Source organism: Zingiber officinale, chromosome 3B (genome assembly GCF_018446385.1).
Source record: "Zingiber officinale cultivar Zhangliang chromosome 3B, Zo_v1.1, whole genome shotgun sequence".
Classification (NCBI taxonomy): Eukaryota; Viridiplantae; Streptophyta; class Magnoliopsida; order Zingiberales; family Zingiberaceae; genus Zingiber; species Zingiber officinale.
The window spans coordinates 12,415,270-12,487,358 of NC_055991.1; the positions used below are offsets into that span (position 1 = coordinate 12,415,270).

At 37.1% G+C, this 72,089-nt stretch overlaps 6 protein-coding genes across 7 annotated transcripts; 3 read left to right on the forward strand and 3 right to left on the reverse strand.

Annotated features, from left to right (window-relative positions):
- Positions 1 to 10,968: 10,968 nt before the first annotated feature.
- LOC121968080 lies at positions 10,969 to 11,619 on the reverse strand. Its single transcript, XM_042518589.1, has one exon. The coding sequence runs from the start codon at positions 11,483 to 11,485 to the stop codon at positions 11,090 to 11,092; it is 396 nt and encodes a 131-aa protein (XP_042374523.1). The 5' UTR covers positions 11,486 to 11,619; the 3' UTR covers positions 10,969 to 11,089.
- Positions 11,620 to 25,834: 14,215 nt separating this feature from the next.
- On the forward strand, positions 25,835 to 32,476 carry LOC122055920 (zinc finger CCCH domain-containing protein 32-like). Of its 2 annotated transcripts, XM_042617609.1 has the most exons (4): positions 25,835 to 25,989; positions 26,062 to 26,294; positions 29,770 to 29,880; positions 30,388 to 32,476. In XM_042617609.1, exons 2-4 carry the CDS (start codon positions 26,181 to 26,183, stop codon positions 32,284 to 32,286), a joined length of 2,124 nt encoding a protein of 707 aa, XP_042473543.1. In that variant the 5' UTR covers positions 25,835 to 25,989; positions 26,062 to 26,180; the 3' UTR covers positions 32,287 to 32,476. The 2 variants fall into 2 exon arrangements, with proteins under 2 accessions (XP_042473543.1, XP_042473544.1); XM_042617610.1 differs by having other exon boundaries at positions 25,842 to 26,294.
- Positions 32,477 to 37,578: 5,102 nt separating this feature from the next.
- On the forward strand, positions 37,579 to 40,163 carry LOC122055921 (WUSCHEL-related homeobox 8-like). The gene is made up of 3 exons (XM_042617611.1): positions 37,579 to 38,237; positions 39,343 to 39,861; positions 39,944 to 40,163. The coding sequence occupies exons 1-3, from the start codon at positions 38,024 to 38,026 to the stop codon at positions 40,027 to 40,029; spliced, it is 819 nt and encodes a 272-aa protein (XP_042473545.1). The 5' UTR covers positions 37,579 to 38,023; the 3' UTR covers positions 40,030 to 40,163.
- A 4,372-nt stretch (positions 40,164 to 44,535) lies between these two features.
- LOC122054687 (auxin-responsive protein SAUR66-like) lies at positions 44,536 to 45,045 on the forward strand. The gene has a single exon (XM_042616126.1). The coding sequence runs from the start codon at positions 44,536 to 44,538 to the stop codon at positions 45,043 to 45,045; it is 510 nt and encodes a 169-aa protein (XP_042472060.1).
- A 667-nt stretch (positions 45,046 to 45,712) lies between these two features.
- LOC122055922 (serine/arginine-rich splicing factor SR45a-like) lies at positions 45,713 to 52,804 on the reverse strand. Its single transcript, XM_042617613.1, has 7 exons — positions 52,671 to 52,804; positions 52,562 to 52,581; positions 47,283 to 47,408; positions 47,096 to 47,192; positions 46,869 to 47,018; positions 46,274 to 46,340; positions 45,713 to 46,138 (listed from the first exon to the last, which is right to left on the reverse strand). Exons 1-7 carry the CDS (start codon positions 52,671 to 52,673, stop codon positions 45,900 to 45,902), a joined length of 702 nt encoding a protein of 233 aa, XP_042473547.1. The 5' UTR covers positions 52,674 to 52,804; the 3' UTR covers positions 45,713 to 45,899.
- Positions 52,805 to 55,742: 2,938 nt separating this feature from the next.
- Positions 55,743 to 62,416, reverse strand: LOC122055923 (golgin subfamily A member 6-like protein 1). The gene is made up of 3 exons (XM_042617614.1): positions 62,329 to 62,416; positions 62,235 to 62,239; positions 55,743 to 56,295 (listed from the first exon to the last, which is right to left on the reverse strand). Exons 1-3 carry the CDS (start codon positions 62,329 to 62,331, stop codon positions 55,962 to 55,964), a joined length of 342 nt encoding a protein of 113 aa, XP_042473548.1. The 5' UTR covers positions 62,332 to 62,416; the 3' UTR covers positions 55,743 to 55,961.
- Positions 62,417 to 72,089: the final 9,673 nt, after the last annotated feature.

The window sequence follows — 72,089 nt, forward strand, 5'->3', positions numbered from 1 at the left end:
AAGAGATCTCCATCTTGCGCATAGCCTGCTCCATCATTTTCCTCATCGCTTGAGGAAGAGGAATGAGAAGTAATTTCTTCACTAGAGATACTCCCATTATCTCTCACCACCATAGTCTTCTTATTCGGGCATTCGGATGCAATATGACCTTTTCCCAAACACCTAAAACACTTGATATCCCTACTCTTAGAAGTGGAAGAAGAGGTAGTAGGAATAGGCTTCTTAGTGCTTGCTGCCTCCTTAGAATTTGAAGAAGAACCTCCTTCTTTGGCTTGTCCTTCCAACTTGAAGAGTAGTTTGGAGAAGATGATTTCTTCATAACGCCCTTTCTCTTTAATTGTTGCTCTATTTTCATTGCTTGATGCACTAAGTCGTCAAGCTCCACATAATGTTGTAACTCCACAATGTCTCCAATGTCTCGGTTTAGGCCATGGAGAAACCGAGCCATGGTAGCTTCCCTATCCTCCACAATATTGGCCCTAATCAAAGCCACCTCCATCTCCTTGTAGTAATCATCCACACTCCTACTCCCTTGGGTGAGTCTTTGCAATTTGTTGTGCAATTCCCTATGGTAGTGGGAAGGCACAAATCTCCTTCTCATCAAAGTCTTCATTTCGTCCCAAGTGTTGATAGGATGCTCTCCATACCTTCTTCTCTCCTTTTGCAATTGATCCCACCAAATTAAGGCATAATCGGTGAACTCAAGGGCAGCCACCTTTACTTTCTTTGCATCATTGTAATTGTGGCATGAGAAAATTTGTTCTATTTTCATCTCCCATGCAAGATATGTTTCAGGATCATTCCTCCTTTGGAAGGAAGGTATCTGGACTTTCACACCTCCTAGATCATCTTCTCGTCTATGGTCTCTACCTCCTCTTTCATGTCTTCTTCCCCCTTCATGCCTCCTTCTTTCTCTTGGTGAATCATAGAATGGTTCACTTTGACGAAATTCTTCATGATTAGAATTGCCCCCACGGTTCGAAACTTTTTCTCCTTCAAGTTGGTCCATCCTTTCGTGTATTTCTTCAAGTTGTCTTTGAAGTATTCTCTCAAATTGTTGAGTAAGTGCCTCCATTTGAAGCCTATTAAAATCTCGCCTAGGGGAATGAGGTGATTTTTCCCCACTCATGCTTGCAAAAAAAAATAGAAGATGACAAGGAAAATTACAAAAGAAATGTTAGACGGACCTCACCACTCTACTCACGTGGTTGCACTCAAATTTATCCACTCAGCTTCCTTTATAAGCTCTTAAGGAAAGAACCTTATCAATATCTTTCTCAAGACAACAAGTAGACAATCAAGTGAATAAGAAACCAACAAGAGAAATATGAGTAGAACAAGAGAAATAAACGGATAAAACGAGAAATTCAGCAATGACCAAGAGCAATGGAAGGAATATATCTTTGAATTCAGATTTCACAAAGAAAGAATATTGAGTCCTTTCAATTCACAAATCCTCCTCCTTTTTTTTTCTTCTTTTTTTTTTCAATCAGAAATCAATGACTCTAATGATTTTTTTTTTCTTTTTGTTTTTTTTTCGAATTTTCCTTCTTTTTTTTTTTTGAGTTGAGGACCCAAATAGCGAATAGAAATTTATGATAGATAGGGACGAAGAGATCAACAAAGATGGACAAGAACAAAGATGAAAACAAGACACAAACCTGAAAATCAAAGAGCCAAGGCTCTGATACCAAATGATAAAGAAACCTTGTAAATGGATCGCCTTGAAATTCAGCTTGGGGAAGGGTATTGACGCCACACTCAAGCAAGATGAGAAGGTGAGTGATAAGTCATGGAGTTTTGATCGCCACAAGTTGCTTTGATAAGATCGAAATTAGTTCTTTGCCTAAGAACAAGAAGGAAGCTCTCACAAAAGAGAAACTCAAATTTTCATTCAAACTTACATGATTTGTTATACAAGAGTTCTCCTATTTAACATCCCTTAAGATCCCCTATGCACTAATTCTGCAATAAATACCATGCTTGCATGCATGGGTTTTATTATCCACTAATGCAACCACTAATCCCTAATACTAGCTTAATGCAACCATGCATGCATGGTATTTGTTATACTAGCTTAGGAACTTTTAAAAATGCATTAAAAACCCACAAATGACATCAAAAGTCGCTTTAGAAACCCCCCTCCCCCCATGCATGCACACGAAAATGGTCCTCATGTTGGTCCAATTTCACTTTCAAATTGAAGGAATGTGATCCACTTAGTTGTTGCCTCCATTGTGCATTGATCCTCCTTTTCCTTGAGCCTCATTATTAAGCCTTCCAAAGCTTGCTTCATTCTCTTAGTCTTGGACCTTGTCATGGGTCCCCCAATTCCCTTCAATGCCTCTTCTTGGCTCTCATCACCCTGCCATAAATCTCTCTGTGCCCCTTGAACGCTCGGCGAACCCTACTTCTTCCCCCAACCCTCCCCTGCCCTAAATCTCCCATCCATCGTCTCTTCAAAGATATCAGTGAAACTCTCCTGCTTCCCCAGCGAAGGATTCAGCCAACGAATCTAGGTATGAGGTATTTCTATGAGTGTTCGAATGAGTTACACTTGTTTTCTTAGCTGATTTTACAAATTTTGTATTTTTTTTATCCAAATCGACTTTCTTCTGTTTGGATCTTAATGCTGCTTGATTTTCTTCTATTTAGAACTAGCTCCCTGCCCTAGCTAAAGTTGCTTTCATGACTCCTTCAACTAGTTACCTGCCCTCCTGCCCTCCCTCTCCAAGCCCTAGGATTGTGAATCAAGGTTGTGTCAAATACTTTGCACCATTGCCCAAAGGTAATTTATATTTACTGTAAAATAAACTTTTGTGTGTGATTTTACAATAGTTGGGGAGAGGGAGAGGGATAGAGAGACGACAATGTTTGAAAGAGACCAATTTTACCATTGTCCTCACTATCACTTTACATATGAACTAGAAGAGCTAGGATTGAGTTGTCGTGCTTTTATGGGTTCTTCTTTGAATAAAACTCTTTTCCTTATTTGATTTCAACTCCCTCTTTTCTTATCTAGAATTCCTTTCTTTTCATTTAGATACATTCATTCTTTTTGGGTTGGTTTTCTATTTTTTTTAAAAAAAAATAAATGTAGGTGAATACTTACCTGCCTTCTATTTTTGAATAAATGTAGGTGAAAAATAGTCATGGAACAAGGAAAAAGTTGTTCAAATGAGGTAAAGGATAATAACAACCATGTGCATCAAGACCTATCTCAATCTAGTTTAAATGAAGTCATGATTCCTGAGATTGGAATGTCTTTTTCATCTAAGTTGAAGTTCATAATTTTTATAAATCCTATGCTTAGAATGTTGGTTTCAATATTTCCAAATTAGGTGGTAAAAAGGGAGATGATGGAAAGCAAAAATATTTTTATTTTGGATGTGCCAAAAGTGGTAAAGCAGTATCTCAAGCAAAAATGTTTTATATATACCTTAGACCATCTACTAAGACGAATTGCAAAGCTAAGATTAATGTTGTTATTCGAAATGATGAAAACTTTATAATAACCAGTATATCTCTTGAATATAATCATGTCTTGAGCTCGGGAAAGTCACAACATTTTAGTTGTAATAAATTATTGGATTCAACTACAAAGAGGAAACTTGAATTAAATGATCAAACAGGAATAACTTTAAGTAAAACTTTTCATTCATCAGTAGTTGAGACTGGAGGCTATGAGAATTTGTCATTTGATGAGAGAAAGTGTTGGAATTATATTTCAGAAGCTAGAAGGTTGAGATTAGGGGATGGAGATGTTGAAGCCTTGAGTAATTATTTTTGACGCATGCAAAGTTGGAACTCAAACTTCTTTTATGTGCTTGATTTAGATGAAGAGTCTCGAAAAAGAAATGTTTTTTGGGCAGATGTGGGGCTGCATATGATTACTTTTCTGATGTCGTGACTTTTGATACAACTTATTTGACTAATAGTTATGACATGTCATTTGCTCCTTTTGTCGAGGTGAATAATCATGGTCAATCCATTTTGATTGGATGTGGATTATTATTAGGCAAAGATTCAGAAACATTCATATGGTTGTTCAAATCTTGGCTGACATGTATGCTCGGACATGCTCTGAAGGCCATAATCACATACCAGTGCCACGCCATAGCAATTGCTGTTAAAGAGGTATTTCTGAATTCTCATCATCGTTTGTGTCTTTGACATATAATAAAAAAATTATCATCAAAATTAGGTGGTCATGTTCAATATAAAATGATAAAGAAATAATTGAAGAATATTGTTTACAAACCACTTACTGTTGATGAATGTGATGAGAATTAGATGAAAATGATTGAGGATTTTCATTTGGAGAACAATGATTGGTTGAAATCTTTGCATGAACAGCGGAATAGATGGATACCTATGTACGTTAAAGATAAGTTTTGAGTAGGTATGCCCACATCTCAAAGGTGTGAAAGTATGAATGCTTTTTTTGATGAATATGTTCATTCCAAAACTTCTTTGAAGCAATTTGTTGAGCAGTATGATAATGCTTTGAAGAAGAAGATAGAGAAAAAAAAAAGATTTTGGTTCTTTTAATTCTATGATACCAGTAATTACTGGTTGTCCTATTGAAAGACAATTTCAAAGTTTCTACACTAACAACTTATTTAAGTTGTTCCAAGATGAGAGAAGAGGGTTAATGTTTTGCAACACTTCACTAGTGAGGCAAGAAGGGGTAACTTTATATTTGAAGTGGTAGAAACTTTGTTGGAAAAAAAAATGAAGACCCTATAAGAGATGTTTCCTCCATGGTACATTATACTGAGTTAGATTGCTAAGTTAAGTGTCTATGCCATCTTTTTGAGTTTCGGGAAATTTTATGTAGGCATGTGATCTCTGTATTGATACGAATGAAGGTGATTAAGATTCTATGAATTATATTATGGATCGATGGCACAAAGATATTTAGTATGGTTATCAAAGTATCACTAACATTTATGATGGATATGTTTGTGATGGAGAAAGACATCGGTATAATATTCTCACTCCATTGATACAAGAGGTTGAACAACTTAGGGCAAATAATGACGATGGTTGTTCTATTTTGGTGGAAATCTTGAAAGATACAAAGGAAAAATTGATTTCTATTCAGATAGATCATTCAAGGGCAAACCAACTAAAGGAAGCATCTACATCGAGTTCAAAAACAATACACTCTCCATTAAAGTAAGATCTCGAGGTCGTTCACCTACAAAGAGGAAACAATCTAAGTTTGAACAAATTATGAAGAAATCAGTTACAAATGCCAGAAAAAAGATATGATTTATTGTGTTTTAAGCGATAGAGAATTATTGTTCGGTACCTATGAGATAACTTTTGCTTTATGTACTTCGTTGTAGCCAAATATGTCTATTTACTATTTATAGGGTTCTTTGTTACATGTATGTCAGGTGATTCATTTTGTGACAACCATCCAATCAACAATATAATTTATTTTTCTTAAAATTTGATATCAAAGTAAAGGTTAGTCCCTATAATTTGTCAAAATTGTTAATGGAGTTTGTACAATATTAAGTAGTGTGATTCATTAGTAAATTAGGTTTTTTTCTTAAGATGGTGCCAATACATTGCTATTTGACTTTTGTGATTTGACTTTGCTTGCTTATTCTTGCAGTGATGTGATGGTTGATATCGATTTGGGCTTCTTGGTGAACTATCTTGCTCTTTTAGTTTTCATTATGGCAATTGCTTACCATGAGCCAAAGTATGCAAGCTGTTACTTAGTACTACATTTGTTTGGTTCTTCTCTTAACTTGTTTGTCTGCTGACAGCATCTATCACAATGCTTGATAGAGGCGAAGTTTCACTAGGCCTTCAGAATTGTGTGCAAAGAAACACCATGAAGAAGTTTAACAAATCTTGGTAGATGTAGTTTTCCATCAGAATGTCTTATCCAAACCTGGAGAACAACATGAACCGGAATTGATGGGTTGAGACCAAGCTCCTGCAGGAGCACAAGATCATTAGGTTCCGCAAATTGCAGAATGATAAAATAGTTGAATTTAATGAATAATAAGTTATGTAAACTTTAAATGTGGCTAGTAGATTCAGTATGGCTATTTTGGTACTTAATGCTACACTGATGCAAGTTCGAAAGAAGAATCTTTTGGTTCTTATAATTGTTCCTATTTAGTGAAAGATGCAAAGGTCCTTGATTCAGTATGACTCTTTTGGTTCTTATAACTGTTCCTATTTAGTGACTGAATCTGGAGTTAATTTAATCTCAATTTATTTGTAATGGGCTAAAGAAGGAGCCTTCTTCGTGAAGGCACTTTGATTTAATACATAAGAGACAAAAGGAATGTCTCAATCTATTTCATGCTTTCCTTTCCATTTTTGAGAGTTTTTTTTTCTGGTGAAATTTGTTCTGGTCTTTAGTTTGTTACTATAATGAGAAAATTAAGAAGCATTAGTAACGCAGTCGGTGCTAGTGTACATGTCGGAGATGGCGCTAGCGCGGCTCCGTTGCATGCTCAACATCGGCTTCCCTCGCAGCAAACCTGATCAACTACGACACCAACAAGATAAAGGGCGGGTGGGGGTCGTGCATCAGCTTTGCGCTCGTTGTTGTCCCGATGGCCATCATTACCACCTGTTCCTTGAATAGTCAAATCAAGGACCTTTTTGTCTTTCATTGCCTCTGTTGAATTTTTTTGTAACAAAGTCCAAAAGAAGAAAAAATCTAAAGTCATGTGATTAACATAAAAGGGGAGAAGTCGTGATTGCGACTAAACCATTAACTAACCATCTTTAAGTTTTGGAGGGAGATATAATCATTCTTGCTTGGATTTAACATTCTTTTCAATATAATTTCACATTCTTGCTTGACAAAAGAAGTATCAGATATGAGAACTAAGTCCCGAAAGAAGATCAACACAGAATAAGTCATTACAAAATGTTCAAATCATTATTTAACATGTTTCGCATCATCCATCTTAACTAAAAACTAATTATTCTATCACATTACAATACCAACATTAGTCAACACTAATCAACCACCTAAACTAATAAATCAATTAGCCTTCAGTTGGTTCTTACAAACATTTAGCCTGTCATATTACAACAACAATATTACTCAACACTAATTATCAAGATCGAACTAACAGAGTAATAAGGTATACGGCCAAAGGAGTCAAATTCACTATAACTAATATCCATACCACTGATGGTACATTCCAATTTCTTAGATTATGTCCACGAGAAGCAATGTGTTCACTTTCTAACCATGACTCTATTCTTCCTAACCTTCGACAACATATTTCACTGTTATCTTTATCAGACAAAGTATCGACTACCATCCACTTTTGCCAGCTATGTTGCCCACATCCATAATACCTCCTTTTGAAATTTTTGGTCAATCTAGAAATACATATCAATGTTCTTTGTCCGCAATCCCTGCATTGTACATGTTCAAATTTTGTATTGTTGATGGAGTTGTAACTTGATGATGTCATGAAATACTAACCTTATAAGCAAACAAGAATTACTTAGATTTAATTTTTTTTAATGTTCATAGATTGTATGCTAAATCCATTCAAAAATAGTAAATAAGCTATTTTGCGTTACTGTATAAATCAGTAATAAGTACCACATAAATTATCTCATTTTGATAATAAGCAATAAGTAAAACATAAATTTATTGCTTCAAGGTATCTCATTGCTCGATTTTCATATCTAAGTATCTCATCTAACAACTAACAACTTATTTATTTGGGTATGAGATACAACAAACCAACTACCAATCTCTTGAGAGACAAGAATGAGGGTTCACTTTATGGAAAGAAAAAAAAACTGACACAGAAAGAACATAGAAAAAACATATCCAAAAAGCATAGACTTAGAAAAGAAGTTCACTAGTAATGATGAGTAGACCATAGTTTAAATAAAAAAGCAAAAAGAAATGGAGTTGCTAAGCTAAATCCACATTCCAGATGATAAAGAATAACACAAACAAAAAGTTATAAGGGATAGCTATCAGCACGGTACTACCCTCTGTCACATTTTATTTTAAAAACTTACTAAACCAAAGCCACTACTTCAAAACAAAATCAAAACCCAAACAGCAAAAAAATTCACATACATGGTGGCAACACCTCATGCGCTACCCACTAGATCATCCTGAGGGGACAAAAAAAAAATAATTTGGTACAAACATTAAAAAAAAAATGATTTCTCTAAAAATAATTTGGTACTACATACTGAAGTAGAGTATACAAGTATTAAATAGGATAAGAAAATGAAACAACATAAACTTCAATAGAATTCCATCAAAATTGTTAATAAATAGTTCCATTAACTCAACTTTTAATCTGAGACACCAAATGACAAAAGGCATAATTTGAAAGGCATAGGTATTGATGGCCAAATTAATAAACACGAGGGAATAAGACTATAAGAGGTAATCTCTAACCACATGAATGACTTCTTTTTTTAAGAGAAAATTCCTAGTTTTGAGTGAGTAACATGATATATGGTAAATCTTGAATCTCCACCCTAAACACGCAATGCCTTTTCATAATTTATACGGTAAATATAGATTACCTTCTTTGGAAGGTGTAAATTATGTGCCACAGTCTTGTTTGCAGGGAGAGTTGAACCCAACAACTACCCTGGGGCGAACTGAGCAGTTAAATAGAAGAAAGCCGATCAACATGAAGATCCAAATAAAAGAAAGTTGATTTGAACAAAAAAAAATACAAAATTTGTAAAATCAGCTAAGGAAACTAGCGTAACCTATTCGAACACTCATAGAAATACCTCATACAAGGATTCGTTGGTTGAATCCTTCGCTGGGGAAGGAGGAGGGTTTGTCGATATCTTTGAAGAGATGAAGGAGGGGAGATTTAGGGCAGGGGAGGGTTGGGGAAGAAGTCAGGTTCGTCGAGCGTTCGTCGAGAGAAATGACTGCGGAGATATTTAGGACAGGGAGGCGGAGAGAAATGAGCGTGGAGAGGGAGTAATATAGGGATTAAATTTAAGAGGAGGTTTTACTGTTATAATTAGGTTCTATTATGTCTGATCCTTAGTCTAAGTGTGCAGGAACTTGAGCGGAAGACACATCTAGCGAGAAGACCTTCAACTCTGAATTAGGGGTGTAAATGAGCCGAGCCGAGCTTGGGTCAGCTCGAGCTCGGCTCAACCATTTAATTATGGGCTCGAGCTTAGCTCGAAATAGTGAATTTAAACGAAAAACAAGCAGCGTAGGTGGGATTCGAACCTTTAACCTCTACTTACCTAATGAAATATACTAACCACAAACATCTCCTTAACTTATTATTTAATTTTAAAGTATAGATTATTTTAAATATTAAAATACTGAATTATCCTAGCTCGAACAAGCTCGACGAGCCATCGAGCCAATATTAAATGGGCTCGAGCTCGGCTCAAATATTAAACGAGCCGGCTCGAGCTCGAGTCGAGCTTTGACCGAGCTGCTCGCGAGCAGAGTGGCTTGACATATTTGCACCCCTACTTTGGATAGCTGGAGAATCACCCAAGAGACCAGAGCAACAGCCGGACAAGTCAATATAAAGTTGACCTGTCTAGGTGCTTGGACCAAGTCCGAGTGTCTGAACTCTAGGTGCCCGGACCAGTTCAGGCACCCGGACCAACTTAGGCCAGCACAGGTGCCCTTTCGGAGACGTTGCACTGGGGATAGAGTTTGAGTCCACGTCAGCAACACTCCAAGCGCTTGGACCAATTCAGGCACCCTAGCGAGGATAAAACTTTATCTTTAAGCATTTGAAGAGCTATTGCGAAGCAGATAAGGTGCATCACTAGGGTGCTTGGACCTACTCTAGGCACCCGGAACTACCACGTCAGTCAACGTACAAATTCGACCAATAAGTTATAAATAGAGCTTTTGTCCTAGAAGTTTAGATAACACATTTGTATTTCATATACAAATTCGGTTACAACTATTTGTGCTTTAACTTTTGTAAGAGATTTTTCCACCTTCAACAAAGGACACTTTGTATTGGAGTTTACATTATCTTAGATTAACAACCTCTTCGATTGTAAATCAAATAAATTTAAAATTTTCTCTTACTTTTTCTTTTACATATTATATTTGTCTAATTAATGTATGTTTATCCTTGCTAAATAAGCAGCAAAGATTAATTTTTTATTTATTTGTAGGCTATTTATCCCTTTCCAACCGACCTCACGAACCAACAGTGAATTCACAAGATTGTTCGAACAGTTGCCCCAGCTCTCCGACTCTCACCTTTGCACGAGGACTATTTAAGACAATAAATCGTCCATAGTCATGGTGATCAACAAAGTTAATTATGCTAAATTAATGGGCATCACCGTAGCCTCAAGATCATGTTAAAATTGGGACTAGTTGTAACGGTCGATGGAGGATTTAGCTAGGGTCATTCTGGTCGGCTCTAGTCACAATCTCATATCATTAATGTTTTTACTCCATTTAATTGAATTTTTCCATAGATGGCCCCAAAATAATACGACTGAAATTCACATGCTGAGGTGGACGACAAAGATGCGAAGGCTAGATGATATGGATATTCTTCTTTAAGAAAATATTGATTTAAAAAAAAAATCAGGCGTATGCAAACTGTAGCACACACAAGCGCATGAGGTACAGTAAGCAAAATAGCGACATTATATATATAAAACTAGCGTAAAACCCTTTTATGCTTAAGTCATTCAAGTGTGGAAGAAAAGAGAATGCCAAAAAAAACACTGGTGGGTGTGAGTGTGGGTTATTGTCCCTTGATCACACGATTCTTGGATTTGTTGGTTTCTTTTAGATGAACAGCTGTTGTGTATGTCACCTATTCTCTTTCGTACTCGCGAGAGAACTATAAGGTAAACACTTAGAAGAATCATGTTGATAATGAAACACCAAACTGCATAACTCGAGAAGGTAAAAGACATTAATTATGAATTGAGTACGGTCTAAGATTTATTTGTATTGTTTATCTTCTTGTTACAACATACAACACTTTCTTTGATACGATCGATCAAGGAAAATGCACAAAAAACAAAAAAAAATTAGTGAACATGCAGGAATATATATATGATATAGCTCGATGGTTACGGCCGGGATCGATTAAACAGCCATCACAGCCGCCGTCTGTTCCACTGCGACGGCGGAAGAACACCTCTTTATGAACTCCAAGCACTCCTTGATCATCGCCTCGGCATGGAACGAGTTGGACCGGAGGCAGGACCCGCCGTCGACCAGTTCGCTCCTGCTGCACACGGCCGCACCCCCGGCGGTGCGCCGGCCTGAACTAGTGGCAGCGAAGTGGAGGCCTCTCCTCGCCGCTCGGAGACACCTCCGGAGGCGGAGGCACAGCGCGCAGAGCTTAACTCGAAGTCGCCGAAACAGAGGCATAAGGAAGCTGCTGCTGCGGCAGCGCGAGCGCAGGCGAACGCCTCCCTCTCTCCAGCTCGACCTCCGGCGGCCGACCCTCGCGTACGCGATCTTCCCATCCATATCCATTACCTTTCACGACCAGAACAGGGGGATCCCACGACCTTATATACCATCATCACCGTCATGCAAATCATCAAACAGTTGCAGGTCAAATTAAGCTAGAGCGCATGGTCCGTGGACTGGTGACTGAAAATCAAAGGCAAAAAGTTAAGGAACATACAAGAAGATCCTGTCTACGTAGTTTTATATATATATATATATATATATTTCATGGGGGATGGTGAGTTTGGTTGATGGTCCAAGATCTTCACGCATGCAGATGATTCTGTTGGCTCACCATCAACCATGCACATATACCTATTATAGATAGCATGCACGGAGATGAATGAATCCACGTATAGGCAATGGCTCGAGTGGATGGAGTTGGATTAGATGATTAAAAGTAGATAAGTAAGTACAAGTCAATGGTTGGACTGCATGTCTTTGGGTAGGCAGCTCACCTGTGGCCTCTACCTCAGCTTAGCTTAGCTTAGCTTGCCTGCTCGCTCCCGGAATCCAGAAGGAGTTTCTCAAACGATTTCCACGTTTCAATTTGACTAAGAAAGCATATTGAATTAGTCAAGTTGGTCGACTCAAGACAAATCGTGTGGCATGAGCCAAACAAGTGTATAACGATTTGGTTAGTTGAGCCTAGGAACACAATTTGGAAAGAGGATATCGAGCTGCTCAAGAATCAGGTTCGGAGTCGTACGATGCTCGAGAATCGAGTTTGGAGTCGTACGATGCTCAGGAATCGGGTTTGGATTCGTACACTATTCGGGAATCAGGTTTGAAGTCGAACGGTGCTAGGGAAATCGGGTTTGGAGTCATACAATGCTCGAAAATCGGTCCGGAGTCGTTTAGTGCTTGAGAAGTGGGTTCGGAGTCGTATAGTGCTCGGGAATCAAGTTTGGATTCATTTGATGTTCGAGAATTGGGTTCGAAGTCATATAATGTTTGAGAACCAAGGTGGAAATCGTATAGCGCTCGACCTTGTAATATGGTGTTTAGGAATCGGGTTTGGAGTCGTATATTATTCGGTCTGAGAATCTTACGCCTAGGAGGTTGGTCTAGAACCAAATGGCTACTCGACTTTTAAGTCCGGTACTCAAAAATTAGATTTAGAATGGAATGGCACACAGGCTAGGAGTTTAAGAAGGGCACTGGATGCCCTCAAGGCATAGTAAAAATGATGAGTGCATATTTCTGATGTAATGATTAAAGATCGATTTTATGAACTAACAATTTAATATAATGAATTTATATTTTAAGAAGGATACTGGATGTAAAGAAAACATCTAAAAAAATGATGAGAATTAATACTCATTAATAATGAGGTATTATTAAAAGAAGAGATCGTATGATTATTGTTAAAGATAGCTAGCAATAGTGGTCGGTGACCGTTAGGAGAATTTAAATATTATAAAGGACACCGATACAGAAAAAACTATAAAAGAATGATGACAATTAGAGAGAACAGAGTATGCTAATTCTCACGAGGTCATCTATTTCATTCGATTTCCTATCTGTCAAAAATCTCACTTAGTGGCCATGTCAAGACAAGACTGTTGACTATGTGTGAGAATAATTCAACTTAGACATGGAGAACACAAGGAACGGCTAATCATCAACATCCAAGTCATACTCGGTTATGGGAATCCAAATTCTGTCGTATCAAAGTAAATTTTAATTTTAAATTTTACTAATGTGTTAAATTTATTAAATTAAGATTTTTTTTCATTGTATAAATAATTATCAGTATTTTTAAAATTTATATTATATATATAATGAAAGGTTATGATATCCTAATTATGACTAAGGGTTAGAAAATTTTAGATTTATGTTTATGGATCTAAAGCTATATATGAATGGTCATCTCCTAACTAGCAAGTAGTAACAAAGAGTTTATTCGGAGTAAGAGGAATGCAATAATCCTCATGAGTTGAATTCAAGAAGATCACTTCTGTCTTATTTCCATTTGAGATTGTTGACGGATGAGTCATTTGCCAGCTGTCTTCAGTGTTGATTAGGTCGTCGAATGCCAAGAAAGGTTGATCGTTGGAAGAGGTCATGAAACTGGAAAGAGCGAGAAAAGGAGAAAAAGAGTATTAGAATAAAGGCCATGGTGCCCCAACTTAATTAACCACTCAAACACTCAATTAAAGTTTCCGATGAGGCAAAAGTGGAGAAGATGAACAATAGTTAAGGGTATGTAATTGTATATGTTTGCATACACTTACGTACTTTGGCCCACGGATGTGGACTCCTTTTATAACACAACTAAAATGATATTCTTTTATCATTAATTGAATGTCGTGTCATTATAGAAAAAATGTCACATCGTTATATCTCCATATATTATACAGTCACATCATCCATATCCCACATCTGAATAATCATACCACCCACATGCCCTAACACTCTACATGCTGCGCTAGACCTAGTTTTGGCATAAGCCCCAAAGATATAGAATTAATTGGGCCAAAGGGCTTGCCCTACTAAGTAAAGGAGGACTAAGTTGAGTCGGGTGAGTCAAATAGCGATAGACCAAACCACGATTTGGAACCGACAGTTCGATAGTTCAGAACCAACGGTTTGACGGTTTGGAATCGACGGTTGAACGGTTCTTGGGAGTCGACCCTTAACCTTAACCGTCCAAGATGATTATGGTTCACAGTCAAGAACCACCGGTTCACGGTTTGTGCATGGTTCATCACGGTTTAAAATTATTATATTAAAAAATTAAAAATTTATATATAAAAAATGGCTTGCACTTTTTTAAATTGTCTATGTATCCCTTTAGGGTATAGGGGAATCAAAGCAAACTTAATTCTCTTACCTTTTTATCCTTTTACTTTATGAAATGATGTTATTACTTACTTTTATTTCTCGTTCCCATAGTATTTGTTCCTTTGGTATTAAATTTTTTTGACTTTGTCATCTGAAAGTGCATTCCTTGGATCATCGAGTAATGAAGCTTCTAACAAGTCAGGAGACAAACTTGATCATTGTTCATCCAATATGTTACTGCCAACACTGAACGTCTGTTTCACAACAAATGTTGACACCAAACAAGCTAAAAAATTTTCGGCGATCATAGAGAGGAAAGGAAAACATGGAGCCTTATGTAACCACGACTTTAGGACATCAAAATCTACTTCGATATCTACCTCATTAAAATCAAAAGAAGTCATAAAATAATTTTCAAGTTCCTACATGGAACTTGAGAATACTCGTTGAGGTTTTGTTCATTCTTTTCATAAAACTTGTATTTTTGTAAGTTTTAAATTACTACTACTAGTATTCTGTATTTCAAAAATATTAGTTTGTATTCCATATTTTATGCTATATTCTTTATAAATATCATATAAATAATTTCTAATATTATATATATATAGGATCATGAGAAGAATAATCTTTAAATAGAATTAAAGGGACATAATATAAATCTAGTATTTCTTATAAAACTTCTAATTTATATTACGGTGTAAAGCAAATGTAACTAAATAAATTTCAGAAATATAAAAAAAAAATGTTTTCATTTCTAATACACAAAAAGATAAAAATACATTGATACTATTTTCATTTAAAACTAATACTATATTATAAAAATTTCCTAAAACTAAATGAGAAGTAGTATAATAAAAATCAAAAAAGTTGTATGGATGTATAATTTAAAATTTTAAAAAGTTGATAAATATTACTATAAATATTTCATTATTGTGAAAATAAATATATATTAGTATTATTAATATTTTTTGTAAAATACCGGAAATAGGCGAATATTAATAAGAGAATTTTCCAGAATTTTTGGAAATTTTTCGAGAATTTTTCGGAGCTCGTATGGACGAGTTTACGGAGATAAAAACAGAGTCCGGAAAAGCCTGTTTAGACTACCCTGTTTTAATGAGGAAAAATTTTAATTTCTTTTCCTTTTTCTTGTTTTTCGCCGTTCCTTTTTCCCTCTCCCTCGCGCACCCGAGCCGCACTTCTTCCCCCGCCCGACGCCGTGCTTTAATTGCACACACGGCGGTTTCCTTCTTCCCTCATCTCTAGCGACGCTGCCCTTCTCCACACCGACACCTCTGCCCTAGCCACCCGGCGCTGCACGACAGTGTCGACGCCGTGTTCTTCTTGGCCGATTCGCCACCGTCGGCCACCATATCTCGATCCTTCTTCCGATTTGCCGCCGCGTGCCCTAGCCGAGCCTGCCGATGCCGCTGCCTATCTGGACCGGAGCAGTGTTGTCCTCAGCCCTAGTTCTCCGGCCGACTCCTCCTCGAGCCCGAGCCACATTGCCGAGTACTCTTTTCCCTCCGTGTCATCTGCCCTAGTTTGTATTCGGCGCCACTGCCGTCTCTCGACTTGAACCAGCACTGTTGTCGCCTGTGCCCTAGCGCCGGCGGTCGAGTTCGTCTGTGCCCTAGAACCGATCTGCCCATCTCCGGCTACTCAGGTTAGTGACTTCACCTGAGTTTTATTTTCCGCAATTTCATGGGATGTGAGGCTACAAATGAGTGTTTGGGTTTGGTTTCAGACAGGAGTAGGTAGTGCCGAGTTCTTCCTCTGTTCCAGCCGGAAGAAAAGGGTCGATTGGGGGTAAGTGGTTGGTATAATGGTTATGCATTAGTAACTGGATCTAATGTTTAGCTGTTGATGTATCGATGTTCTTTAGGGTATATTGTTTTGGAAATCCACAGCTCCAACCTCGCTCTAGTCAGGACTACTGCTGTGGATCACCGGCAGACCATCCGAATTTGGGTGAGTCTAGATGCTATTTCATTTTTATAAAGGATGATCATGTGTAGATTTGAATTAGGGTTATGTTTGAATTAAATTTAAAATGGAATATATGATTCATCATGTTTTAGATGAATGGGTAATTGGACTTAGGTTTTGGATTTTTTTATCAAAGGGTGGATTGAGGATTAGGTAACTAACCCTAATTGATCGTCAAATTTGTTTAGACAGGATGATGGTCATATGATTTGGGTTTTTCCCTAATGATGGTCATATGATTTGGGTTTTTATTTAGCTATTTATGTGAATTGTAGCTAAATAAAATATATTACATTGGTGGCACAGGACTTTGACGCGAGACGAGTATCTCGGAGTCAGATTTGGACCATTTTATCAGAGGCGGGTACTTTTGACTTATTGTCTTTGATATGCATAGTAATGAAATTAACAAGTTGCATTAATTGTGTTCCTCATTTGTTTCGGTTAATCACTATCCGATTACCTGTTACCTGCTTGATTGATTGTTTGTTTTGCATTTCGTGTTGTTATATACCTGATTACACATGCTCATAGGGGTAGTGATATAATCATGTTTCACCCTGTTCAGGACCTAGATTTGATACCTTATTTGATCAGTGTACTTTGATATGATTTGTTCACTATGGTGCACATCATTATATGTCCATAGATTGGTTTAGTATATTGTCATGCTTAGTATCATGCACCATTCGCATGACTGCATGCTGTGTGATAGATTACTCCATTATTGTCGAGCACATCGCCAGTTTCATCACTGTTCGGTGCTCCGTTCTTGACGCTCAGGGGTAGCGTGACGCAGCGTGGTAGCACGTCAGTTTGCTCTTCCGGTGCTCCGCTCATGGGTAGTGTGACGCAGCATGTAGCACGTTAGGGACCCCTCCCCGTCATCGTGTACCGGGAGATGAGAGCATTGCGCTCCCCCATTTATGATTTGAGGTAGAAGTATGTGTGTACTTCGACAGCATCCCGTCCACTCGGTCACTCATCAGGAGTAGTGATGCAGAGTGCTCGGTCGTCACAGCCCTACCCACTCGGTCCCACTTTTGGTTGTGAGTTGGCTGACTGGCGTAAGGGGTGACCATGACATAGGCATCATATGCATGATGCCTTTATTGCTTGTGTTTGTGTTTGCTGCATTTATATGCTGCATATTGTTTGGATACCTATGTTTGATTTACATACATGTCTTCTATACCTTTCGGACTGGTTGTCCTTATACCCAGGTTCTGGTTAGTACAGTATTCTCCTGTTTACTTCAGTTTGTATTCACCTTTATTACATCAGGAGACTGTACGCATGATTAGTGTTAGGTATTATTTCCTTATTTTGCATATTAGTTGTACCTGCTGAGTGTTGGACTCACCCCGCCTCCATTGTTGTTATTTTTCAGGTTGATGCTGTCATGAGAGAGTTCCAGTTGCTAGTCCCCTGCAGACCACAAGCTGTTTTTATCTTTTGGTTTGTTATTTAGACTGTGTTAGACTTATTCTGTTTGAGGATTTGGATATTGTATGGATTCTTATGATCGATGGATTTTCGTATGGTTTAGATTTGTTCTACTACATGCCTGCCTGGACGGCAGAAGAGGTAAGTTTGTCGGATTTGTGTTTTACGAGTGTAGTTGAGTAGGGTGGTTTTCGAGTTAGAGTATTACTGCTTTGTTTGGTTATATATAACTGCATGGATGTTTGTGTGGTTGTGCTATATTTACTGTTATTATTCCAGCTGCATGTGGCTTAGGTATATGGACATGTAGAAAGTTTCAGATTGTCCGCCGTACAGGGGAGATGTTGCCGAAATTTCTTCGGACAGGGACTCCTCCGGGGCGTGACATTTTTTGTAAAAAATAAATATAATAATTCTCTATATTGAAATAAAACTTGTAACAATTGATATGTTGAATTCAAATATGATATATTATGTTAAAAATTTTTAGATTTAATTCTATTATTGTTATAAAATATACCCCATTATTTCATTATAAGGGATGCGATCATAAATAAGAAATAACCGTTCTAATTTATTTAATATGATTTTATAAAATTATTAATCTATTTTGAACATATAAATTTAAAAGATGACATACGCAACAAATATAAAAAAATAAATCACAAAATAATAGCATTATTAAATGATATTAAAAATATTTTATAAGTTAACTCAGATTCTTCTAAAATTAAATATAATAATTGTAAGTTGTTGTGAGCACTATATGATTCATTAAAAACTTTATATACTAACAATCTTTTTTGGATATTCCAAGAGTTATAAATCCAATGATAAGTCAAATTAATATATGAATATATTTTTCAATTATCGCTCCAAATATCGGAATATAAAGAAATTTTATTATTAAATTTACTAAAATTTTCAATTAATTTTTTCCCCTTGTTTACTAATTTTTTAATTGTACTAGTAAGTATAGTTCTAAGAACATGTTTAGCAGATGAATTAAGATATTCTTTACAAAAATTTTCAAAGTGCATTTAGATCTAAAACTAAATAAAAGATGTTCCAAAAAATAAATCTAGGTAATAATTCTCTTAATGTATTATCATAATATAAAAATAAACTAAAATCACTACTTCCACTAATGGAAACCATAGATAATTATACTTGAGCACGATCAATTTCATATGTCGTCGAGTGCTTCACTTCTACGTGTAATTTCAATAACTCATAGCCGTCATCGACTTGAAATTTGTAGAAAATATTACAGTGTTTATATCCACATAATTTTCCAGGCGGAAGAGTGACCTTATCAAAATATTTAGTCAAAATAAAAAATTTTAAAGGAGGAACTTACCAAACCTTAGAAGTAATTACATCGATACTGTCTTGTGTTTTGGGTATTGCAGTCAGATTCAAAAGTTGCTCATTTTCATCATCGATGGATTAAATGTTCGGATTCACTATTTCCTCATCCCTTAGAGATCGAGATGATGAACCTTCTCGCTCTCGGCCTCCTTCCATTGTAGTCGGAACTCGAAAGAGGAAGTCAAAAGTGTGTAGAATTGGAGTCGAAAGCATGTAGAGATTGCGGAATTGAGAATGGGAATAAAGAAGATGAGTGTAAAAATAATGAAATGAGCTTTCTATTTATAGAGTATGAAGAATAGCGGACACTAAATCATAAACATTGATAAAAAAAATGGTCAAATAATTTCAATCGTTAAAAAAATACAAAAAACACATCTTATCTATCTCCAACGGTTAGATACAAAAAAAAAAAAACATTTGAACTGCCAAGCCAAAACAACAATTAATCACCGATGGACAGTTATTTTTTAGGTTGAATTGGAATCGAGTACCAGGCTTGTTGACTTGGTTCGGGTTGGGCTGAGTTTAAATGGCGTGGCCTTGTCAGATCAATAAACCTAAGCAGGGTGCTGAGTCTGCATAATCAAATGAAGCTAATAAGGTTGTCAATTCAGCGGGTATGAATAGAGCTGAACAGGGCATTGACCTTTGAAGGTCATTCTTAATGCTTATTCATCTAGAGGAGTAAAGGGAGTTTAACTAATTGAGCGGACCAAGTTGTCAGGAGAGCTAAACTCCTAGAGTTAGGCAAACCTACTAGAGGAATCAGAGAATTGAGATGACTAAGTGAAGCAGGTTGACGAAGGAGCTGAGTCCCTAGAGTTGGACAGACCGACTGGAGGAATCAAGGAGTTGAGCTGGTTGAGCGGAGTGTTGGCACAGAATCGATGAATAGCAAAGGATGCAGGAAAAAGGGGGAAAAAAACACACGTAGCACTAAAAAAAATAGTAGTAAGGGGAGAAAAATTGCACAGGTGGAAAGCAATGCACAAATAACTGAAAAAAGAAACTGGAGAAATTTTAATTCTGAGATCTGATTTGTTTCACAGCTTCGACCCCTTTAAATACAACTCAAGTGATAAGATTTAACCATAAGAATAGGATGACTCATCCCACTAAAATAGGAAAGATTAATATCACAGAAAAATTAAATAAATCATGAACGAGAATAACACGTGGCCATGTTGTCCGAATTATTTTCCTATATTTACTCCCCCTAATTCTGACATGGCTCTAAATCACGAACGCCGAGTAGTTGTCGCATGACAACTAACTTCACTCCTGGCAGTGCTTTAGTCAATACATCAGCTCGCTGTTCTCCAGTATTAATGAACTCAACCACAATCTGTCCATTCTCAACACATTCTCTGATAAAATGAAATCTTGTATCTATATGCTTGCTTCGACCATGGAATACTGGATTCTTCATGAGTGCTATAGCAGATTTGTTGTCAACAAACAAAGTCACCGGTTTTGGCTCTTCACCGGTTAATTCACTGACAAGGCTTCTTAACCACAAAGCTTGATAGGCTGCAGTTGTGGCTGCCATGAATTCTGCCTCATAAGATGAAAGCGCCACTGTCTTCTGCTTCTGTGAGTTCCAGGACACCAGACTTTCATTAAAATAGAAAGCCATTCCACTTGTGCTTTTCCTCCCATCGAGATCGCCGGCTAAATCACTGTCCGAGTAGCCGAATATACTAATTTCTTGGGGTCCCTTTATGTAAGTAAGTCCAAAATAGATTGTACCTTTCAAATACCTGAGGATCTGTTTGACCACCTTATGATGCATGCTTGTAGGCTTTTCCATGTATCTGCTCGCCATGCCGACAGAATATGATAGGTCTGGCCGTGTGTGTAACAGATATCTTAGACAGCCAATGACGCGCCTGTACTCCGTGGCATCAATTGGAGTCCCTTCCAGGTCTTTATGCAGTTGTGTCTTGGGTTCCATCGGCTGCTTTGTGGCATTACAGTCTGCCATCTGGAATTGAGATAGAATTTTCTTAGCATAGGTTGATTGTCTAATTAAAATTCGGCTCTTCTGTTGTTCCACTTCAATTCCTAAGTAGTAGGAGAGAAGACCCAAATCACTCATCTCAAATTCTGTCATCATTTGTTGTTTGAACTTGTTTATTCCTTCTGTGCTCCTTCCTGTCACGATGAGATCGTCAACATACACTCCAACAAGTATACTAGCTTCTCTTTTACCTCTTGTATATACTGCATGTTCTTGATTGCATTTTTTGAAGCCGAGCTCTTTCAGACTCCTGTTCAGCCGCATGTTCCAAGCTCGTGGAGCCTGCCGCAGTCCATAGAGGGCCTTAGATAACCTGTACACCTTGTGTTTCTAATTTTGTATTTCAAACCCTTCTGGTTGAGTGACATATATTTCTTCTTCCAGCTCTCCGTTCAGAAATGCCGACTTCACGTCTAGATGGTGTACCTCCCAGCCTTGATTTGCTGCAAGTGCAAGAATGACTCGAATAGTATCAAGTCTAGCGACAGGTGCGAATACCTCTTCAAAGTTGATGCCTTGTTTTTGCACATAGCCTTTAGCAACTAATCTTGCTTTATGCTTGACCACTTTTCCAGCTGAATCTTTCTTCAGTTTGAACACCCATTTTAGGCCGATAGGTTTGTGGCCTAATGGGAGCTCAGTTAGGGTCCAGGTCTTGTTCATCTCAATAGTCTTCAGTTCTTCCTCCATTGCTTCGTACCAGCAAGCCTCGGTTGCAGCTTCTTGGTAACAGGTCGGCTCTTTTGACATCATCAGCATTACCTCATTCTCCTCTTCATCAATACCAATTATTTCCTCAGTGTTGGCATAGATATCGGCAATGGACCTATAACGGACTGGCCCTTCATGAGACTCGGGTGAGGTAGTTGCTTGGGTGCTCGATGATGGTGTAGACGGACTTGATGCTCTTGTCGAAGATGGGGTAGCTAGACTTGATGATGGTGTGACATCTTCCGCCGCTGCCTCAATGTCTGCAGTAACAATCACCTCGTCGGTGTTGAATGCATTCACCACCACAAACTCAGGTAAGTCTTCTTTATCAGCACCTGCGTTCCATGTCCATTCACTATTTTCTTGAAATATTACATCTCTACTTACTTGTAGCTTGTTATGCCTTGGATCAAATAGACGATGAGCTTTGCAGCCTTCTTCGACTCCTAAGTATACCATAGGTGAGCTTCTGTCATCAAGTTTCTTAAGGTGAGGGGTTGTATTTTTTGCATAGGCAATACAACCAAACACCTTCAAGTGGGCAAGATGTGGCTTTCTCCCCATCCAAGCTTCAAATGGAGTACGTTCTCCTAGCGCTTTAGTTGGGAGACGGTTTAGCAGATAGACAGCATGCCTAACCGCCTCTCCCCAGAACCTTGCCGGCATATGTGTACCCTTGAGGAGAGATCTTGCCATAGCCATCACTGTGCGGTTACGACGCTCCACAACGCCATTCTGTTGGGGTGTGTAGGGAGCCGAAAGGTGCCTCTCAATTCCTTCATTTTCACAGAATCGAGTGAACTCCGTGGATAGAAACTCACCGCCACGGTCTGTCCGAAGTGTCTTGATCTTGTACTCAGTTGTGTTCTCCGTCACGGACTTGAACTTCTTGAATGCTTGGAATGCATCTTTCTTTGCTGTCAAGACAAATACCCACATCCACCTTGTGCAATCATCAACAATCAAAAAGAAATACTTGTTACCAGCAAGTGTACTTGGTGAAATTGGCCCGCAGATATCAGCATGGAGAAGTTCCAACGGCTTCGTCGCTCTAAAGTTTGCTTGGTGCGGGAATGACGATCTTGCATGTTTGGAGATCACACACACCTCGCAAAGCTTGTTCGTCTGGGGCAATAGTGGCACACCAACCGCCAATTTCTTCTCCCCCAACAGCTTCAAGTCATGAAAGTTTACATGTCCGAGCCTTGCATGCCATAACCAGGTGGAGTCTTCTAGACTTGCTTGGAGGCAGACTTGCTTGAATGTCTTCAAGGTTATCTTGTACAAGCGATTTTGCGTTCGCTTTACCAGCATCAAGAGCTTCCCGCTCCTATCAATCACCTTCATGGTATCTCCTTCCATGTGCACCTCGTTCCCAGCTTCTGTCAACTGACCAAGGCTTATGATATTACTACAAAGTTTCGGAATGTAGTATACCTCGTGGAGGGTCTTCTGATCGCCGTTCTTGCATTCGAACACAGCCGTCCCCTTGCCCATGATCTCAATGGTTGATCCATCGCCAAACCTCACCCTCCCGGTGATAGTTTCATCTAGTTCTTGAAACTTCTCGCGATGTCCAGTCATGTGATTGCTGGCACCATTGTCAAGGTACCAAACGTCTTTGTCTTCACCTTTCTTGACGCCCCGGTACACCTCCGGTAGCAACCTCTCTTCACTGAGCAGAATGGTATCCTGCCGCTGAGATTCTTCGTGGAACATGGTCATCATTAGTGCTGGCTCTTCATCGGTGGCGCAAGTGAGGTGAGCCTCATCTCCACGACGCTTGCTGTAGCATTCAGACGCATAATGCCCCATTTTCTCACAATTGAAGCATTTTATGTGTCTCTTGTCACGAGTGCCACTGTTGTTGCCGCTAGTGCCTCCTGCACTATCTTGGCGCTGTGTACCACGACCGCGCCCTCGCCCACGCCCACGCCCATGCCCTTTGCCACGATTAGAGCTGTTGGACCCACGTTCCTTGCCTCCTGACGAAGTGTCCACGCTACTCCCCTTTTGTCGCATTTGCCATTCGGCATGAGTAAGTAGGAGCTCTCCTTCAGTGCCGTTGGTGTTGCTGCGTAATCGAAGCGTTCGTTCCTCGTACGCCTTCAGTCGCCCTATAGCCTCCTCAAATGGTATAGACTCAAGGTCGTAGAACTGCTCAATGCCGGCAACAATAGGGAAGAATTTATCAGGGACAGAATCGAGCAATTTTTTTACCAACGAGGAATCTTCAAGTGTGGCTCCAAGGGTGGAGAATTTGCTGCTTAGGGCGCTGAGTTTGCCAGCAAACTCATCAATCGTCTCGGTCTCTTTCATCCGGAGGGCGTCAAACTCGCTCTTCAACGTTTGTACACGTGCCTTCTTCACCCGATCACTACCAAGGTACCTCGTCTTGAGGCTGTCCCAGACTTCCTTCGCCGTCTTCTTTGTTGCGATCTGGAGAAGGATGTCTTCGGGGACACACTGCAGGATGTATGCACGTGCCTTTTTGTCCTTCTTTGCATCCACCTGGGCTCCTTCCGCTGGCTCCACCGCCTCCCAGACTCCCTGGGCATCAAGGATCGCCTCTGTCTTTATTGCCCACACAGTATAATTGTGAGGACTTAGCATCGGATAGGGAAATGGCACTCCGCCGTTCTCCTTTACTGGGATGCTCGACATTTTATGGAATCGTAGATTCTTGGATGTCTATACTACCAACGCTCTGATACCAAGTGTTGGCACAGAATCGATGAATAGCAAAGGATGCAGGAAAAAGGGGAAAAAAAACACACGTAGCACTAAAAAAACACAGTAGTAAGGGGAGAAAAATTGCACAGGTGGAAAGCAATGCACAAATAACTGAAAAAAGAAACTGGAGAAATTTTAATTCTGAGATCTGATTTGTTTCACAGCTTCGACCCCTTTAAATACAACTCAAGTGATAAGATTTAACCATAAGAATAGGATGACTCATCCCACTAAAATAGGAAAGATTAATATCACAGAAAAATTAAATAAATCATGAATGAGAATAACACGTGGCCATGTTATCCGAATTATTTTCCTATACGGAGTAGGTTGTCAGGAAGTTGAAGCCTTGGAGTATGGTAGACAGACAAGAAAAATCTGGGAGTGGGTTGGCTGAGTGGAGCCCCTAGAGTAGGGGCAATTGTATTAACCCATCCGAATTTTGATCTTCATCTCAATAAAACTATTAACCTTCTCAACACGTGAAAACTAGGGGGACTGATTGAGGGTAATTGGATTAATCGATTCGGACTATTATCTCCGGCTAAATTGGGCAATTGACATTCTCAACCAAGGTGAAAACTCCGACTTACGCCCCACATCATGTCTCTTCGTCAGACGTCCAAGATCGCTTCTTTCTTCTCGATTCGGCCGCATGGACGCTGAGAACAAACTGTTCCTGCAATACCACCAGAACAAAAAAAAAAAAAACAACTAAAAGAGGCTCGTCGATCGATGCACGGAGCTCGCCGGAGGTCGACTCGAGTGCTGGTCCTCGGGCGAAAGCGAACCTCCAAATTAGCAGCTTCCAAGCTCTGCATCTAACGACAGGGCCAAAGTGGCATGCCGGCAGCTGTCCATGATCCCTAGCGCGTAAACAAAAGAAGACTGTGCAAGATCCAATCTTTGAGACAAGAGAAACACCTTGGCAGTCTCGGCGAGGCCGCCAAGGGTCTCGATGGCATGCACGGTGGAGGAAGGGACGCAAGAGGGGATGGGCCGCCGCCGGCGTGTGCGTATGGGACTAGTTCGGTCCCTCGCCGTCACCGTGGAAGAAGAGACAAAGAAGCGAGAGGATAAGGAACTGAAAATTGATAAAAATATATATATATATATATATATATATATATATATATATATATATATATATATATATATATATATATATATTTATATATAAAATTAAAAATTTAAGGCAAAATGGCTATTTAGTGTTAAAATTAATAAAGAGTTAAAATATAAAAAATAGCAATCACTTTCCTAGTACTCTGCTTTGATAGGTTTTCTGATGTGCAATAGAAATTGTACTATAAATAGCTGAAAATGGGTGCAAAAACAGCAGACACAACACAAGGAGGGGCTTCTTCTTCACGGAGCGAGGGGCCGCGGAAGCTTTCGCCATTGGACTTCAAGCGATGAAATGAAGCACTCTGGCTAGAGATTTCTCCTCCGCCACCTGAATCTGGAGGTTCGTCTCGTTCGATTTCCCCTCATTTGTCTTCGCGGCCATCGCGCTTCAACCTCCCGATCCGTTGCTCAGGTTTCTATTACTTTGTTTCTGTGCTCTGAGCTGGGGTTTTATCTTTCTCCACCTGTCTCTTTCTTTGATCCGCGGCGAGGAGGTTGGGATCCGTCGGTACCATTTGAGTTAGAATATATATGGAAGGTGATGGTGGGCACGAAGCGATCCAGCTTAAGATGGCGGAGGAAGAGGCATTGAAGAGAAACACCGACTGCATTTACTTTCTGGCTTCGCCATTCACCTGCAAGAAGGTGCTTTCGTCCCCTCGTGTTGGCTTTCTTTATTTGTCATGTTATCTTTTAGTTAATATACTAAAAATATTTTTAATTTGAGCTGTGCTTCTTTGTTCCCTCAGGCTTGTATGTGCATTTGGTTCTTTATATTTTATTTGAGTCATCATCAAAGAAAAAAAAACCCTAAGGTTGTCTTTCCTGCTAATTCTATTTTGTGATTCAAGTCCTGTAAATTTTCTTTAGTTGATCACAAATTTTGCCTCATAAAAGATCTTCTGGACTAGTTTGGCATCTCCTTTCCACAATTTTAGCTGTGATTACGTGCATATGTTTGCCTTAGGTGCAGAACTTGCTTCTTGATATCTGTTGGAATTCGTATGTCCAATGAACTGCTTAGTTCCTTGTTCTTTTAGGTGTTGTGATATAAGCATCTTAATATTAGGGCACGTGCTGACATGATTTTGAATTGTGGTCAAACTGCCAAATGCTAAGATCTTTGTTTTCAGAAACCTATTTAATTTCTTCCCCTTGCAACTGCTCACATTGGGTTGTTACTATCCTGTATCATGGCATTATTGAATCTCGGACTTGATGAAAGGTTGACTGTGTGCATAATTTTGTGATACCAGAAACTGTCCTATGTTTTGGTATATTCAGGGCCACAGAAAGGTTCTTTATGGCTTTAGTATCATTTTTGCAATAAACATCATTTATGTTTAATAAGTTCAACATCTAATATGTAATATGATGAAGAGTCTAGCATGGTTAAATAGAGAAAGCTCTATAAAATTGTTTGCACAGGAAACTACTGGATACAATGATTGCATGTGGCTTGCTGACATTAAGTTTTTTTTTTCTACATGAATGAATATAGGAACAATAATTCACGAGTCTGACTATTTTGGGTCTCCTACATGGATTTTATTCTGCAAGTAGACTTTCTACAAGATTATTCCTAATTATGTTTAGATTTTGAAAAACTCTATTAAATTAAATAGAATTTTCATGGGTCTATTTGCACCTCAAGTTTCCAAACATTGGTTGATTCAATTTGTCTGATTACAGAACCTATTGTCTGGGACAATGCCTACTTAGAGGGTAGAGAGCCAAAATGGAGGCAGGTGGAGAGGGAAAGGAAGAGAACCCCACTTTCTACTTAGATAGAGTAGAGAAGGGAGCCAAGGTGGGATTTCTTGGTCTCTCCTTCCAAAATTATTCTTCCAAAATTGGACAAATTGGAAAGAGAGGAAGAGAAAAATAGGAAAAGATGAATACCCTTTTTCCATCATGGTCATTGGCCATGTTGACCGACTTACAAATGTAGATGCTAGACCAACACCGACCATTATTGAACTTTGGCTAGGAGCCTAGGACATCACTACAAATAAATCTACTCATTGGTTCTCATGGAACCATGACCAAACCAACATCAATCATCTAATTGGATATAATCTGACTTGCATGTCTAACCAATGGTCGTTGGACCATGGTTGTATCATTGCTAAAACTCAACCACTGTTGTCACCTTCTAAGTTGGGTAGAAAGGAGGTTCAAGAAGAAAGGTAGAAACAGAATTCTATTTTAGTTTCAAACTGACCTTAAATAAGCTCTAACTAGTCGGTTCCACTTGCTCTTACTCGACTGAATCTTTGAACACGGAAAGCCTATCTGCCATTGCCAGCTACTGCATTCCATCAACTCAGTACCTTACTAGTTAATTGAGATCTATTTCAGTTAACTTAGACACTTGTCAGTCAACTTGTGCGGATCAAATTGTAAGCTTGTCTTCCTAGCAATCACAATTTAGTTGACTTAAACCTCATCAATACCTAGTCAATTTCAAGCTTGTTGGTTGACTCAAATAGATGAGATCTGCTTAACTCGACTGCCCAGTCAACTTTCAAACATAGAACTGACTGGCTCAAGGAAGGTCCTTAGTCGATTTCCCAGTCGACTAAACCTACCTCAGTAGTTATTTCATAATAGTCCAACACTCTAATTCATAAATCACTACTATTATTTATTTATTTATTTTTATCACAAATTCATAAAGTTTTCTTTTGGTCCAAGTGGCATATGACAATCACATTAGATTACTAAAGCTCCTCTTGATTTTTGCTATCATTCTTTATCCTATGTTAATTATTGTTTGACTTCTTTTCTTACTGTTGAAACTGTATATCAGATGTTCAGTTTTTTAGCTCTACATAAAGTTATTACTTCTGGAATTTGATTTGCATCTACTTACAATTATTAGTTTCTAAAACTCCTTTCCCCAATTCAAGCTTTGAGTAACTTATACTAAGCAATGGATTAGGGCTAATCATATTTTGGTTTTAGAAGCCGGTCAATTTTGTTTCATTCTGTCCACCTTGAGTGGAGATGATGTTTCAATTTTTTATTTAACCTTTTTATGCTCCATTTTTACTATCACTGTGGCAGATACCATTCTTGTAGTTACTATTTTAGGTTTCAGAACATTCAGGTGTTTAATTTGTTAAATTATTTATCAACATTAATGTATCATTCAGAAAGTTTGTTTTTGTTAGATTACTGGAAATTTCCCCTTCTTGGACCTTTTTACTTTTTGAAAGCTTAGATAAGCTTTCATAATTGAAGAATGAAATTCTATGGTATGAAATCTGTTGATTGACTGAACCTAATGGTGTTTATATTTCATCTTGAAGCATCATTAACTAGTGTTTAAACTCCATGAGAAAGGCATACCACTTTAAAGGCTTAATAATGTTTTGGAGATAATTCAAAGGACCAAAGTTATTTGTGTCTGTTATTATTGTTACACTCCCTATGGAAGATGCCTTTCTTTTCTCAGTAGTTGCTACTGATGGCACCGTGTTGTTGCTAAATAAATTGAAGCTTTGTACATTTTTGGTAGTATGATGTTATTACAGTCATGGCCGGTCCCAAGTCCGGATAAAGGAGGAGGGTTGCGTTAGGTTGTCAGCTAACGCTAAAACTATGGCAAATATTCAATGAATGGATCCATATGATGTTATTACAGTAATTTAATTCTTTCTTCTCTTTAACCTTGTAGCCATGTGTAGGTGAATCATATTTGAAGATGTTTGACATTTGGCTTTTCTAATGTGCATTTACTTTGAAGTTCTAAATTCAATCATAAACCTTATGTTTAAAGCAGGTTGTCGATAAACGCTTAAATGATATTGACTGTCACGATTCTAATGATTATTACTGATTATGATGGCATTTTGTACAATTAGCTTTGTAGGCATTCTGTTACTTCCAGTTCATTCTTGCATTGATTTAACTTGACATTGGTTCTAAAATTCATGGCAGCTACTAGAATATTTTTTTCTTGGGCTCCTTGGTAAATTTTGCGTAGTATATATCAAATATTACTGATAGCTCTTTTCTAATCTTATATTCTGCTAGATTCCTTCTGCTGTGGCATTGTTCTGCATCTTCAGTATTTTACTTTGAGCTAGAATTTAACAGTCATTTCATCATTCAGGGGAGTGAATGTGATTATCGCCACAGTGAGGGTGCCAGATTTAACTGTAGGGACTGTTGGTATTGGCTAAATGGGAACTGCCTCAATCCAAAATGTTCATTCCGCCATCCAGTATGTCATCTCTACCTCTAGTGCTTATTTTCTATGCATGGATTGTCCAAACATTGTTGACATGGTACCTAGGATCATTTAAGGAGGAATAATTAATGTATGCTTGTTTTGGGCAGCTTAAATTTTACTCATATTATTATGTTCTGCCCAAAAGTTATTTTGGCACAAAACTTTCTTAACGCAATGTCCAGCTGACTAGCTTATCTGGATCAGTTATTACTTACTAGTTGCTGTTTCCATTAGGTAGCCACGGAAGTGCGTAGAAGGAACAGGGTTTCTTATTGAGCGTCATATATATATACATATATATATATATAACTCCTAATCACAAAAATTGTCTCGTTCCAATTTCAAAAGACTTGTTTCCTTTAGTTTAATGCTGATCATATGTGAATATCTGCACAGTGATCTGAGATGATCACCCACGGTTGCTTGCATTTTTAATGCAACTTATTAATTCGGTATCTTTATATATGTGGAACTAATTGATTCTGTTTGTTGTAACAGCCTCTAGGTTCTCTGTTTGCAACAGAAATGCCCAGCCCTCTGCCAAGTCAGACTTCTGCGCCAACATTTACACCAGCTGCCCGACCTCCTAATAACGGATATAACAAGTGTGTTCCTTGCTACTATTTCCAGCGGGGCCAGTGTTTGAAAGGCAAAAGTTGTCCATTCATGCATGGACTGCCGGCATCTGTCAACTCGCTTCCCCAGCAGGTGACAACGGTATCTATGCCTTCTGCTGCACTGCTACAATCAAATGACCAAAATGCGCAGAAGAAAATTAGTGTGCAACAAGATATGCAAGAATTCCGACATGACAGTCCTAAGACACCTGTCAACATGCATTTTGAATTAGTATCATCTGAAACAGTACAACTTGTTACAAAAGCTGGCAATGCTCCCAAACATGAACCATCCGAAATTAAAATATTGCCCCCTCATTCATTGGATGAGGAGCCTCCTGCACTGTCACAGAATGGTGTATCTGTGAACAATGGTTATTTTCAAAGCCAACAATGGAATAATCAAGTGCAACCTACTGAAGAGGAACCGGACAATGGTAGGGATGCTGATGAGTTCTTGGGGGAACATTCCCCTGGTTTTGATGTACTTGTAGAAGATGACATAGAAGATCCTGATTATTACCACAATGAAGATAATTTCAGAAGAATGTCTGCTCATGGTGGACGAAATATGGAAACTGTAGATGAATGTGACTATCAGCACAACGATTATGAACCTATTACGAAGGTTGACCAGGATCAATACAATGGAATGGTCAGATATGGCAACTATGAACTACCACATGACAGACATGGGCTGGAATCAAAGACTGCTCTTAGAATTTTGGAGAGAGCATCATCAGTTGAAAGAAGAGTAACTGATAGAGAGACAAAAATTGATGCAGTTTGCATCACTGGGTCAGATTTGCGCTACCAACTAAATAAACGAAGAAGGTTCAATGGTACACAATCTACCAGTAATCATGGCTGTCATAATGAGCTCTGCCGAAGAGATGAACAATATGTTGAGGAGAGACATTATTGCTATCATTCACATGATGATATGAAATTTCCTCCTGAACAGTTCATCAGCTGTCGTTTGCAAGGCAGGATTGCATTTCCTATTAAATCTGTTGCTGATGCAACCAACAATATGTTCTCAGAGAAAGAGAGAGGAAGAGGACGTGGAAGCATATGCTCACCAACTAGGCGAACAATCTACAAAACAAGGTATTCAGAAAGAACAAGACGTCAACCAAGTGAGATATTCACCAAGGATGAGAGGATTCATAGGGAAAAAACAACCTTAAAAGATGGCACAGTCTCTCTAGATTTTGCCAGCCCAAAGTCTCTTGCAGAGCTAAGAAGTGCCACGAATAATGAGAATATCCAGGAAATCAAAGTTTCTGGTTCTAATAACTTGGAAGGGTTTTATGAACCAGAAAATCCTCTATATTTTGAGGGTCCATTGCCACTGACTGCTATCTTGAAGCGGAAAAGAGAGCTGACATATGTGGAGAATGAAGTTTCTACTGCTCAACATGAAAACAATCAAAGTGGATACTCTTCTATACATGAATTGGTTCCTCAATTAGAAGCCAACACAGAAGGCAACACCATTGTTAACCATGACAAGGGAATGATCCATACTGAAAATGGGCTAGCCTACCACAGCCATTCTCCAAGTAAAGCTAATGCCTTGGAAACTGAGGATGATACGGGTTTGGAGAATGCAGAAGAGGAAGAGATGGAAACTTCTGACAAGCAAGATGGGGATTTCTATTATGAATCAGGAAAGGACAAAGAAATTGACCACAAAAACACACCCCACCCAAGCGAAGAAGATGATCTAGATGAGGATGACGATTTTGCTACAAAGGTCAGTGAGATGCTATCTTGAATGCTAATGGAGATAGGTTTTACTTCGTTGTCTGTTTACAGAAAGACCATAGTAGTTTCAAGAACCATGGCGCTCTAAACTTTTTGGAGCAAACATTGCCAAAGTAGTTTCAAGAACCGTTTTGAGATTTAATTTTTGCCCCATGTGTATCAATTTCCTGAACCATTTGAAATTTTATTAGCCGACCAAACAGTTCTAGAAATGAAGCCCAGCTGGGTTTGTTTGAGCTTCTCGTTTGCTGTGCATGGGCCATGTACCCACATACGCTTTATGTTCGGACCAAATGGCACTCGACATTAACCAATCAAATGACCAGTATGAATTGGTGGACTGAAATTTAGGACCGATAAAAGTCGGTACAACTAATAGATCCATGGCTCGAGGGTAAATACTCCTCCTACGGTGTCTACCAAAATCCACAATTGATGATGAGTACATAGATCTTTATTTTCATATACAGAAAAGTTAGAGGGCCTTTTGAAAAAGAAGTAAAACCCCAATTTAGGGCATCTTAAAATTTTCTTAGAATTAATTAGCACCTTTATCAGATCACCACTGATTGTACCATGTCATTTGTTATCATGTGTCAATTGATTATTAATGGGTCGGTGGAGGACCGAACACTTGTTTAAGCCTAGCCATTGCATTGAAGGAGCACATGGCATAGCGTGTCGGGTCAACTAAGTTCAATTCAATCACATTAATTTAATTAATCGATACGTAATTTAGAATATTGGTCTAAAGCATATAATAAATAATCCACTGAAACATGAAAAGAAAGCAAAGGAAAAAAAAAGGGAGAGAAAGGCACAAGAATGAATAATTCATTGCTTACATGTGGAGCAACAGCTGGAGTCTTAATGAGACTATTAGTTGGGATATATATATACATTTTGTCATTTTCATGGGGCCACTTTGACTTTTCACTCTTGACTTTATTTTTAAAGTAACAAGAGTAAGAATTGGGAGATTGTTGTATGCATGAGAGTGATAATGTGAGGGGAAAAAATTAATCAAAAGTTTAATTTATTGATGAAGATTTTTTTTTAAAAAAATAATAATATATTATTCTAAAATTCACTAGAAAACATTTTTATGTGTTTGACATATAAAATGAAAAAAAATATATTTTACGCACTTGTTTTAATCGACCATGTTTGATTGGACAACCCAATTGATCATCTCTAGTGGATCAATAGCTAAAACAAAATGAGTTTGTCATATGCAACACACATGAGTGGTAGTATTAATAGTATGACACCCAAGATTGTAATGTGCACATGCACCTTTGCTATCCCCAAGCTCACTATTGCCCTTTCATGCACCTTCGCTAACTCCAATCTTATTATTATCTTTGTCGTCACTTCTCGCTCTTCGCCCATAGTTAAAAGGGACTTTTTAAAGCCTCCTTTCAAGAAAATTAAAGTCTTCCACTCAGATTGGAGTGGAAGCTTGGGACGAAAGAAAGAAAGAAAAAAATGGATCTCCCCAAAGGGATTTTGAGCTACTTCAAACTATAATTGCCATGCTAGTAGATGAAGGAGAGAAACAATTCACCCTCTTCTATAGAGTCTCATATCTCCTAGCAAAGTAGACTAAACACTAAAGTAGACTAAAATAGATAAAGTGAAATATGCTCTTTCATCTCAAATTCACCATCAAATCACAAAAACTAAAGAATTTAAGTATTTTCATTTTATTTCAACCTAATCAAACACGTCTAATGCACCTTTTGATTGATTTCAAAAGACCAAACAACCTCATGCAGCTTTCATCATATCTCATCTTGAGTGTGGTTCCAAAACTCCAAACAAACTTGTAGAATTTCACACTTGCACCACCGAGATGTGCATCGACATTGCATTAAAGCTTGGGGTCCAATAACAGAATTGATATTCGATATGAGACACAGATGACTTGTCCCCTACATAAGAAAATGTACATATATGTACAAAATGAAAGGAGATCATCATTATATCAACAAATCTAACAGAGTGGACATCTTCAAAGTCTTATCCCTTTCTCACACTCCACGTTTTTGAAATATTTCTTTTTTTTTTATTATTACAAATTCATCATCCTTTCAACTAACAATCAACCTCACAAGAAAAATAACATAATAAGAATTGACTTGAAAATGGGGAAACTAAATATATTTCATCTTCTAAAATTTTATTTTTTCTATAATTTTGTATATTTTTTAAAATACTAATTTAGTTTCCTTAATTACTGTTTTGTCCTCCCTTAAATTCATCTCTTAGTCTTCCATTTGCCACTCCACATACTTTAACAACAATCAAAAGTAGGGTTAGGGTTAGGGAAGACTTTATAGGTAGTTTCTCATCCCCTTTAATCTTGTGTGGAGAATAGTTGGCATGGTAGAGGGATATGCATGCATGAATATATAATTAATTTGATGATGCAAAGTGAAAGTGAGAGATGTGACCCATCATTTATGCAACCCAAGAACCCTAAACCAAGTTTATTGGCAATTCCAAGTCTTGCAAGGCATCATGACAATGGTGAGGGGTCCCAACATAGTCATCTTGGGCCACCATATCGCCTCGACCTTTTGTGTTGAGTCCAAGCTACTAAGACAAATGAGGTGATCTCACATGACCCTAATTTTGGATGGTACATAGCCGTAAGAGAAAATTAATTTTTGAAATAATTAATTAGTGTCTAGTGTGTGTTTTTCTTTGTATTAGTTTACATTTTAAAAGAAAAAATTGTTACAATATTTAAGATATTTTAGGTTTAATAGCTTGCAAAATATATATAGATATATACAAGGACTTTTGGGTGTGGACTCGTCCGAATTTCACTTGGGGCGCCTGAAATTAATCTAGGCACTCGTGAGCAAATTTGTAGGCATCTAGAATGATTCCATGCACATGTATTCATCTAAGTACTTTTTTTATTTTTTATTTTATTTTAGGGGTATATTATATATATTTAAGGTTCAAAATTTTAAAATTTAGGAGTTGAGTTATAATAAATTTGAGCCAATAAGATTTGTCCTCTATGATTCATGCTTCTCTCTTGTGTTCAAAATTAAAAATTTAGATGTTCACTGGGTATATTATATGTATTTAGGATTTAAGATTTTAGAATTTAGGGATTGGGTTATAATAAGTTTAAACTAATAAGATTTTCTTTCTAAGGTTAAGGCTTCCCTTTTGGATTATAGTGTTCGAGATAAAAATTTTAGATGTTCACGAAGTATAATATATGTATTTAGGATGTTTTAAGGATTTTTTATTTAAATTTTTTTAAAAAAAAATAGAGTCGAGGCGCTAGATTAAATCCAGGCGTCCCGACCAAACATTTCAAAAAAAAAAAAAGGTCAAATACAACTAGAGGAGGAGGAGGAAGTAGTAGTAGTAGTAGTAGTAATAGTAATTGTAATAGTAGTAGTGGTGATGGTGGTAGTAGAAGAAGAAATATAATTTCACTAATGTTTGAGAATGATAAGTTAGAACTTGCCACTAAATTTTGATTGAGTGACTTCACAAATAAATGTAAATGATATTGATAAATATTTCTTTTCATGATCAATAAAGGAGGAATATTTTTAAATTATATATATTTCCTTTTATAAAAGGAAACAATAAATAGAATGGGAGCTCAATGATTGTTGCCTTTTTTTTAAAGGAAACAATAGATAAAAAAAATCATTCAACTTATTCCATAATTTTATTCTATTCTTCGCATTAATCCAATGGAACATAAAATTCCAATTTGAATTCTATTTGATAATTGCGCACGCAATCAAATTGAGGAAATCAATTTTATTTTCTAAACCATAAGTTATATGGTTTAGAAAAAACAATAAATTTTATTTTATATTAGTCAATTTATTTAAGGCTACAAATGCAAAAGCATGAAGCTGAAAATCTTTGTATAAGAATGTACTAATTTCATTAAATATATTTTACAAAATATATATTTTTATCAATTTAATAACATATTATCTAAATATATGTTAAGTTGTAATTATTTTAATATACTTTATGAGATATATTAAATATTAGTATTATTTAGAAAATTTTGAATTTTTTGTGTCCATAAAATTAATCTATTACTTAAATTTTTATTACTATATGCATTTTTAGATGATTTAATCCAAACTGTTCATTTAGTTTAAAGCATCAAATCAAACTAGATTAGACCAAATTAATTAATTTCATGACGTTGGTTTTTTAAATTAAAATGAATTTGAATTAAACTGAGGTGGAATTATTGACTTATTTTAATTAATATAATTAATTAACCATATGTATATTAAGATTTTTTATAAAATTTATTTTATCAAAAATATATCTATAATAGTAAGATGGCATCTGTCATCCAGTAAAGATGGAATCTGCCATCAAATAACGTTAATCTCATGACCATCTATAAAAGGCAAATAAAAAACTAAAGTCGGCATCTAAGATGACATTTAGTTAAATGATGGAAATCATTATGAGTATGAATTTAATAGTAAAGTATAATAAGAATGGGAATAAAAATAAAATTCATCTAGTTACATGAATTTAGTTGATTTTCATAAATTTAGAAATTATTTTCAAATTATCATTCCTAAACCCACAATTTAAATACCATGTTTTATTATCATTTCATTCCCTCATTCTCAAACTCATTAATCAAATCAATTGATTAATAGTTGATGTCAACTGTATATGAGATAATAAATTTTAATTGGAAAAAGAAATCAATTGATTAATGCCCTGGATAATAATGCAGCGGTAAGAACGTATTTTTAGGTTTGTAGGTATCTAAAGTTTAAATTTCTACGTGAATTAATAAATAATTATTTTTAATTAACTGTTGACCTAAAAAGTTAGATTGATAGATCATATTGATGGACGATCTCCTCCGTGTTGATAGGATATTGGAGACGAATGTATTCATCTTTTTTTATCACAATATTGATGGACGGCCTGCATTTTAGGATTATAGACCTAAACGGGATATTAAAAAGAAAATCAACTGGTTAATTTATTTTCACTAAATGATTCCTTAATTATTTTTTATTTTATACTTTTAATTTTTCTATTATTAAATTAGAACTTTATTGGGCGGTATTGGAGTAGACTACCTCTACCTACTTCCAATAAATGACCTTAATGTGAAGCCAAGTATCCCGTTTAATAACATAATATTCATTTTTCAATATTTTTATTATTTATTTTTTAAATATTTCTCTATATTTTTTGTACTTATTTTTATATATTTTTAGAATATATTTTCAATAATTTTATATTTGATTATTTAATTTTAGGTGTGCAGGCAAAGCAAAGCAAAGGAGAAGAGACGCAGTGGAGAGAAGACACATCAAGTGTGAGCAGAGCACTCTGTTCATCATTCCATAAGGTCGTTGTCTGCCCACTCCACCGCGCATCTTCTCCTCTTCTTTCTCGCCTTTTCTACCCCTTCCACTTGCTTGTCTCTCCTCCATTCCCGGCCGCACTGGGGCACCCCACTCGTTGGTGTTGGTTGGCGATTAAGGAAAGCGCAACGCGGAGTTCTTTCCTTTTTTTTTTTTTTTTTCTTCCGCGCTGGTCTTATTCCTTCTGTTCACCCAATCCGCCGCCGCTTCTTGCCCTATCTTGCAGCGATATCTGAGAAAGGTGGGTTCTTGACGAGGCGGTAGGGGAGGCCGGAGGGGAAGAGTGAGTGGCTGGAGAAAGATGGGATTTTGACAGACGCGGCGCGGATAATAGGGTGGGAGATGGCTTCTTACTCTTCTGGTGGCGGTGAGAGGGATGACGACGCACGGGAGGGGAGAGGAGGGGAAGAGATGGGGGATGGTGTTCTCTTCGTTAAGGTAATGACGGACGAGCAGATGGAGATCCTCCGCCGGCAGATCGCCGCCTACGCTACCATTTGCGAGCAGCTCGTCGAGATGCACAAGGCCATCACCGCCCATCGCGATTCACTTGCCGGTGAGCGTTTCATCCCCCCTCATGTAGGAAAAAAAGAGGGTTTTTTTTTAAGAAAAAAAAATTATATTTTTCATGTTCTAGCTTCCTTCTTCTGACTAGGTTTTACATTTTGACTTCTACTTTGGACATGGAATTATTCTTGTTGTTTATGATTGATAATAAATGTTCTTGCACTTGTGACTTGTTCAGCATTGAAGTTTTTGAAGATACATGACATCAATGCAGATAGAGGCAGGTGGTTATTACTGAGGGAGTAGGTTGTGTCGATCTTAGATGTTCTTGTGCACTTTATTCAGCCTGCCATTTTGGCCTAAACATGCTAAGCAAGAGGTGGCAAGTTTGATATTCTTGGGTTAACTAATTGTTTTATATGAAATCATTGTGGAGTTTGCTGTTCATTTAGAGCTTGCTCATTTAGGCTTACAAGGAGACCAATTATCTTTTTGTTTGACCTTGTGGGCTTGATTTCTGCATACTAATTGTTTTATATGAAATCATTGTGGAGTTTGTTGTTCATTTAGAGCTTGCTCATTTAGGCTTACAAGGACACCAATTATCTTTTTGTTTGGCCTTGTGGACTTGATTTCTGCATACTAATTGTTGGGATGGTGATTCAGAATCTTCATGAATGAATTGAGTTCTCATCCTTTGAGGACTCATGTGGGGTTATTAGCCAACATTTTTGTGTTACATGATGGTATCTGTTGAAATATGCATCCCAAATACATTGGAACCTAAACCAGTTTGAAGTGAAGAGCGAACGGAGGCTACTCTTGGGCTTCTCCTTGCGACCTTGCAAGGAGTTGAAGTTTTTTGCTTTCTTCCCACCTTGTGGTTTTCAACCTCCTTGAGTTGAATAGTCTAGTCTCTGAATTTCTTTCGAGCACTGTTGTCGGAGAAGTTGTGCCTCTAGATTGTAGTATTTCGAATTGTTGAATAGTGAATTCCTCTACCTTTGATGGATGTATCCACGCGGTAGCTTGTATGCCTCTTTTCTGGAATATGTAGTTCCACTCACTGTATCATATATCGTTGTAGATTTATCATAACAATGTCCTGCAGTAATCTTTTACTTAACTCCTATGCTTCTTGGTGGTTGTTTTAGGAATGCATCTAGGAGGCCTCTATGGCGATCCCCTGATGGCGTCCAGCGCCCAGAGAATTGCTGCTAGGCAGCGTTGGACTCCGACGACTATGCAGCTACAAATTCTTGAGGCAATGTTTAACGAAGGCAATGGGACTCCAACCAAACAGAAGATAAAACAAATAACGAGCGAACTATCTCAACATGGTCAGATCTCCGAATCCAATGTATACAATTGGTTCCAGAATAGAAGGGCGCGATCGAAGAAGAAGCAGACGGTTTCTTTAACATGTAACACTGAATCTGAAGTTGAGGCAGATGAAGATTCTCCAGATGAAAAGAAGCCTAGGCACAGCTACCACCATGAAAGCATGCCTCTCAGTATCGATAATTCTCGTTATGTTAGGCAACTAGATGATGAAGTCCATTCACTGGCACCTCAGCCAAATCAAACACTAGGCGCATACGGTTCAAATGACGGTTTGAAGTCTTCGGGAACTTTGGAACACTTGACCTATGAAAATATCCTATCAATGCCTAGTAAGTTTTTGCTTGCTCCATTCATTTCACTTTACCATTCTTGGCGAAAATAACTTCGGTTGTACGCTTTGTTTATTCGCAGGATTAGAACAGTTGATGGATAAGTTCGACTCACCGACAAGGTTTAGTCCTTACAACTCTGGAGAAAACTACGATATCCTGGATTGACATTTCATTGAGCTGATGATCACTTAATAGTGATTGATAATTACATGAAGGAAAATGCTTAAAGCTTTAAGAGCTGTTGTAAGACATATATCTGTTTTCTGGATTAATTTGGGATTAACCTCTTAATTGATACAGTTAGCTGGCTTTTTGCATCAAACATTAACGTGTGTGATTTTAATCATCTTCATTATTATTGGAAATTAAAAATTATAAATCATATCCTATATTTAGTATCAAAACGAGGGCACTCTTATAGTCTTATTCAAGGATTAATCACCATTAGAGCAAATGGCCAAATTGTATTTCTATCATCAAAATTTGAGGGAGACTTTAAAGGTAGAAGAAAAAATCTTTTTTTTTTTTTTTTTTTTTGTGTAATTGCCTTCCTCCATGTTCATCCATCGGATAAATCTAAAAGTACAAATGGATTTCATGCCCAACAACCAACTTCCTAGATTTTTCATCGCACTGGAGAAAAATACCTATGCTGTAACTAAGATTCGAATCATGGATGCTTCCAAGAGCCAGATCACTCAAACACAACTTCCACCTCCCTTTCGGTCAGACTCAGAATGCTAGCAAAGTTTTTCAAAGGATTGTTAACACTACTTCCACCTCCCTTGTGGTCATTTGTTTTCCTTGGGGGAATTCACAGTCCTTGGGTAATTGTTGAGTCTCCATTGTATCGACTAGTTATTCTAATGAAATGGATCAACATTGTGTCATTTTATTTTATAAAAATAATCAAATATTGTCTATAATTTCAATGGATGAAGTTGTAATAACTGACCAAAGAGATTCAAGCAATTCAAATTTAAAAAATTATCAAATCAAAGTCTTGAAATTTATTTATAATCAGCCATATAACTTCACCATGTTGTAAATAAATATTGCATACTTGTCAAAACTTCAAAATGAAAACACCCAATACAGTATGAACAATATTCATATTGAGACGACAAACTAGCTTTGAGGATGGGGCAAAATTATCAAAGTTGGCAAAAGATGACTGCACTCATCTTAGCACCCCACCAATTTGTTTTAGGACGAACACGGAGGAGGTAAACCACGAATGACTACTAACCTTTGGAATTATGATTGACGTATTAGGAGGCAAAATTATGAAAACTTCAATAGGAAAATATCAATGATCTTGTCATAGAGAGCCTTTAGCACAATGAAAAATAAAAATAATTCCCACTCTTGGTCTCACTCGAGCCTGAACTAGGTCATGCATAACCTGAGACAACGAGCACAACTCAATTTTTTTATTATCAATGCAAGTTTTGTGTCTAGCCCGTTAAATTCACCCCTTCTACACCCAAAGCCCAGCCCACCACAAGTCCCTTCCAACTCTAATTCCCAGATCTATACTTGTGCACAACCAATTAACACCTTTAATTCTTTAATGAATAAAACATCCATTATTGCAAAAATAATGAATAGGTTGTGGTTTGCTAACAACAAATGTTAATTGTTAACCACTCAAACATAGATAAAATTAGTAATCTTAGCAACCGTATAATCGGCAAGCAGAAATTAATACTCTTTAATCAATTCATATTCTAATTACAAATCCTGCGATATATATCTATCGACTTGTGACGACACATTGCTGGCACGGTGGATGTTCATGTTTCCAATCTACAAGACATTTCCTCGTGAAATGCCTAGATTTCCAAATGCACTCCCAGCCCAGCATGTCTGTTCCATAGACGGAGAGCATGCAGCATGCTAACCACGTGGCTCTTTCCCATATCAATCAATGAGCTATATAAGTAGAAGGCTTTCTAGGAAAAAATTTCGTGGATCGGACTCATCATCTCAGGTTCGATGTTATCTAACCTAGTTAATAACGAAAAGATTTTCTAGGAAACTAATATTTATATGATCCTCAATAGTTCATGAATATAATTAGCTATGGATTTATAATTTTTTATGATTCAGGGTGATGCTTGTTCTTTATTTAGGTATATCCTTAATAGCTTCATTCTATGATTAATTGTTTAATTATAAGATATCAGAACTAATTTTGATTGGCATCCAACGAATCATGGTAAGAACGTCTAATAGTACCGTCTCATGACTCCCTAGGTATCCCTATTCTGTAAGAATTTGTTAGCGTAATTTTCACTAATAATCAAACTCAAATTTTAATAAATGATAAATTATATAAAGTTAGATGTTGTGTATTCTAACTTATTTACCAAGTGTGCATGACTGAAAGATTTGATGAGACCTGACACTAGGCTAAAGTCTAGTTAGGTCTAAAGGACTTGATAATTGGTAGGAAGCCCAGATAGGTTCCCATCTGTTAAGAAGTCTAGTTGGGTTCAGATGGGGCATCTGACAAGAAGACCTGGTGGGTTAAAAGTTGAGTAAGTTTGCAATTGGTAAGTGACGTAAGCACCGGAGGAGAGAGATCTAGTGAGGACGAGCTCTAGTGGGGATGTTGACACTAATCCAACTTAGATTCATTTTGGAAGTCTAAATTAAGATTATGACTAAATACTGGTCTTGGTAAAACATGATCTAATTAATACTTATTTTTCATATTATGCTTGTTGTGTGAACTCTGTGGTGGAAGAAATCAAAGATGCAAGTTGACTAGAAAAAGGATTTTCAGGCACCCCAGAAGGGTTTAAGCGCCCGGAGGTTTGGGTGCCCTGAGTGGATCCAGGCGCTTGAATTGGGTCGAACCTAGTCACACGTAGTTGAGTTGGCGTGCTTTGATTGGTCAACACACACGTCAAAGTTCAGACGCCTGGAATTGGATAGAGATAAGATTGATAGAGTTTCGCCAAAGTGTAACTATGTCAGTGGTTCAGGCGCCCGAGAGTGGTCTGGGCGCCCAAAGTTGGATAACTAAGCGTCAAAGCAGAATCGAATAAGCTCCAGTTGAGGCGCCTAGGGGTGGTCCATGCGCTTGGAAAGACCTATAAAAGAATCTTCAACCAGTAGCATCATAGATCAATCGACTATGACTTCATACTCGTGTGCTGCTTTGAAACTTCGTTACAACACTGAAACACTACTCCTACGACAACACCCAAGTTTCTACTCTAAGTGGTCGATATAGTTGTCTTTATTTACTTGTACTTTAAATTCAATATCATTTTGTAATATTCAAGCTTTTAGTGAATTGTTCAATGAAAGTACTCAGCGAATACGGGTCTTGAAGTAGGAGTCATCAAAAACTCCGAACCAAGTAAAAGAAAAAAGTGTTAGCATTATTTCTTTTTGTTTTTTTACTGTATATTCTTTGTTTTCCGAAAAAGTGAAAAAACAACTCGCTCTATTCATCCCCCCCCCCCCCCCCCCCCCTTCAGCACACTTTATGATCCTACAAAACCAGTCAATTATAGTTAACGTATCATTCGGTCCCTTCATCTCATATATCCCAATCAAATCTGCAATCATTGGTACATTGAGAGTTATATATTGATTCGATAATTGTGTGATGTACCTTATAGTGATATCCCATGTGCAACTAGAAAACTTCTTTCCTAAAACATATTTTTTAGCTCTGATTAAAGACTTTATATACTATAAAATAACATATTACATAGGACATCCATACTCATGGGTGTGTGGTGAATCCCCGACTATAATATTGGTTCCTATATATTTCGTTATTACACCCAATCTTACCACCTGATAGCTCTAATGGAGTCGGTAAATGAGTCAAAGTATAACCCAGCATATAGAGTCTCAGTGTTATCCCGGGTCATAATGGTTACTAGTATACAACCACAACCAAAGACTTATTCACTTGATAAATGATAACCACTTGGAATGTCCGTGCGCATATCCTTGAAGAAACAAGCCACGCCGAGCGACGAGCACGCGACGAGCTATTCACCCCCCCTCCCTCTAGCTACTTTTGGTCCTAACACATTACACCACAAATGTTGGTCTCTATCTCAAGCGGCCTTTTATCTTTGTTTATTAGACGGTCCAATTGACTAGGAATATATTTAAAATATACAGTGAATATTAATGTATTTCATGATGACCATCATATATACTATCACATCTCAATATAGTATATTCAAGGACTTTATATATGCATCTAGCATGGAATAAAGATAAAGTAAATATCAAACTGAATTGAATTATATTAAAATAAAAATAAATAAATTATATTAAAATAAAAATTAATTATTTACAAGAGTCAATAAAGTCAATAAAATCCTAGCCAACAATTGGCTTGTAGAATACCTACTCTAATAGTTGGACAGCCTAAGATGAGTGCACCACCTTTTTATCACATGAAATACTCTTTAATCAATTCATATCCTAATTACAAATCCTGCAATAATATTTATCCACTTGTGACTTCACATTGTTGGCATGATGGATGTCCATGTTTCCAATCTACAATACATTTCCTCATGAAATGCCTAGATTTCCAAATGCACTCCCAGCCAAACATGTATGCTCCATAGATGCAAAGCATGCCGCATGCTAACCACATGGCTCTGCCCCATATCAATCCGAGTGTCCATGAGCTATATAAGTAGAAGGCAATTCAATGGCTCTACGCATCGTATTTTCTTAGCCATGCTTAGTGCAAGGAGACTTCTTGCTCTTGCAAGGAAGTGGCGGAAGATGGCTGCCTCAGGAAGGCAGAGGATCCACTGGATGAACAGAGAAGCTTATCCAGATCAGTACGGTGGTGACGACGTTGCGACAAACAAGACGATTGCAGCTAAAGGCCACTTCATGGTGTGCTCGTGCGAAGGGCAGAGGTTCATGGTTCCCTTGGAGTTTCTCGACTGCTGGGTCTTCCGAGAGCTGTTGACGCTGTCAGAGGAAGAGTTTGGGTTCTCAGGTGATGGGCCACTCTGTTTGCCTTGTGACGCTGTGTTCCTGCGCCATGTTTTGCTTCTGCTTAGGGGAAGGAGAGGCTCCAGAGATGCAGAGAGGGAGATGGTGATGTCTGGTTTCAGGCGACATTGCTCCATCTCTGATCCGCGTAGTGCCGATAGCGTTCGACAGTTAGCTGCGTACTGAGATCAGCATGATCAAAGTCGTCGTATCTGAAAAATATGTGACATTGCAACTGGATGTCCAATTTTATTTAGGAAGAAAAATAACTATCTAAATCTAAGCATCTGTGGTCTACAATGAAGGTCGTACAAAACACAATGATGGCATGATGTAGGTAAAATTGAGATTAGAATTGGAGAAATTCGATACTAATACTAAAACTTGGTGACATAACAAAAGAACTAACTTTGTGCCAGCCATTTAAAGGACATGATTAACATGATCTGCACAAGCACATGCAGATCGCAGGCATGAAAGCAAGTGGTAATGAAGTTGAGGATAAAGCACAGGCACATGCAGGTGGGCCTTCCAGCTCTATATTGTAGCTTCTCGCAAACCATCAGACGTCGAGTCATGCCAGACTGTGCGATGCCTAAGCTATTACACGATTTATTAAAATCAATATTTGCCATAGCTTCACCCAAAATTGGCCAAGACCGGCTTGAGCCCCGGCATAACTTCTCACAAGCCATCATGGGTCATGCCTAGCCAATCACAGCCTGTTACACGGCCAGCTTCTACTTCAAAAGTTTGCATAAAACACAACCAAATGAACCGTGCCAAGCCTAGAAGCATAGAGATTCCGTTCATTAAAAAGTGCATTTGCATACAAGCGAAATGAACTCAAGAGTTTCAGGCCGACAAACTATTTTTACTACGAATAAGTCCAAAATAACACAAGCCATATTTTTCAGGAGTATCAAATTTCATCTAACATATTTGTCGTTATACTCTAGAGAACAACATTAGTCTCTGAAGTTTAAACATAATTAAACAGCAGAATGACCCGGTTTAAGTCCAGGCCTCAACCTATTCTCCTATCGAGGATAGCCATTCACACGACGCCCATAGGATGCTCTGGGTGGGCTGCCATAACCATAAGGAGAAAATGACCTCGATCGTCCTCTTCTGTACCTGCTATCATAATAAGGTGATCTCTGAGGCGAGTATTCATGGCCACCACGATAAGGAGAGTGCCTAGGAGATCTCTGGTAACCACCACCATAGTCATCACGGCTGTAGCCTCCAAAATATCTATCTCGCTCACCTCGGCGACCTGTCAGCGAGACATTAGCATCAAGATTAGTGAAAAATAACTGACTGTGTTCCAGGAATGACAGTTGACTATAACAAGCATGAACAGCTAGCCCTGATAAATTTGACAGTAGTTGATCAAATAATTTTAGCTCACCATCTCTTGTGCTGGCCACACCAAGGTATTTTCCAGGTGTTGGTGTCCGTGCTCGCCCCCTCCTCGACTGAAAAGAAACAAGAAATTATGTTACTGTTTCATACTTGCCTTTCCCTTAGCTCAGTAAATCATCTTCATATAACAAAGGCATTGTTGCATGGAACCACAAAAAAAGTAAGGGGAAGACAGCCTGGTCATTATGGGGCAAAAAAATACTAAACATTCAAGGCCTAGAGAAACATAAATCAAGTTGCAACGCCAGAGCTGAATGCAACAGTTGAGGTACCATTAAGCCCAAGTATGAGTTGGTATTGTCCGTTGATTAGTTGTGAGAGTGGTGAGTTGAAGATGAATGCTGAGGTTGTTAAGTTGGAAAGATTTGGTATGTTTAGTTGTTGATCTGATGCATGGAAAACTTGTTAAGCTGGCCATTCATCAAGCTGTGTGAGTTAAGTTGATATTGATGAACACATCATCTTTGATTGCTGCCAACATATCTGAAGCAAATTCTGAATGTGACCAAAAAATCTCCAAGTTAAGGAATGAGTGGGCATGCCCCAACTGCAATAGTCAACAAAGGTCCCAGCAATTATACCTTCTCGACTGTTATATAACGTCCTTCCAGGATTGATTGGTTGAGGTATTTGATACAACGGTCAGCATCTTTTACATTGTCCATAGTCACAAATGCAAAGCCACGAGAAGCACGTGTACGCGGTTCAACAACCAGGTGACATCCCACAATCTACCAAAAGAAAATCAAGGACTTGTACCGATGATAATAGTTAAATTTGAGAAACAAAAAATGTAGAATCTAAAGACCTTTCCTTCCTTGGAGAAGTGATGTTCCAAGTCCCTTTCTGTAACCCTGGATGAAAGGCCAGTTACATAAAGAGTATTTCCAAAATTTGCTGCCTCCCTGCAATCAAACTCAGGCAATGAGAAAAGATATCACAGGGAAAAAAAACATATGTCATGAACTTAACGTCAAACGCAAGAAAAAATAAACCTGTCCCGACTTCTAGATCGAGATCTTGCCCGACCCCTAAGTGGAGACCGAGACCTTGAGTGAGACAAACCCCTAGGAGATCTTGATTTGGAATGACCACGATATGGAGACAGTGAATGAGAGTACCTGAAAAAGCTAGAGTTTGATATGGGGAAAAAATGGATATAGGAAAATTGAAGTTGTATAATGCCTATTAGTCCCAGTCTAGCGATGCATTTACAGGATATTCAAAGAGAGAGATAGTGAAAGAAATATGCAAATATTACAATAAAGAAGAAATGAGATTCACAGGAGTCAGATACACAAACACATAAGATGCCAACTAATAGGCTCCAGTTCACGTTCAAGTAGTTGAATAGTTCGCAACATAGAAGAGATTTGCTTCTATCTCTCCACTAAGATTACATATTAATCATCAAGTTGGCAAAAGGCGATGCGCTCGCCCCTAGCATCCCCACCCAGCCAATCCATCCCAGAGCCAACAAATCACGAGTTGCTATTAGCCCTTGAAATAATAACTAGCGCATGAGGGAGACATTTACCTCGACTATATCGAGATTCGAACCCTAGACCTCAAGTTGGCAACACCTCATATACTAACCACTAAACCGTCCCGAGAGGATAGACAACAAGTGTCCCTACAGGACAGCCAACACCTAGCAGAAACACTAATTAAGAAAACAAAATAAATCAAGAATGGCAAGTTGAACAAAAAGAGAGACAACTTCCGTGGTCTATTATGGTCTACAGTTATCAACCAGTAGCTATCATCTACAATTTCAGCATATTTGGTAAAGTAGCCCGAAAACATAAGATTTTGAAGATAAAAAATAGGTCAAATACTTCTGTTACTATGTAATAATCATGATGTAATTCAGCTAAGAAATATGAATATTATAGTGTAGGCCGAGGCTAGCATTACCTTTCAAAAGTGCATCTAACCTCAAATGATAAGGTTTTGATGATAAAACATACGTCAAATATTCCAGTTATTATTTAATAATAATGATGCAATTCTGTCAAGGATATCAGTAACAATATAATTTTTGTGTTTGGCATTGCATTTGCATTCAAAAGTGCATTTTGGGAAAGTACTCTATGTTAAAGTATATTGTACAACACAGTAGTTTGACAAGTTAAAATGTAAAATATTATTTAAGTATTAGATACAGGGTGACCTTATGATTTATACCCAAAAAATTAAAAATGCAACATTCATAATAAAATATTTTAAAAAATTGTTGGTTCAACCTAGGATATATACTAATTAGTTAAGTATTAGATAAAATTATTGGTAAAATTTGTTTATTATCAACATAAAATTATTTTACTATTGTCACGACATTCAAACACTATTTGTTGTTTTGATTGAATAATATTACAACATCTTTTATTCCTATATTATTTTATTGTATTTTAATACAAAGTATTAGTTAACTATTTAAAATATTATTTAACAGATTTATTCTTACTAATTTTTATAATTTAGTAAAGAAATCTTTATTTCATCTGTAAGTATGATTTGCACAATATGAAGAAATAAATAATAATTTATATTATTTTATATTATCATAAAATATGCATTTAGTCATTATCTTTAATTATTGAATGTTATGTTACAACACATTCCAATAAAGTAATTTAAATTATTTTAATATCCAATATTAAAATAATTTAATATTATTTTATGGTTATGTTACAATACTTTATTTAAATTATTTAAGAATTTTAATTCATTTAATTTTATATTTATTTTTATAACAAAAATAATGACCAAGCCTTTATCCTACTAAGTGTGATTGGTTATATGTAACCTCCTAGTCATTAGACTCAATCCCCTACTTTATCCTTATCTATATTTAAATAAATTTTATCCTATTTTATCATTGTCATTCAAGTCTTCTAAATACTACTTGAGAAATTAGCTTTTGAAAACATCTTCCCAAGGGAATGCAGTGCTTTAAGTATTTTCAACATTCTACAAAACACCTTCACCATAATCATTTCCATTTGAGGAAGTAGCTTTTGTAAAACACATTATAGTGGTCATTAAGCTGGAATGTGGAAGTAATAAATAGATTCCAAGCAAGTGATAACACTGACAATGAGGAGGGAGGAATGTCCTAGAGAGATTCTAGGTCATTCATCTCTTCTTTATTGGACATTCATTCTAACCTTTATAGATGGTAAAATTATTTTAGGTTTATTACAACCCAAGGCAGCACCCTCTGCACATACATATTGCAATACATGAATTAGGTCTTCAACACTATCCCCCAAGCTAAACTCAAGTTAGTTCAAAGATATTATAAAATTCCACCTAACTGCTGATACTTAATGCATCTGTTAGTTGATATGATAAATATAAAGATCTCAAGGAGAAAATACATTGATGACCTCAACTTTTAGCTCCTTTTTGAAATAGCAAATGCACATTGGTCACTCATCCATACACATTTCAACGATGCCAGATACTCAAGACATTTGCAGACTAACACAAAAGATCAGTTACAAGTGACCCCTTTCCATGTACACTGAAGGTTTATGCAAATTTTAATGTCACCTTTTGTGATCTTGCTCGCAGAGCCCCAACTATCACCCCATTCCTCCCCCTAGCACCTCAGTGTTATCCTCCTCTCCCTTCTAGAGGATGAGCTTCACCTGCTAGCTAAATAGGACCAAAAGACCCAAGAATAGGAGTGATGACTCTCTCATTGGAGATATGAAACTAACACTAGAAGCGAAGGAAAGCATCTTTAAACCATTCTCTTTTTCTTATCATATTGAGGAACTATCCAAAATTACTGAGCTCAAATCAAAGGGTATTAATTGGTTATTTTCCCAGAAACCTTTCATCCATCTTCGCATTCTAATATATGCTACACTAACTTTATTTTGAAGACTACATAGCTTACCAAACACTTGTCATTAGATGAAACATGACAAACTTAAGCATAGGAACTCCACAATTGATCGATAGAATGGGTAAGCCTTCTCAGGAAGCATAACAACCTTCAAACTTTTCATGATCATCACAGTCCTCTCTTAATTTAGCATTGACGAGTTTTGAATCAATAGCTTTTATGATGAGAATACCTGAACAAATGAATCTGAAGCTTCATTCTGGTTTAGAATTACTCAGCAAATATTATACATTTTGACAAAATAAGGGCAGACTACCCATAATCTAGGAATGACCTATTTTTTGTTTTAACTATCAAATAAACATTCCTGGTGCATCTTACACCAATTATCAATCATTAAAGCTATCCATGTCAACCGCCACAATCATCTTGATGCATCTAGAAAAGCTCCTAGGTTACCATTTCTAGGCCACTACTTTCTCTTATTAACAAGATCTAATTACAAGCTACTGGAAGGCCAGCCATAACTCATGATATGGTTGAAATTGTAATCTTATGCAATCACACTAACAGATGCAAGAATAATCATTATACTCCAATTTTTGCAACAACTAATACCAATTGCCAATCCTGCTCCGTAAATGTGTATCTCAATATTTAAAAGCCACTGTAGTCCAATTGAAGGTCGTACCATTTATAATTTGATTAATTTTCACTTGAACCTTAATCATGAATGGGAAGGTTTGGAAATGAACTAATAAATATATTAAAACTAGATTTATTCCATATTTAGGATAGTATTCAAATCCTAAAATGTATAAAATAATAGACATGTTATACAATAGAATAAATAATATTATCTATAGAACAAGCTGATGGTGACTCAGAACAAAAATATATTAAGTTCATATTTTACCTTGATGAAAATATACAAATTATATTGATTTCATTTCAGTAAAAAAAAAAAAATCAGGTGGGATGTTAAGTGCTAACCATAGAAAAAAACATGAACAACTCCACCCTCATTGCTGATGCCACATCCTCATGGCATCGAAAATACTAAAGATCCAGAAAAAGCATTGACCATGTTACCAAAGAGATGCACAAAAAGAGGAATGAAAGGCTACTTTGACATGGTAAAGACTTCTATGTCCCATTGATTCCATCTTCATTGTCATCTTCATGTTTCAATATGACAAGATTTATCCATCCCGATTGTTGTGTGTTCACTGCACCTTTAGTTATACTCAACTATGTGTTTTGCTTCTAATATTCATGACCATTTAGGAGCAACCACAAGTAATTAATCAGATAGAGTGCTAACAATTTTTCCAGTACAAGAACAAAGCACAAAAAATGCAACTTATCTAAGATCATGGTTTCAAAAAGCTTCCACTTGGGCGGCATATAAGACAACCTATGCAGGTACTGAAGGTCACCACTTAAAATCTTTGCACGTGCAGTTAAAAATCCTTGTTTAGATCAATTTGACAGTGTTGTCAATATTGATAGATATATTCCATGAGTTATGCATCGTATGGTTGACATATTTGTCCCATGTGAAAATATAAACTAGAGCTATTGAAATATACTTAATTGTCTATATATTAGTCATTTTTATTAGTATAATTTTTAACACTGATTGCATATGCCCCCACATTTCACATATGCACTTGGCCGCATACTGCATGCATACACTTTTTTAGACCTTATTCAAGATTGAAGGGTTTTGGGTTAATTGAATATTGCTTGCATGGACTTTTTGAGACCGTATTCAAGATCAAAGGCTTTCTTCATTAATCCTACATAAAATGATAATAGACCAACTAAATGTGTGACAAACTATGGTACAAAATGGATGATGGACTAGCTACGCTACCTAATTGATGCAGAATCAGACAGTAAGATAAAGTGGAAAAAAATAATTGGGCATAATAAGACAGTATTCTAGAGGAAGGAAAGAGAACAGAGGAAGGATAGGAGAGCAAATACTAGCATTCCAAGAATATGAATAATAACATTGTCTTTAAGAGAATTAATATCACCCTTTCCTATCTTTCTCATCCTACATCAGTCTGGAGTCAGATTTACTTTTTGCAGAACCAACACTACTACATACATGGTTCACAAACCACAAACTCAAAACCCTAATCCCAGATGCCATATGTACTTCCTCTTAAGTGCGATAAGACTTCTATATGTTAAGTTCTATTCGCAGGCAAGAGTAGATGCTTGACAAGGTGGTCTTTTTTCATGTAATTTACGGAGAGGATCTAAATAAGCAATACCAGATCCACCGAGAAAGGAACCATTACAACCATTCTGAGCGCGCAAAACAGATAGGCACAGATCACAGCAAGAAACGAAACAAGGAACAAAGAACCGACAGAAAAAAGGAACTCGCTCTGAACATACTTCCCCCGTGAAGAATCCGCCTGCAATTAGACAGAATACGTTGGCGTGAGAAGGACACAACGATGGATAGGAAAAGGTAGGGCAATACAGTGAGAGAGGAAGAGCGGACCATTTCGATTAGCCGACGCGGAGAGGGGAGCAGCGGTGGAGAGCGGAGAAACCCTCGATCGTTCTGTCTAGGGTTCGCCTTTTTTTCCCCCTTGCCCTATTCACGAGAAAAGAATGACATTTATAAGACCTGATTTGGGGAAAGTAAAAATTGGAAGGTTTTCTTTTTCTAAAAAAATATATAACAATTTTATTCAAAGCTGATAATGCAAAGCAATTTAACCCAAAATTATTTATAATAACTTTTAAAGAAAACAATTTGGGAATAAAACTGGTACAACAAAATTAAAATAATTTAATGAGTTAGAGAAATAAAAGTTCTCCATATGTATAAATTTTAACGAATAAATTAAGAACCTTTAATAATTGTAGCCTAAAATTAAATTATATTACCCCAGGACGTAGCACAGACGGTGGGCGCATGATATTTCTGGCGTAATGGTTAGAGGTCGATTCTCAGGAATTGACGACTTGGGGTTTATCGTGGGACCGGCATTAGGGAGGCTATTGAGGTAGCGGATTTACCTTTTTCTAAAATTAAATTATATTAATATTCCTTATTTTTCATAATTTAAAGATTTATTAATAAGTTTTTAATTTTTATAAAAAATATGTACTCTTTAGTTTTAAATATTACGATTGATAATACATGAAGAAATTTCTATAAATAAATTAGACCAATGAAATTTTAAAAAATATTTTACTTGATTTTTTTGTTAAAATTAAATATAGTATTTATTTTTAACAATTTATAAATATCTAATATAAAAATTAATTTTTTATAAAAGATAATCCTATATTATACATTCAACAGGTGCACGATGATTTAATTAAGTTTTAATAAAAAATTAATATAAAATAACACGGAAGCAAACTTTGTTGTTTGGGAAAATTTACATGCAGTCTTCATTGACAAACATAACTTTGCATACAATCCCTACTTCTCAAAGTCTTTATTTTCACTTCATAGTGAAACATATTTACCTAATTACTCATGATATTTTTAGATATAAAAAATTCAAAAATCAGTATAATTCATCTTAAATTTAGTACATTAAATTTAGAATCTAGTATATTTTTTTTATCAAATTGAGTACTATTCTTTTTTCATCTTAATTGGATGGAAAATATATTAGATTTTCTTTAAATGGTACTCAATTGGATGAAAAATATACTAGATTTTCTTTAAATGATAAATAGTGTTTAATTTAGGAGGAATTATATTAAGAAAAAAGTTTTGCTCAATTTAATAGAAAATATACTCGATTCTAGTTTAAAATGCTGAATTTAATAGGAATTATATTCGTTTTTAGACTATTTGTACCTAAAAAATATGAGAGTTAATTTTGATAGAAAATATACACGATTTTCTTTAAATTGTACTCAATTGGATGAAAATATAATAAATTTTGTTTAAATGATACTGAATTTAGGAGAAATTATATTAAGCAAGAAAAAATCATGCTCAATTTAATAGAAAATATACTTGATTCTAATATAAAATACTGGATTTAATAGGAATTATACTCGTTTTTAGATTTTTTTATACCTAAAAAATATGAGAGATAATTTTGATAGAAAATATATTCGATTCTAGTATAAAATGTTGAATTTAAGAAGAATTATACTCATTCTTGGATTTTTTATACCTAAAAAATCTTAGGGCAATTAGGTCATGCTATTTACATAAGGGGAGTTGAAGTAAAGGAAACTTTGCATGTAGAGAGTGAAAATAAAATTTTTTAGATAGAGGGACTGCATATAAAATTAAGAATGGGATGGAGAATTTTTCTCCACTTTACTATTAACCCTTAAGTATCTTTTACAAATTTTTGTTAAATATTAAAATATATGTTTTAAAAAGATCATTTCAAAAGAGACCTGAATTCTCGTAAGTTGCATTACTTTTTTTTAATTTCATTGTCCGCATTCGTCTAAATTTTAATAAAAACTTAATCATTATATAATAATTCCAAAATAAAAAAAAGGTTTGAATGAGTAACTAAATGGAAAAAAAAGGACAATTTCTCAAACTGGAGAGGTCGTTATGTGTTTTATCCAAATCATTAGGTGCTTTGGGATCGTCCAAATCACTTAGGTGTGTTTGGTTTATTTCATTTTTATTTTTTAAAAATATGTATTTTTTAATTTTTTAAAAAATATTTTTTTCACACTTTTCATTTTCTTAAAAAACACTTTCTCATTTTCTTAAAAATGAACATAAAAAACACAAATCAAATGCCCCCTTAATGTCTCGTGGTTCATTTTCTATTTTATCTTTTCCATAAATCAACATCTCATACGCGTTCGAAGTAAAGATCACTCCAAACTGTGCTCGCATCTTCTCGGAGAAGAGACCTTCGTCCGAACCGAAGACGATGGCTGGCGAACGGTGTGTGAAAAAGTCAAACTTTGAATTAAGACTTTGTTTATTAAATAACATTCGCACTTAACACTCAAATCATATTCCAAAGTTTAATTTGAACTCTTTGTTATCGTCAAATATAAATCCGATTATCTAAAACTATTTGTACCAATAATCTTTTTTTTTTATATTTAACAAACTAATTTAAAATTAAGAAACTTAAAAAAAAATAACCTTCGAATTTTCAACTACTTTAAGCTCCAAACTTAAAAAATGGTAATCTTTCCAAAACTATAGGGTGCGTTTAGTTTGCACCATTTTCATTTTCTGAAAAACGCACGTTTTCTAGAAAACAGAAAATAACTTTTTGTCACAAAAACCAAACATCATTTTTTAGAAAACGCGCATTTTGCAAAAAATAAAAATGAAAAACGCGCGTACCAAACGCCCCCTAAATTTTCCAACTTTAAACGTACCATTTTCAAAATTGTAAAATTTTCGAATTTAAACGAACTCGATTTTCTCTCCCTATCACGTATATCAAAACAGAATACATCCAAGCCAACTTTTCAAAGTAACTCCGAAAGATATGTTTCAAAGTATTTTTAAAAATAATTTTAAATTAATGTGCAAAAATTAAATTATTTTAAAAATAATTTAAAAAAAATTACACATAAGTAAAATAATAAATATAAACAATTAATCACATGAACAAGTGCATACTAAATTATTATCAACAATTAGATAGACATTGATTAAGCATAGAAAGTTTAACTTGTTAAGCAAAATAGATAAGGGTTCAAACATTCATTACTAACATCCAAACATAAAGCAAACATGCATAGCTACAACTAGCTGCACAACTAAGGCAACACGACTAGAGAATGACAAACATAGAGCTAATCAAAAGGAGGAGATGGCTGCTGGCTAAGATGCCAAGTCCTGAGAACATCCAGCATTACCTCCTGCAGCTGCTGAAGGGACTGATGGCTGCTGGCTAAGATGCCAAGTCCTGAGAAAATCCAGCATCTCCCGTAGCTGCTGCAGGATCTTCTCCTCTCGCTGCAGCATCACCTCCTGTCGCTGCAGCATCTCCTCCTCCCGCTGCAGCATCACCACCCGTCGCTGCAGCATCTCTTTCTCCTGCTGCAGCATCTCCTCTTGCTGCTGGTGAAGTGACTGCAAGTCCCCTCTCATCTGCCTAAAACCCTCCTGGATCGTCGAATCAGGAGCATCTGCAGGATCATAATCTGGAAACACTCTACAAAACACCTTCACCATGGTCATTTCCATTTGGGGAAGTAGCTTTTGTAAAACACATTATAGCTTATGAGCAGACTAGCAAAGAACTATCATGGTCATTAAGCTGGAAAGTGGAAATAATAAATAGATTCCAAGCAAGTGATAGCACTGACAATGAGGGAGTATCCTAAAGAGATTCTAGGTCATTCATCTCTTCTTTCTTGGGCATTCATTCTAACCTTATAGACGGTAAAATTATTTTAGGTTTATTACAACCCAAGGCAACACCCTATGTACATACATATTGCGGGTCTTCAACACTATCCCCCAAGCTAGACTCAAGTTAGTTCAAAGATAGTATAAAATTCCAACTAGCTGCTGATGCTTAATACATCTGTTAGTTGATATGATAAATATAAAGATCTCAAGTAGAAAATACATGAATGACCTCAACCTTTAGCTCCTCTTTCAAATAGCAAATGCATAAATTGCTCGCTCATCCATGCACATTTCAACGATGCCAGATACTCAAGAAATTTGCGGACTAACACTAAAGGTCATCTACAAGTGACCCCTTTCCATGTAAACTGAAGGTTTATGCAAATTTCAATGTCACCTATTGTGCTCTTCCTCACAGAGCCCCAACCATCACCTCATTCTTCCCCTAGCACCTCAGTGTTATCCCCCATTCCCTTCTAGAGGATGAGCTTCACCTGCTAGCTAGATAGGACCAACAGACACAGAAAAGGAGAGCGATGACTCTCTCATTGAAGATATGAAAACAACACCAGAAGTGAAGGAAAGTATCTTTAAACCATTCTCTTTTTCTTATCATATTGTGGAACTACCCAAAATTACTGAGCTCAAATAGTAGTATATTAACTGGTTATTTTCCCAGAAACCTCTCATCCATCTTAGCATTCTCATATATGCTACTCTAACTTTTTTTTGAAGACTACATAGTTTACCAAACACTTGTCATTAGGTGAAACATGACAAACTTAAGCATAAAAGCCCCACGATTGATTGGTAGAACAAGCCTTCTCAGGAAGCATAACAACCTTCAAACTTTTCCTGATCATCACAGTCCTCTCTTAATTTAGCATCGATGAGCTTTGAATCAATAGCTTTTATGATGAGGAATATCTGAACAAATGAATCTGAAGCTTCATTCTGGTTTTGAATTACTCAGCAAATATCATACATTTTGAAAAAATAAAGGCAGACCACCCATAATCTAGGTATGATCTATTTTTTGTTTTGACTATCGAATAAACATTCCTTGTGCATCTTCCACCCTTTATCAATCATTAAAGCAATCCATGTAGGTTGCCGGGCCAGAACCATAATTAGCTCAGTAGGGGCCGAGCCGGTTAAGGTTTAGCCCCCAATTAACTGTGGCTCGGTTTAGTGGTTTTGTTTATATATATATATATATATATATATATATATATATATATATATATAGAGAGAGAGAGAGAGAGAGAGAGAGAAACCTGACTGTCCATCCACCCCACTCGTCCGCAATATATATATAGTCGTTGGAACCAGTGGTTCTGATAGTTGAGTGTGGTGGGAGTGGGTTTTTTTTTTTAATGGTTGAAATTATTTGATCATTTTTTTATCAATGATTATGATTTATTGTCCGTTACTCTCCAAACTCTATAAAAAAGGAGTTCATTTCATCATTTCCACATCATCTTTTCTACTCTCATTCTCAATTCCAAAATCTCTACACCCTTTCAACTTCAATTCTACACACTTCAATTTCAATTCTACAATGGAAAGAGGAGGTTCATCATCTCGATCTCAAAAGGACAAGAAAATAGTCAATTCGAATGAGGATTACAACATTCAAATTTAATTTATTGATGATGAGACCGAGCAACTTCCAACACCCGACTCACAAGGAAGTACCGATGACAATACTTCTAAAGTTTGAGATGCTCCTCCTTTAAAATAATCTATTTTTACCAAACATTTTGAGAAGGCCGCTCCCTTGTCCTGAGAAGTGCGTGCAAAATATAAACATTGTAAAACCTCCTACAAATTTCAAGCGGACGACAGCTATGAGTCATTGAAACGACATCGAAATGAAGCACCCGACGAAAATCGAACGTTCTTAAACACAATTGTCCAGATTTTTCTCGAAAAGTGGGAGGTACCGATTTCAGATTACTTATGTATTCTGATAATAAATTTAATGAATAGTTAACTAGATCTTTCTTTTAGTTTTTGACTCTAAATGCACTTTTGAAAGTTTTGCTAGAGAATTACTTAATCCATTTGCTAAGTGTTCCTCGATCAATACTTACTCATACAATTAAAAACACAAGTAATGCAAGGGGAAAAAGATTTAATTAAAAATGTAGTAAATTAAATAATAAAATTTGTTTATGTTCTCATATTTGAAGTAATCACAAATACATTCGTATATGAGTGTAACTTGTTATCCGATCGCCAAATTGGCTAGAGAGTGGGAGAGATTTTTTTTTTTTTTTTTGATAATGCTAATTCTAATGCTACTAGTATTGAAGAACTTAAATTTATTAGTGGTATGTTTTTTCACATTCTATGTCATGTTTTAAATTCATGTGTTCAAGAAGAATTAAAAATTTAGAAAATCATATTAAATCAATTAGAAATGTTGTTTCTTATTTATGGTTGCATCCTATTATAATGAAACAATGTGATAGATTTTGTAAAAGCAATAGAATAAGACTTAAAAAAGTTTCACGACGTATCGATCATTATAAGTTTCATTTTAATACTAATATATATTTATTTTTAAATATATGTAGTAGTATTTGTGAAATTTTAAAAATATTTAATGATCCAACCGAACAACTTTTATTATCCTACTGTTCATTTAGTTTTGATGAATTTTGTAATATGGTATTAGATTTAAATGAACATAGTACAGATGAATTTTTATCTTCTTACATATTAGCAATGAAAGTGAAATGATTAAAATATTTTTTATATTTCTAAAATTTATTTAGTTGCATTTATTTTAGACCTAAATTTAAATTAAAAGTTCTACAAGAAATGTTAATCTTGTATTATGATGTTTTAATTTCATATAAAGATTCTTTTTCTCCTAATCCTATTAATATTGTATATAATACCAGAAATTATTTATATGATATTTATAAATATAATAGTATAAAATATGAATTAGAAATTATATATCTCAAACACAAAATATTAGTACTAGTAGCAGTAATTTAAAACTTATAGAAGCACATCTTTTATTAAAAGAATAGACAAAATGCCCACGAGAATCCTCAAATTTTACAAAGGAATTTGAGAATTATTTTACAACTTTTGATTTTAGTGTCGCAGATAGCGAGTCAGATTTTGATATTCTATGATGGGTCATAGAAGACTAAAAGTTTTCCCATCCTCCCCATTATCGCAAAAGAAATTCTAGCTTATTCAATGTCAACCGTTGCTATAGAAAAGACATTTACTGCCAAAGGTAATATATTGGATGAACGACGATCTACTTTGTCTCCGAATTCTTTGAAAGCCCAAGCAATACTTAATGATTAGACGAGAACCAAAAAAAGAATCCAAGAAATGCAACTTTTAGATAACAAAGTAGAAGACTTTGATACCGATGGAATGACTACGAGTATAGGAAATGGAAGTAAGTAACAACGTCATTTCATAAGATAAAAGGGTAAAAAGGCAAGCGAACTACATGAGCTTTGATTCTCTTATACCCTAAGGGGATACGTAGACAAAAAGTACAAGCCCTTCTTTATATTTTTTTAAAATAAATTTATAAATTTATTTTTTTAATATAATATTCTGAACCGTAAAATGTAACCAAGATTAAGGGTCGACTTATCAGAACCATCGAACTGGCGGTTCCGAATTGTTGAACCAACAGTTTCGAACAGTCGAATCGTCGTTTAGTCTATATCCATGTCAACCACCTCATGATCTTGAGGCATCTTGAAAAGCCCCTAGGCCACCACTTTCTAGGCCACTACTTTCTCTTATTAACAAGATCTAATTACAAGCTGCTGGAAGGCCAGCCATAACACATGATATGGTTGAAATTGTAATCTCAAGCAATCACACTAATAGATGCAAAGAATAATCAATATACTCCAATTTTTACAACTAATACCAATTGCCAATCCTGCTTCGTATGTGTATCTCAATATTTAAAAGCCACTGTAGTCAAATTGAAGGTCGTACCATTAATAATTTGATTAATTTCCACTTAAACCTTAATCATGAATGGGAAGGTATGGAAATGAACTAATAAATATATTAAAACTATATTTATTCCACATTTAGGATAGTTTTCAAATCCTAAAATGTATAAAATAATAGATATACAGTAGAACAAACTGATGGTGACTCGCAACAAAAATATATAGGTTCATATTTTACATTGATGAAAATATACAAATTATATTGATTTCATTTCAATAAAAAAATATCAAGTGGGATGTTAAGTGCTAACCATAGAAAAAACATGAACAACTCCACCCTCATTGCTGATGCCACATCATCATGGCATAAAAAATACTAAACAAGAAAAAAATATTGGCCATGCTACCAAAGAGATACACAAAGAGGAACGAAAGACAACTTTGACATGGTAAAGACTCCTATGTCACCATTGATTCCACCTTCATTGTCATATTTATGTTTCAATGTGACAAGATTTGTCCATCCCAATTGTTGTTGTGTGTTCACTGCACCTTTGGTTGTACTCAACAATGTGGTTTGCTTCTAATATTCATGACAATTTAGAAGCAACCACAAGTAATTAGTCAGTTAGAGTGTTTAACAATTTTTCCAGAACAAGCACAAAAAATGCAAAGAACTACAATGCTACAACTGACCACTGACACGAAACCCCAATGTCACATTAGGTAACAAGGGAATGCAATTATCCAAGATCACAGTTTTAAAAGCTTCCGCTTGGGCACATATAGGATAACCTATGCAGGTATTGAAGGACACCACTTAAAATCTTTGCATGTGCAGCTGCAAATCCTTGTTTAGATCAATTTAACAGTGCTGTTAATATTGATAGACATATTCCGTGAGTTATGCATCATATGATTGACATATTTGTCCCATGTGAAAATATAAATTAGAGATATTGAAATATACTTAATTGTCTATATATTAGTTATTTTTAGTAGTATAATTTTTAACATTGATCGCATATGCCCCCGCATATCGCATATGCACTTGACCGCAAAGTGCCTGCAGACACTGTTTTTAGACCTTATTCAAGATCCAAGGGTTTTGGGTTAACTGAATATTGCTCGCATGCACTTTTTGAGACCTTATTCAAGATCAAAGAGTTTCTTCATTAATCCTACAGAAAATGATAATAGACCAACTAAATTTGCGACGAATTTTGGTATGAAATGGATGTTGGACTAGCTACGTTACCTAATTGATGCAGAATCAGACAGTGAGATAATGTGGAAAAAGATAATTGGCCATACGAAGAGAGTATTCTAGAGGAAGGAAAGAGGACAGAGGTAGGATAAGAAAGCAAATAAGCAAATAAATACTTCCAAGAATATGAAGAATAACATTGTCTATATATCTTTCTCATCCTACATCAGTCTGGAGTCAGAGTTGCTTTTTGCAGAACCAACACTACTACATATATAGTTCACAAACCACAAATTCAAAACCCTAGTCCCAGATGCCATATGTACTTCCTCTTAAGTGCAATAAGACTTCTATGTAAAGTTCAATTCGCAGGCAAGAGTAGATGCTTGCCAAGAAGGTATTTTTTTCATGTCATATACGGAGAGGATCTAAATAAGCAATACCAGATCCACCCAGAAAGGAACCATCACAACTATTCTGAGCGCGTAAAATAGATAGCCACAGATCACAGCAAAAACGAAATTATCTGACAACAAAAGTAAGCGAGAGGAAAAAAAAAGGAACTCGCTCTGAACATACATCCCCTGCAATTAGAAAGAATACATTGGCGTGAGAAGAACGCAACGATGGAGAGGAAAAGGTAGGGCAATGCAGTGAGAGAGGAAGAGCGGACCATTTCGATTAGCCGACGACGACGAGACGAGGCGAGCAGCAGTGGAGAGCGAGCGGAGAAACCCTCGATAGTTGTTCTGTCTTCACGAGAAAGCAATGGCACTTATAAGAGCTGATTTGGGGAAAATAAAATAAAAAATATTTTAAATGTCTTTTTCAAAACTAACTTTTATAACTTATAACAAATTTATTTAAAATTATTATAATATAAAGTAATTTAATCAAAATTATTTATAATAGTTTTGAAAAAAAATACGATACTAATTTTGAATTAAATTAGTCCAACAAAAATTGAAATGAATTTGATCAAGTTAGAGCAATAATTGTTGTTCATATGTATAAATATTAATTAAGTATAAATAAATATTTTATAATTTTGTTATAATATTTTTCCTTTGTATTATAATAATTTTAACAAAAACTACTACAACAATGAAATAAAAGTATTTTTGATTAAAAATGGATTGGGATACTGCTGTACTATTTTAATATTTTAAAAAACTAGGATGCCTTTTTAGAGTATAACAAAAATAAATGGTGCCTTTTTTTCATTTTACCCAACTTAATATACTTTTAAATTATTTAAGTCATTTAATGTGTTTTTAAGAATTTTACATAATTATATTATGTAAAATATGTTGGTGCAATATCCCTTAGGTCAAGGTTGACTGGTTTGACCAAGCTTGAGTCTTGGTCATAGTTTCGATGTTTGACAATACATGTAGACACATGGACAATGCAGGTGCAGTTGTTCATATGGGGAGATTCTGATCAGGGACTGATCAGTGTGAATGAAGAAGAGTCAAGTAGGTATACCTGACTGGAAGGAAACCCTGGTGAGTGAAGCCAGGTGAAAGTCCTAGTGAGTGAAGCTAGGCAGATGGAAATCCTGGTGAGTGAAGTCAGGTGAAAGTCCTAGTGAGTGAAGCTAGACAGATTGAAAACCCTAGTGAGTAAAGCTAGGTAAAAGTCCAAGTAGGTCAAGAGAGTGACCGGATACTTGGCATGAAAGAAAAGTCCAAGTAGGTCAAGAGAGTGACCGGATACTTGGCATGAAAGAAAAGTCCAAGTGGGTCAAAGGGATTGACCGGACACTTGGTGAGGAAGTCATAGCAGGTCAAGGGAGTGACTAGATGCTAGGCATGACGTACCAACAGGTTAAGGTTGACCGGATGTTGGTTTGGGACTTGGTTTTGGGCAAAAACCAAGTGCTGGATCGATCAGTGGATCGATCCAGACCTTTCCCAGCGACCCCGATCGATCGGTGGATCGATCCAGATGTCTCAATTGATCGATGGATCGATTGGGACGCCGCTGCTTCGCGAGCACCGGATCGATCCGTGGATCGATCCTAGCCCGCCATAGGCGCTGGATCGATCCGTGGATCGATCCAAAGCCTCCCCGATCGATTGGGAAAAATCGAATCGATCGGGATCCGACCGTTGAGTCGTATTTGAGCTGCAGGCGAGCGTTGTCTTCGGCACTTCTTCACCGATTCATCTCAGGTCTTCACCAGCTCCTCAACAGCTCTTCTCAAGCTCGAGATCGCCAGTTCTTGAAGGTTCTTGGAGGCTCTTCCAAGTCAAGAGGCGGATCAAAGCAAGAAGGAGAAACTAGGGTTAGGGTTTGTGCACTCATTGTAAGCTTGTAAGCTTGTATTTCTTTACTACCCTTTCTTCTTCTTGTATTGAGTCTTGTAGGGCTTCTCCGCCCTTGGTAGTTACCATAAAGGAGAGTTTCATTAGTGGAGGGTGTGTGTGTTGGTGTGGATCCTTGGACTAGTCATCTCTTGTGAGGTAGATACCAAGTAAACCAACCGTGTTAGCGTTGTGTGAGTTGTTTCTGTATTTTCCGCTGCACATCTTCGAAGAAACAAGCAACGCCGAACAACGGGCACGCGATGAGCTATTAACCCCCCCCTCTAGCTACTTTTGGTCCTAACAAGTGGTATCAGAGCAAGGCCGCTCTTCATCGGAATCATCGTCGGAAGGGGCAAACAAAACAAGCAAAGCTAGAGGAAAAAGGAGTTGGAGCAAATTCATCAAAGTCAAAGAAATCAAAATGCTCAACTTCAAGATGCAATTCCAAGATGGACTTGGATTTGACACAAGGGTGGCTCCACCATACACATCCACAAGCTTCGATTCTTGGAGATCAAGAATCGAAAATTTCTTGATGATGGAGATAGAGCAATGGTTCGCTCTCATGGAAGGATTTGAAGCTCCAACAAACTCCAAGGGCAAGCCTCTCAAGAAAAGCAAATGGGGTCAAGAGCAAGTTCAAAGGAGCAAGGCAAACGATAAAGTGACCAAGCTTTTGGTCAACTTATTGTCAAGCAATATTTTGGCTCAAGTTGGAGAATTCAAGGATGCCAAGGAGCTTTGGAGCAAGTTGGCATTAATCCATGAGATCCCCTCCACTGTACCGAATCAAGAGGAATCAAAAGAGGGCGACTCAATGGATCAAGATCAAGAGGAGGACTCCGAAGTTGAGAGATGCTCAACTTCCGAAGAAGAAGTCCAAGAGGAAGCTTCATCCTCAAAGGAGTGCAATCAAAAGAGCAAGGAAGTAGTATATTCCTTGTTTCATGTACAAGAGGATGAAGAAGAAGGAGAAGCTTCCACCTCTAGGATTGAGAGGGAGCAATCTTCATTGACACCGGATCAAGAAGAAGGAGAATCCTCCACATCCGGGTCAAGAGAAGAAGAGGATGAAGAAGCGTCCACCTCCACAAGTCAAGCAAAATCAAATGGAGGAGTATCAAATTTGGATCAAGAGGAAGCTTCTACCTCCGGATCCAAAGGAAAAGATGTCACCCCTACAAGCAAAGGTATAAATATTTCAATTAATAATAAAAATCATATTATATGCTTTGAATGTAGGGGACATGTGCACTACAAAAGCAAGTGCCCTAAATTGGCCAAGAAGAAGGGTCAAGTGGCACCAAAGGGCAAGGATAAGCCAAAGGAGACCATCCCCGGAACAAAGAAGAGCAAGGAGCACATTGTGTGTTTCTCTTGCAATCAAAAGGGGCATTACCGGAGTCAATGCCCTAAGGGGAAGAAGATGGTCAAGGCTCAAGGAGGAAGCTTAAGTCAAGGGGAAGCCTCTAAGGTAAAAAGGAAGGTAACTTTTATTGAGCCTACCCCTTTACATTATGGTAAAAAGCATGATAGTTCTAATTTTTATCATTTTAATGCAATTTACCATAAGAATAGAAAGCATGAGGGCTTTAAGGAAAAGCATGTGGCCCTACATGCCAAAACTACCCAACCTAAGGTTAGGAAGGTAGATAGATACTTGGGCGGGAACACTAAGGATAATAGATACATGCCCAAGAACAAAAATTCTCATGGACTAAAACCTAAGGACTTAATGATAGAAAATCAAGTCTTGAGGTCAAGACTTGATAAAATGGAAAAGACCCTAAAAAGGATGGAAAATATCCTACAAGGGCAAAATGAGCAATACCTAGGTCTAGGAAAATCAAAGTCATCAAATGACCATAGAGGGTTGGGATACAAACCAAAGGCTAAGAAGGATGTGCCCTCTTACCATAGGGTTCCATATAGTTATGGAACAAACCCTAGGTCCAGTGGTCAAGCCAAGAATACTAGGGAAGTCATCCCTAAGAGTATTTTTACGATAAATGTGACTAAGACTTCTAAGAAGTCTAAGAAAGTCACTAACAAGGCCACAAGGGAGGCTATCCCTAGAGTTGACCTAGAAAATGTGACCAAGGCTTCTAAGAAGCCCAACAAGGTCACTAGGAAGGTATCTAGGGAAGTAATCCCTAGTGAGTACCTAGAGCATCCAAGGAGCACCAATAGGTGTTGGGTTCCTAGGAGCATCTTCTCTACCCCATAGATGGGTTAGAGAGTGTCAACTCCGATTAGAAGAGTAGTTAACCCAACTTTGAGGAAATTGACACTCAAGGAGCATTTTCAAGGTTTTTGTTAACCTTTAAAAATGAAATGGAATTATTATTTAGTCTTTGAAAGAGTAAAATGTGCCTAATGGTGGAAAATTTGATTTTATCTTAAATGGCATAAATTGAGAAAACCTAGAGAAATACCAAGTTAGGATGGTATGTTCTTAGGAAATTGAAGGCATTTTAAGTCTTAATTTAAAAGTGCTACTCTTGTGGAAAAATGAAATATGCCAACATTTGAGGAATATGTTTAATTTCAATTGGCATAAACTAATCAAGGGAATTAGAAATGCAAATTTAGGTTTTGGCATTTTCTTGAAGCACTTATGGGCAATCTAAAGTTTAATTTTAAGTTAGCTAAGTTTAAGGACACCTAGATAGATAATCTAGGTATTTTATTAATACTAAATCTTGCCATGATTGTTTGCCCATCATATACCATGACATCATGTTTTATTTGTGCATTCATGACTTATTATGAAAAGCTCAAAAATACCATGTCATGACATACATACATCATGTAGTTATAGGAAATTTCTTCTGAAAATTATTTCTTTTTGATGTATGTCATAACATTATCATGTATTAAATTTAATTCCTTGTAATTAAGGACAAATGACATTTAACAACACTTATTAACAAGTGACATCCTAGGTGGATGTTTAATATCTCTAAAATGCCTAGATAGATATGCATGATCCCTAGAATAGGGCAAAACCAAAATCTCACATCTCACAAGACCTATAAGATGACTTGTATGTGTTTTAGTGCACATTAGATACAAGTGAGATGTTAGGATGATGAGCAAAACTCAATATGTTGATTTAGTGCATTCTTTTGAGTTTTAAGTTCATCAAAACACATAGTTATGTGTTTTCCCATCATTGAGAAAGCTAATGTACAAGTCATGTGCATTAAGCCCAAGGAACATGGTGGGATATTGGTTTGAAAATATTTTCAAAATGATTTTGGAAAACCTTGGTGAAGGCTATCTTTTGATAGTAATCACCATTGAATAGTTAGACACAAACTTGAAGAAAACACTAGAGTTTTTGCAAGTTTTCAAGTTTGTGTAAATCTTTGAAAATATGAAGTATTTTCGTAGAAAACTATTTTTCCTTGATAGTATATACCCTAAATAATGCCTACACGAAATTTCATGATTTTTGGATTTTTGTAGAATTTTCTAGGGATTTCTGAAGTTGGCTGATGTTGAAATTCAGCAACTATCAGAGCTCCGATCGATCCATGGATCGATTGGAGTGCCTGAATCGATCCGTGGATCGATTCAGAAGGCAAGTCTCCCGCGAGCAGAAGCTCGCTGGATCGATCAGCCGATCGATCCAGGACGTCTGAATCGATCAGTGGATCGATTCAGAAAGGTTTAATTGATTGGAACCAAACTCCAATCGATCCAAGTTGCTGATTTTGGCTGGAAAAGCCTGATTTCGGCATCTTTAAACCTATTTTAGTCTAGGTAACATTTCCAAACCTCTAAAAATACATTTGTATACATTCAAAGGGTGTTTTCATGTGAAAACAAGGATGAATTGGTTAAGGAAGGCTAAGTTGAAGTTTAGGTTGAGGTTTGTTTCAAATTTTGAATATTTGAACCTCAAAACTTCTACAATAGGGTTTCCTAAAGTTTTAGGGATTCCAAGTTATTGTTGGTGCAATGATAGAAGTTACCACAATGTCTTTAGGGGGAGTGTCACGCCCCAGAGGAGTCCCTGTCCGAGAAAATTTCGACAGCATCTCCCCTGTACGACGGACAATCTGAAATTTTTCTACATCTCACAAATACCTCAGCCACAGGCGGCTGGAATAATAACAACAAAATAAAACATCACCACGCAGTTATATATAATCAAACAAAGTAGTAATACTCTGACTCAAAAACCACCCTACTCAACTACACTCGTAAAGCTCAAAACCGACGAACTCACCTCTTCTGCCGTCTAGGTAGGCATGTAGTAGAGTAAATCCAAATCATACCAAAAGTTCATCCAACGGAAAGATTCCATACAATATCCATATGTAAAGTCCAAAACAAAACTAAAACAAAGTCTGATAGCGAAAAGCTAAAATAAAACAACAACTCAAAAACCAGCAGAAGAGTAGCACTACGTGCTGTGGGGACCAGCGACTGGAACTCCCTCCTGACAGCATCAACCTGAAAATAACAACAATGGAGGCTGGGTGAGTCCAACACTCAGCAGGTACAATTGATATGCAAAGTAAAGAAACAACACCTAGCACTAATCATGCGTACAGTCTCCTGATAAGAAAGATAAAAATGCATCTGAAGTAAACAGGAGAATACTGTACTAACCAGGTCCTGAGTATAAGGTCAAACAGTCCGAGGGATAAGGAAATCCTGTATGCATGTCAAACATAGGTATCCAAACAATATGCAGCATATAAATGCAGCAAACACAAACACAATCAATAAATGCATCATGCATATGATGCCAATGATGCGTCCTGGTCACCCCTGACGCCAGTCGATCATCTCACACAATAGTGAGGCCGAGTGAGTAGGGTTGTGACAACCGTGCACTCTGTCGTCACTACTCCTGATGAGTGACCGAGTGGACGAGATGTTGTCGGAGTACACCTATCCTCCTACCCCAAATCATATATGGGGGAGCGCAATGCTCTCAACTCCCGGCACACGATGACGGGGAGGAATCCTTGCCGTATAACACGTTGTGTCACACTACCCATGAGCGGACCAACGGTGTCTAACAGAGTCCCTGCTGCAACACACTCTGCCTGAATCGACCACTAACCCATGAGTGGTGGTGTGTGCAGATCCATGTAACTGGCGATGTGCTCAACAATAATGGAGCGGACTATCGCACAGCATGCAATCATGCAAATGATGCATGGCAATAACCATATAAACATCCTGACCTAATCCATATATATAGAAAAGTGCACCCTAGGTCAAAGAATCATATCGAATCAAAGGTACACAGAAGGTATAAAAACCTAGGTCCTGAACATGGTGAAGCATGGTATATCACTACCCCCTATAAGCATGTATAAATAGGTAAAATATACATGAGATGCAAACCAATCAATCAATCAAGCATGTACCAAGATTTGGGTAGTGATTAACCGAAACAGATAAGAAACACAATTAATGCAACATGTTAATTTCATTACTAAGCATATCAAAGATAAAAAGTCAAAAGTACCCGCCTCCGATAAAATGGTCCAAATCTGACTCCGAGATACTCGTCTCGCGTCAAAGTCCTGTGATACCAATGTAAATATATTTCATTTAACTACAATTCTCATAAATAACTAAATGAAATCCCTAACCCTAAATTAGGGCAAACCCCTAATTCAAAAGCACATAAACCTAATCAACATCACATAATCAACTTACTTTAGGTCTAAACCTAAATAAACTTGATTTCTCCCAAGTAGACTCATAAGATCGGAACAAATTATACACCTTACCTCAAATCACCAATTTCTGTTCTTAATCAGCAGCCAAAGAGGAACTGGCTGGAAGGAGTGTTGCTTGAACAAAGTGAGCTGAAATCAAGAACACCACAGAATAGAACAGAACAGAATCTCACAACCGCACTTGTTGATCTACTGCACTAAATTTCACCTCACAGTCCTTATCCTTCGATCCACAATCAAGAATTGGCACTACTGGAACCCAAGAGCATCTTCACAATCACAAAACCTCCCTTCCTGGATCAGACCAAGATGAGAAGATCACAAAACCAAGCATTCCAAATTTAAACAACCTAATTTCTGAAACCAAACCTTACCTTCCAGATCACAATTAGGGCACCAAAGTGAGCAGAGCACTATGGTTACTGTGTGAAGGAATCTAGGGCAAAGTAGTTGGCTGCCGACACTAGGAAATAGCAAGGACAACAACCAAAAATGGTCGCCGGAGAGATTGAACCGTGGTCGTCGGCTTCAAGCTAGGGCACAGAGGTGGTGGGGTAGAGGAGAAGCCGGCAACAAATTTCGGACGGCGACGGCGCTGTGCAGAGGCGCTCGGCGTCGGCAAGTCTCTGCTAGGGCACCGGGGTGTGAGGCAGTGCCCCGTGCGTCGTCGGCGGCAGTGCGGCTCGGCGCTAGGGCACGGGAGAAGGGTCGGCGAAGCAAACTCGGCGGCGGCACAACCCAATCTAGGGCACGGCTGACGCTGCTCCGGTCCAGAGAGGGCAGCGGCGTCGGCAGAGCTTTGGTGCACTCGGGGAAGAAGGAGAAGAGAAGACATCTGCGGCGGAAGAGGAGAATCGGAGAAGAAAAGAAGGAAAAATGGAACCGTCGGGTGTAGGCACGCAGCACAGTTCGGCGGAGGAAAAGAAAATAAAAGAAAATAAAGAAAAGGAAATGTAAATATAAACATTTCCTCGCTTAAACGGGGTAACCTAAACAGGCTTTTCCGGACCCCGTTTTTGTCCCCGTTAACTCGTCCGTACGAGCTCCGAAAAATACCCGAAAAATTTCCAAAAATTCCGGAAAATTCCCTTATCAATATTTGCCTATTTTCGGTATTTTACAGGGAGGGACTCTTTAAAGACATGAAAATTATTTTTCATAAACCTTGGAAGGTGGTTAACCTTCCGTTAAGTGGATAATGCTCAATGATGGGCATTTGCCTACATTGAGGAAGAATGTAGGGTTAAGGATAAATGAAGGGGATGGGACCTTCATTATCGTGTTGGATACAACGAGTGACGTTGTGAACAACGATGAGCAACTCTTCAGGGGGAGAGTTTTCAACAATGGGGCATTTGTTGAAGTGTGTCCAAAATTGAGGCACGAGTTTATGTGTGCTCAGAGATGGGTTGATGTGTGCCAATAGGGGGAGAATGTGTGGTTTAAGTTAGGCCTTCATTATCTATGGGGGAGGTCATAGGGGGAGAATGAAGAGAACCAACATTCATAACATTCATACTTTGGCATGAATGGAGTTAAGGCTATGAGATTAGCTTAACTCAGAATGGTCCAAACTTAAAGGTATTGTCAAACATCAAAAAGGGAGAGATTGTTGGTGCAATATCCCTTAGGTCAAGGTTGACTGGTTTGACCAAGCTTGAGTCTTGGTCATAGTTTCGATGTTTGACAATACATGTAGACACATGGACAATGCAGGTGCAGTTGTTCATATGGGGAGATTCTGATCAGGGACTGATCAGTGTGAATGAAGAAGAGTCAAGTAGGTATACCTGACTGGAAGGAAACCCTGGTGAGTGAAGCCAGGTGAAAGTCCTAGTGAGTGAAGCTAGGCAGATGGAAATCCTGGTGAGTGAAGCCAGGTGAAAGTCCTAGTGAGTGAAGCTAGGCAGATTGATAGTGAGTGAAGCTAGGCAGATGGAAATCCTGGTGAGTGAAGCCAGGTAAAAGTCCAAGTAGGTCAAGAGAGTGACCGGATACTTGGCATGAAAGAAAAGTCCAAGTAGGTCAAGAGAGTGACCGGATACTTGGCATGAAAGAAAAGTCCAAGTGAGTCAAAGGGATTGACCGGACACTTGGTGAGGAAGTCCTAGCAGGTCAAGGGAGTGACTAGATGCTAGACATGACGTACCAATAGGTTAAGGTTGACCGGATGTTGGTTTGGGAGGTTTGGGACTTGGTTTTGGGCAAAAACCAAGTGCTGGATCAATCAGTGGATCGATCCAGGCTCTGGATCGATCAGTGGATCGATCCAGACCTTTCCCAGCAAACAGAAAGCTTCTGGATCGATCAGTGGATCGATCCAGATGTCTCAATCGATCAGTGGATCGATTGGGACGCTGCTGCTTCGCGCAATAAGCGCTGGATCGATCCGTGGATCGATCCTAGCGCTT

Coding starts and splice junctions, on each gene's coding strand:
- LOC121968080 (XM_042518589.1), bottom strand. CDS start 11,485: ATGGATATGGATGGGAAGATCGCGTACGCGAGGGTCGGCCGCCGGAGG.
- LOC122055920 (XM_042617609.1), top strand. CDS start 26,181: ATGGAAGGTGATGGTGGGCACGAAGCGATCCAGCTTAAGATGGCGGAG. Junction 26,295..29,769: donor CGCCATTCACCTGCAAGAAG/GTGCTTTCGTCC, acceptor TTCATCATTCAG/GGGAGTGAATGTGATTATCG. Junction 29,881..30,387: donor AATGTTCATTCCGCCATCCA/GTATGTCATCTC, acceptor TTGTTGTAACAG/CCTCTAGGTTCTCTGTTTGC.
- LOC122055921 (XM_042617611.1), top strand. CDS start 38,024: ATGGCTTCTTACTCTTCTGGTGGCGGTGAGAGGGATGACGACGCACGG. Junction 38,238..39,342: donor CCATCGCGATTCACTTGCCG/GTGAGCGTTTCA, acceptor TGGTTGTTTTAG/GAATGCATCTAGGAGGCCTC. Junction 39,862..39,943: donor AAATATCCTATCAATGCCTA/GTAAGTTTTTGC, acceptor GTTTATTCGCAG/GATTAGAACAGTTGATGGAT.
- LOC122054687 (XM_042616126.1), top strand. CDS start 44,536: ATGAGCTATATAAGTAGAAGGCAATTCAATGGCTCTACGCATCGTATT.
- LOC122055922 (XM_042617613.1), bottom strand. Junction 47,409..52,561: donor GCGGATTCTTCACGGGGGAA/GTATGTTCAGAG, acceptor TAGCTTTTTCAG/GTACTCTCATTCACTGTCTC. Junction 46,341..46,868: donor GTTATATAACAGTCGAGAAG/GTATAATTGCTG, acceptor GTTTCTTTTCAG/TCGAGGAGGGGGCGAGCACG.